This window comes from Lathyrus oleraceus, chromosome 4 (genome assembly GCF_024323335.1).
Source record: "Lathyrus oleraceus cultivar Zhongwan6 chromosome 4, CAAS_Psat_ZW6_1.0, whole genome shotgun sequence".
Taxonomy (NCBI): Eukaryota; Viridiplantae; Streptophyta; class Magnoliopsida; order Fabales; family Fabaceae; genus Lathyrus; species Lathyrus oleraceus.
The window spans coordinates 433,021,585-433,093,673 of record NC_066582.1 but is presented as its reverse complement, the minus strand read 5'-3'; the positions used below and the strand labels follow the sequence as shown (position 1 = coordinate 433,093,673).

The 72,089-nt window shown below is 36.1% G+C and overlaps 4 protein-coding genes, 1 non-coding gene and 1 pseudogene across 5 annotated transcripts in view; 5 read left to right on the top strand and 1 right to left on the bottom strand.

Annotated features, from left to right (window-relative positions):
* Positions 1–1,278: 1,278 nt before the first annotated feature.
* LOC127075879 (BON1-associated protein 2) lies at positions 1,279–2,118 on the top strand. The gene has a single exon (XM_051017382.1). It carries the CDS (start codon positions 1,460–1,462, stop codon positions 1,994–1,996), a length of 537 nt encoding a protein of 178 aa, XP_050873339.1. The 5' UTR covers positions 1,279–1,459; the 3' UTR covers positions 1,997–2,118.
* Positions 2,119–14,294: 12,176 nt separating this feature from the next.
* On the top strand, positions 14,295–14,884 carry LOC127135630 (BON1-associated protein 2-like; annotated as a pseudogene).
* Positions 14,885–37,058: 22,174 nt separating this feature from the next.
* LOC127135629 (BON1-associated protein 2-like) lies at positions 37,059–37,638 on the top strand. Its single transcript, XM_051062291.1, has one exon. The coding sequence runs from the start codon at positions 37,099–37,101 to the stop codon at positions 37,624–37,626; it is 528 nt and encodes a 175-aa protein (XP_050918248.1). The 5' UTR covers positions 37,059–37,098; the 3' UTR covers positions 37,627–37,638.
* A 23,613-nt stretch (positions 37,639–61,251) lies between these two features.
* LOC127137836 (DNA mismatch repair protein PMS1-like) lies at positions 61,252–62,170 on the top strand. Its single transcript, XM_051064258.1, has 2 exons — positions 61,252–61,362; positions 61,466–62,170. Exons 1-2 carry the CDS (start codon positions 61,252–61,254, stop codon positions 62,168–62,170), a joined length of 816 nt encoding a protein of 271 aa, XP_050920215.1.
* Positions 62,171–70,014: 7,844 nt separating this feature from the next.
* Positions 70,015–70,085, top strand: TRNAG-GCC (transfer RNA glycine (anticodon GCC)). Its single transcript has one exon. It is a non-coding gene; the product is annotated as a tRNA-Gly (tRNA).
* Positions 70,086–70,555: 470 nt separating this feature from the next.
* Positions 70,556–72,089, bottom strand: part of LOC127075878 (shaggy-related protein kinase theta) — a 4,355-nt gene continuing 2,821 nt past the window's right edge. The window contains exons 9-13 of the mRNA XM_051017381.1: positions 71,867–71,917; positions 71,652–71,747; positions 71,467–71,550; positions 71,069–71,171; positions 70,556–70,984 (exon numbers count right to left, since the gene is read on the bottom strand). Of these exons, the coding sequence (XP_050873338.1) occupies positions 70,923–70,984; positions 71,069–71,171; positions 71,467–71,550; positions 71,652–71,747; positions 71,867–71,917 (396 nt within the window). The 3' untranslated portion in view covers positions 70,556–70,922. The remainder of the gene's footprint in view (positions 70,985–71,068; positions 71,172–71,466; positions 71,551–71,651; positions 71,748–71,866; positions 71,918–72,089) is intronic.

Sequence of the window (72,089 nt, the reverse complement as noted above, 5' to 3'; positions counted from 1 at the left end):
TTTTAGTTTTGTGGCAGTAGTAACGTGAGTTCATGCCTCTCCCAACATCGTCTTGAGTAAGACCTTCAAGTCATCCTTATCATTCGCCAAGGTCCTTAATGTTTCCTGGCGTTGAGAGGGGATCCCTTAGGTCATTGTGAGCTTTAAATTTAGGTCATCAAAAGTTTTAGCATGTTTTTCCCGTTGGAATTGTCTTATTAAGAAAATCATGAGCATATGAGCATTGGCCATATTGGATAGCTCCAAGGATGATCTATTATGAAAGTTTGAGTAATTGGAGGAGAAATACTTAAGGCGGGGGAAATGAATATCAACAAACTTAATAAAATCTAATAGGGTGTCTCTCCAAAGGGAGATAACCATCTTCAATCATCTGGGGTTCCCCTTCGTCCCTAACATTTCCAGTAACCGTTAATCGTCCATCCTAAAGGGCTTTAGAAGAGCCTTCTTTGTGCTTTGGAATCTTGGTGTGTGTGTGTGTGTGGGGGGGGGGGGGGGTTGTGTTTGTCAATTATCATATAATCCTTGCTACAGTTTTTACCCTCTATTGAAATATGGACAACCACACAACTTAAGGGGATGTATGGAAATTTACGATCTCTCTTCCTCCTCGCAAAACGCTTCTTTCTCTCTGCATGTGCAATTATTAAAAAAAATTATGTGCAAAATACATAGTGAGAACATAGTGAAAAATTTTATGTCTCATACTATTGATGCATAATGCACCCGAAGATACATCTCTCGAATTTAAAGGATAATTTTGATTTTTCAAATGGTATTTTTCCACACAAGGATATCATAAGGAATTCCCTAAATTTGTTTTAAAAAATTATGGGTCTCATTGTTTCAAAATATAAAACAAAAACTATGGCCCCATCCCCATTTGAATAAAATAAACTACGTGTCTCATGAATGTTGTAGGGTTTTTAATTTTAAACTTAAATAATTGTAGGAATTTTAATTTTTAAGCATAAATAATTTTAGACTTAAATGAAATCCAACCTATAAAAACTTTATTAAAAAAAATTCAAGAACGAAAAACAAAAACATAGAAATTTACATGAACTAAAATATTATTTAAACCTTAATTTTATTACTAACAATTAAATGCCGCGGCTCAACTGTTTGCAATTCCGCGTAAAACTGTCGGTATTTCAATATAATTTCATTTGATGCATCCAACAGCGAAGAGTAATACCAAGTCAAAGTCAGAAGTCAAAATCCAACAATAACACATGTTACTTTTTTTTCAAATAAAAACATTCAAATACAATGAAACAACCACCCAAATTACACTCTTTCTTTCTCTCCCTCTTTCTCACCAATTTCCATTTCAAATTCTCACCTTATTATATATTCACACAAACAACTAACAACATAACCACCTCAATTCCTTCACAACAAAACTCAAGGACGTAACAAATATATCTTCGTAAACAACAACGTTAAATTTTCTACTATGGGTTTAACCTCACGCACACTAGAAATCACAGTTATATCAGGTGAAAACATTCATGTAACCGAGGACGCATATGTTGTCGTTCGAGGTGAGTCTCTTGATTGTTACACGACAAAAACTGTGAAAGATAACAAATCGAGTTTTCTTTCATGGGATGAGATGTTTTTGTTGGACATGCCATTGCATGCAAGGTCAATCACGTTTGAAGTGCAATGCAAGAGATTCAAAAGTGTTCGGCCTATTGGAGTGGCGAGAATCGCGGTTGCGGACTTTCTCAGCGGCATCGAATCGGAAAACTGTATGCAAGTTTTGAGCTATAGATTGAGGGATTGGGAAGGGAAGAAAAATGGAGTTATTCATTTTGGTGTGAGGGTGGTTGTGCCGGAGAAAATTTCAGTTACGGTGGCGGAAAAGGAAACTGTGGTGAATGGAAAGAATTATAGTGACCGTTTGACTGGAATGGATTTTGGTGGCAAGAACTCTAATGGTGTTGTTGTTGGTATTCCGTTTTGGTGGAACTACCCTAACATTATTTAAAGATATTTGATTTTATATACTTTTGTTAAATTAAATGAAGTGAGTTTTAATGCAAGTATATTCTTTTGTAAAATTTTCCAAATTGAGATTAATTTAAGAGGATAAAATTTGATATTTTGAAATATTTGTGCCAAAGTTGATATTGATCTTAATTCTACAATGAATAGTGAGAAAACAAAACTAAAATATTAGTATAAATAAATAAAAAAGTTATTTAATTTTTTTTTGCTACAATAACTCTAGTCATAAGGTGTAATGGAGTTTGAGTAGTTAGTTTGTAATTTTTTGTGTGCAAATTTATAGTTGAATGAATTTGCTATTTTTTAGTGTAAGATTTATAATTAAAAAAGGTTTGTTTTTTTATAAGCAAGAAAATATTATTGATAAGAGAAATGTGAGCTTAGTCTTCAATATACGCTAAAACGTCTCTGTTCCATAGATATATGATGCACTGGGCCATATATTTGAATTTTAATGGATTAATCCAAAATGTGTTTTTGTTAATTAGGAAATGTCATTTCCATTTATTTAAAAGTGGTAGATTAAAGGATTTTTTTTTTAAATAATTAATTTTTTAAAATTATATATCAAAATAACCATGTTTTTAATTTATTTACCAAACTAACCATGTTTGTGAGATGGTTAGAGTATGCGTCATTACAATTGGCGCATGCATGTAAAATGTAGGAGCATCCGCCACTGTAATTGGCTCATGCATGTAAAAACATGTAAAATATAGGAGCATGCGCCACTACAATTGGCGCATGCATGTAAAATGTAGGAGCATGTGTCACTGCAATTGGCGCATGCATGCATGCGCCAATTGCAGTGACGCATGCTCCTACATTTTACATTCATGCGCCAATTGTAGTGACACATGCTCTTATATTTTACATGCATGCGTCAATTACAGTTGCACATGAGTACAAATTCAGCCATAACGCATTGGTTCATTTTTTAAAATAAAATGGTTATATTGGTAAATAATTTGAAATTGTGGTTATTTTTGTATTATTCTTGAAAATAAGTGGTTATTTTTAAAAAAATCAGATTAAAGAGTTCCAAATCTTTCACTCCTAGACATCCCTTATTATTTAGTGCGCAAATATGGCTCCAACGGATCCAACACATGTTTTTTGAATCAGAATTGCCTCCTCACAAAAAGTTTCTTTGAATTTTTCTTAATTCTCTCAATATGCTTTTTAGAGCTCTGAAGAAGGAGAAAAAGTAGAGTGGGAGACTGTTAATCTACCTCCTATAGAGATATTTCTTCCATTTCAATTTGAAATTTTTTCTTCATTGCAAAAATTATCGATTTCCAGGTGTCCCGACGATGAGGGTTTTCTCCTATAGGTAATCAAAGGAACATGAATGGAAATTTAGCTATGCTACATGAAAGGAACGATGAAGTTGCCTCCATGAAACCGTCATTAAGATTAATTCCAAACATCTTGCTCATAAAAAAATTGACTTTCACACCCGAGACAAGTTAGAAGCTTTTTAAAATCATCTTAAAGCTCCAACAGTTTTTCCATTAGCCTTCTCCTTATAGGATTATGTCACCCGCATATTGTAGAATGTGGTTGTGTTGGGACATATCCCTTAAATAATTCGTTTCGGATGGCGTTATTTAAAGGTGCAAGAAACACAATAAATGAGAGGTTTGAATTAAATTTATGGATTTAAAAAGTTTTGCAATGTAATATCTTAAACATTAAAGATAATGATAAAGATAAGAACACAAGTATTTTTATCTTGCTTTGTTGTTAACGAAGCTACGTCCAGTCCACCCGTCTGAGTGATTTCGCCTTCTCAATAAGGGCGTAATCTAATAATCAATATGATTATAATAAACTCAAAGGCACACAGTCTAAGACTTCTTGAGAAATTGTGAGTATACCCTAGTCTCTCAAGGAAACTTCAAAGACTAACTAACTGTCAATGACTTCTTGAGAAATCTGACTATATTTAGTCTCTCAAGAAAATTAACCAAAGGTTAAGATAACAAAGTTTGTGTTTACAAGTTGCTTCAAAAAGCAGATACACAAGTTTGACTCAAATATTACGCTTAACAAGTATATTCAAGGAAGATGTTTTAAGTGTATGAGTGTGAGAAACACTTATTTCACATATGTTCCTGGTGTATGTTTTTCTATGCAAATCGTCAGTTATTTTTCAATCTTCAAATACCTATTTATATAGGAAGAAATAGATCCGTTGGAGGGTGAAGTTGGAATATCCTCAATGTAATAGTTGTATGAATGTCACTTCATATTGCAATATAAGACTGGCACTTATATTAATTGGTTTAATTAAATTTTAATCAATTGATTTTGTTAATTAAAAAAATTAATCGACTTATGTCATAATCATTTCCTAAACCATTTCATCATCAAATCATTAAACCATTTAAAAAAACTCAATTCTCGATTCAATCGAGCCCATCTCCCACACCTTCGTAAGTCGATTGCTCTTAGCATCGCCATCAACCTCACATAGCTTACTCTCGGGCTTCCTTACAATGAGACCTATTCGGTTATTAAATAATCGAGTAAATGATCGATTCACTAAAAAAATTCATTTCATTCATAAACACAAATTCAAAACCTCGATCCAACATCAAGTATTTTTATTCAAACCAAATCAAAATACCCAATCACAATCAAATACCATTTCACTTAGAAATAAAAAGGGGGGTGGTTTTGAGTTTTCAACTCCTCTCCTCGATTATTTGAATACGATTTCTCTTACTCGGTTAGTCAAATAGTCGTCACTTCTATCCACCTAAGCACAAACAAATCGAATCATTTGATAATAAGAAACGAAAAGGGAGATGACCTTGAGTCTTCAATTTCTCTCCTCAATTGATTGAATACGAGTTCTCTTACTCGGTTAGTCAAACAATTGTCATTTTCCCACAAACTTGTGACTTAATCAAATCATTTCATAATAAACTATACGAAAAAGGAGACGGTCTTGAGCCTTCGATTCCTCTCCTCAAATGCTTGGATATAAGTTGTCTTACTTAGCCATTCGAGCACTTGTCGTTTATCCTAAAAACACATCAACCATACACAACCTTATTTTCATAATTACTCAGATGAAACAGAAAGCGATCTAGAGTTTTCTATTCCCTTTCCTGATTATTAGGATACGAGTTGTCTTACTCGACTATCCGAGTATTCGTTATCCATTCAAAACACCTTAATTTTATCAAACTCCTTTTATAGGTAAAGATGAAAAAGAAAGTGGTCTAGAGTCTTCTATTCCCTTTCCCGATCATTAGGATACAAGTTGTCTTACTCGACCTTCCGAGTAATCGTCATCCATTCAAAATACCCTAACTATTATCAACTTCTTTCATAATAAAGGATGAAAAGGGAGATAGTCTAGAGCCTTCGATTCCTCTCCTCGACTATTAGGATACGAGTTGTCTTACTCGAATATCCGAGTAATCATCATCCAACAAAAATATCTCAACACATCAAATATATATCTTTCTCGCCCCTGTGCGATCAAAACCAATCAAACAAAACGTCAAACCTATTAATCCAACTTGTCACCCTCGTGTGATCAAAATTCTTTTCAGAAAGAACACTGTTTAATCTCTTCTAACGCGCACAACAAACTAGTGCTTAAGCCTCCACCGAGAGTAGACAAGCCAACATTTAGCCTTTAGAATGCGATCTAAAATAGTCGTTCCTTAAAAGACACCAACCAACCGTAGTTCCCCGAACTACGAATGCTCTGATTTCCTTATTACACCATAAGGATACGTAGGCAGGAGATTGTTGTATCTTCGCGAGCACACTAATAAAAAACCTCCACTTTCCCTTTCTGAGATTCCCATCCATTTCTATTTTCAATATATTTATAACCCAAAGATAACAAACAACACTCAAATCAAAAAATTGAACTAAAAGGTTCCCGTTGAGTACAATGGACGTGAGGGGTGCTAATACCTTCCCCTTGCGTAATCAACTCCCGAACCCGAATATGGTTGCGACGACCATTATTCCTTTTTCAAAGGTTTTGTCGATATTTTCCTATTCCTTTATTGGGATAAATAAAGTTCGGTGGCGACTCTGTTCGAACATAATATTTTTTCACGACCATTACGAGGAATCGTATTTTTCGAGATGTGACAGATGGAGACTCTGCTGGGGACGAGCTCCAAGCAAAAGAGAGTTAAGCCTAATTTAGTTCAGTTGATGTATTGTGTGTTAATCTTGTTATTTGTTTGTTATTTATTCTGTTATTATTATTCTGTCATAATTATTGTCTGGCGTTTTATTGGCTATGTATTATTGGGATTCTCTGATTGGTGGTACTTTGTGAGATAGGCTCTCCACCCGAGTCTGAGAAAAAACATAAGTTTAAGTTGGTGGTTGCGTAGTGGACGCCCACAAGGAGTCTTCCTTGTTGGGACGATACGAAGACCCCGCCTAAAGGAGATTCTCTTAAGATATTATTGTCCGACGAGTCTTCGTCACGACGATAGTATTTTCAAGTTGGATCGGTGACTCTAGGGACCTTTTAACCCACTCTACCCGGCGGTTATGTAGTGTTAACCTACAAAGTTTCAGACTTGTTGGGTTAATATGAAGACGGGGTTTCATTGTGTGTTAACTTACAGTAATATTTCCAACCTCGATCTATGACTCTAAGAACCTTGTTAGAACCCTAGACTCGGGAGTCGTGTAGTAGAATCCCTATGGTGCCTTCCTTGTTGGGACAATACGAAGACCTCACCTAGACGAGATCTTCTTAAGGATATTATTGTCCGACGAGTCTTCGTCACGGCAGTGACGATCTCAAGAAATATTTGTGACTCTAGGGACCTATCAACTGTAGAGCCTACCCATGGGATTATATTAATCAGAGATACCCGTCATTTACCCGTTATTCTGATCCATCTGAGAACACTTTGAACATGTGTAGAACGACTGGATATGGATATGTAACATGTAGTGTACACTTGAATCATCACGTAATCCGATGGAAGAGTATATATATATATATATATATATATATATATATATATATATATATATATATATATATATATATATATATATATATATATATATATATATATATATATATATATATATATATATATATATATATGTTTGTGTGTGCGCACGAGTGAAGATCAACTTAGTTTAAGAGAAAGTTAATTTAACCAATAAATTTAATTTAATTCGAAGATTCTGATTTGCAATAAGTTAGAGAAATTTACTCGTGAAGTAAGTTGAGTATGGACATTCAAAGAAAATCATTATCAAATCACCGAGTTCAAACAAAAATGACACCAAAAAAATCAAGAATTAAGCAAAGAAGATCACTACCAAACCACAAATTGATGGGAGGCTAGAGAGACATCCAAAGTAGATAGAAAAGCGAGTTGGCAACCAACGCACCCTTGTAGGCCTAAGCACACAAGCAGATTATAGTCCCAATATTTAAAGAAGAAAGAGATATCTTAAAAATGAGACAAAAGCTTCTTTCAAGAAATACAAATAATTGTGTTCACCTCAGATTCTAAGAAGAGGATTTTTATAACAAAAATAATATTATTACGCGCTTTCCAGATAGTCCAAATCATCGCATGTTAAATCAATGGCATACCTATACCACTTTCTTATCCCGCCAAAGTCCTCAAAACATCAAACAAACCTAAAAACTATATAACAAATTGTTATGGAAAAATCATGATTAGTAAACAAATTATCAACCGACTAGACCTGAACAAAACACAAGGCACGCTCAATTCCATAAAGATCAGTTAAAATTCTATTCCTAATAGGATTGTTTGGTGTTTTATTTTGTTTAGGCAAATTCAATTCTCAACCATTCTTTTAAGGGTAATAACGTTTTTGTGGGAAACTCTTCTTCTGATGGATGACACTCGATTTTTAATGAGGCATTCACTTTAGTTATATAAGTTTTCGATTATTGTTAAGTCACCTTGCATGATGTCTAGGAGCAAAGGAATTGTATTGAGACCGCCTTGAAGTCCGCCTCCCGAGGCGATTACATGTTTTATCATCGGGAGGTAATCCTAGTCGCCCCTCGAGGCGATTACATGTTAGATCTTCACGAAGGAATTTTTGCCACCCCTCGAGGAGATTACATGTTGGATTTTCATGAAGGAGTCATTACCGCCTGAAACTACGCGAAATATACTCGAGCGCATCGCACGCTCAAAGATACAACATAGTCGCCATCAAACTTTATTTATTCCCGAAGAAAACGGAAAATATCGATAAAACACGGGGAAAGAGAAAAAGGGTAAGGAAGACAGTTATGCAATGGGAAGATATTAGTATCTCTCACATCCGTTGTACTCGATGGGAACCATTTTGATTGTTCTATGCAAGAATAAGTGTTACTATCTAAAGATTAATCACGAAAGGGGAAAAAGGTTTTAATAATTAGGATGCTCACCAAGGATTAGGGCCCTCGTGCCTACGTATCCTCATAGTGCAATAAGGAAATCAGAGCTTCGTAGTTCGTAGAACTAAGATGGATGAAAGAAGTTGTGATAAAGGTATGGTTTGAACCAAAGGATAATGTTGTTTGAATCCATAGGGTAGGTATGTGTGAACCAACGAGGATATGTGGCATCAAGCTAAAACAAAGGGGTTTTTCCTATCGAAGGGCTTACAAGGTAAGTAAATAAAGGAATAGTTTGTCGACAAGATAAACAAAAGGCTCTTGGTTCAGAGGCTGACATTGGTTATTGGCCCAAAAGTGTGTATGGAAGTCAAATAAACTGTGTATTTGGTTCAAAGAGAAAGTATATCATTGAGGATGAAACTATTTAATGTTGAATGATGAATGGTGAAAGGTGAGTGAAAGGATAAATAATAAATATGCTCGTCAAGGATTCGCATCCTTGTGCCTACGTATTCTCATCTTGCAATGAGAAAGCCAGAGTTCCGTAGTTAATTGTAGAAAATACAGATACGTTAGTTATTTTTAATGAACATTGTTAACGTTCACGTTCTACAACCAACTTGCTTGTATGCTCGAGCATGAGAGACTTAAGTGTTTGTTTGTGATAGAACGGATGTGCTTGGATTGCACTATAGTAGTTAAACATTACTTGTATGCTCACGTATGGAGGGTTAAGATTCGTTCACGGTAGAACGGAAGTAACACGTCCTTTCAAGTTTGAAGAGAAAATGATGCCCAAAGGAAAAAATGAGTTTGATGAGTTAAGTTTGATTTTATTCTGAAAAGAAAGTCTTAATTTGAACAATATTAAAGTATATGAATGTAGGTGAATACGATGAGAGACTAGGTCATTCGTCCCGTACTTAAAGATATTCAGAATGAGGATAGGAATGCTCCTTCTCACCCTTTATCCATTGCTTAAGGCTCGTGGCATACAATTCTAATCGTATTATTAATTTTTTTAGTTTATTCACAAAACGGTTTTAATTTTACTGTACAAAGAAAGGAAAGGGGAAAAGAAACCCTACAAGGTTGAGAGCTTGATCTTTAGTCTGCATGTCACGTCTGTGTAGAAAGACTTGTCAATTATTCGATTTAAATTGCACTAAAGTCTATGATAGAGGTGAATACGATGAGAAACTGGGTCTTTCGTCCCGTACCCAAAGATATTCAGAATGAGGATAAGAATGTTCCTTCTCACCCCTTCTCTACTACTTAAGGCTCATGACGCACAATTTGCATCATAATTGACGAGTGTTGAAGTTGAATCTCCTCGTTGCATCTTGTGATAAAGTGTTGCTTTGAAGAAAGAGACTTGACAATCATTTGATTCAAATTGTACAAAAGTCTATGAATAGAGGTGAATACGATGAGCAACTAGGTCATTTGCCCTTACCCAAAGATATCCAGAATGCGGATAGGAATGCTTTCTCTCACCCCTTCTCTATTGCTTAAGGCTCATGGCACAAAACTTGAATCATGATTGACAAGTGTTGATACACCTTTGTTGTGCTTGATAGTAGTCCATTATGTATGCAATATGAATGCCATGTACTGGCTTGAAGTCTACTGTAGGTTGTGCAATGATCTTGAGTCTTAAGCTTCTTGAGATCCAGTGCAACTTGAACACAAGGGACTTTCCCTATCAAGTGATCAAGGATCTTTTGATCACTTGAACAGGCTTGTGGAATTAGCACAGTTCAAAGAATTTGGTTAATCAAAGTAAACTTTTATCAACTGAATTAGTCGGGGAGAAAATAGTTGGAAATCCATACACAAAGATAAGGACTAGAAAAATCCTAGGGATCAAGAACGCAAGAAAGCTAGGGCAAAAAATGCTTAAATGCAACACTTATTACTATAATAATGGTTAAAATCTACAAGAGTCCCCGGCAACAATGCCAATTTGATTTGATGTCGCACACGGGTCAAAAATGAGTTTAAAAGTGTAGTAAAATGGAAGCGACACCCGGATGTCGTATCACAAGGACTCTTGAATGTTGTAAGCAAACAAATGAAAAGAATGGGGTTTTTAAGATTCAGAACTTAAATCAAAGATAATTAAAGGTAAAAGCAAAATTGATAAATAAGTTAATCTAGTATATCGATTTCGACTTATCATCGATTCTTATAATTTCAATTCCCTAGGGGATTCGATCCTATTCGATTACAATACCCACTGACAAGTGCAATTGGTATTATATGTTGTATGTTCCTAATTTTCGAATTAAGCAAACGGATTTAAGCAGACGCGAATTAAGCAAATGTGACTTAATCAAACACGATAACGTAAAAGCTACGCTAACGTGACTATAGTCAAGGATCATACAAACAATCAAATTTAATCAACTCTATCCTATAAGAAACAATCAAATTAAGCAAACTAAATTAATAAAAAATTAAGAAAACGAGTTTATAGGAAGAATTGAAAAGAAATCGAAATAAAATTGAAATTAAAAAAACCTCAAAGTGGAATTCGAATACATCAGATCAACTCTTTGGGAATTAGATCTCTATGGTATTCATATGCCCTATTCTCTATTTCATGAATGTTGAATCCTCCAAACCTAAAACTACTAAGTTGTTTAAATAAAGCAAGGGAATTCAGGCCTAATAGCAACAAACACGAAACAATACAAAACCGGCCCAAAAACTAAGTATTTTCTTAATGCTGGAACTAAAACGAATTATTCCACCCTTCTTTACTCCGAATCATCTTCTGACTTCAACATGAAATGTTTAGCTTAACCTCTCATATTTCCAACGACTATTAGAACGCATCAATTCGATTCTTGTAGCTCAAGTTATGATCTACATAGTGATAAGGTATCAAATAACTATTTATGATGAAAATAAAGTACGAAAAAAAAGAAGCCAAAAATAAACTTAAATATTAAAATACACTAAAATAGTAAAAATAATATAATAAACTATAGATTTTCCTAAGTACAATAGTAGAAGAAAGTGCATCAAAATACACTGATCAGTGGGCCAAAGGCAATGAGACTTGAATGAAGGATTAGTGGACATATGGACAAGCATGAGTGGACCAAACAAGAATTACCAATGACTAGATGAAAAGATTATGAATGGGCAAAGTGGGACTTGTGATGCCATGAGAATGAGCTTTGGATCAAAGGATGTCATCAAGTAATAGATGAACATGCAATGACTTGAAATGGATTCAATCCAACCAATGAAACCTCGAGAACGAGTGGCCTTGAGTGGAGCTTGAACAAGTAAATGAATCATGCACAAATGAATGGTAGTGAACAAGATGAAATTAGGGTTTGATGCATACACAATTAGTGATAGCCAAAATTAGGGTTTTGCTTCACCGAGAAGGTACAAATGAAACTTCAAAATAAAATAAACACACACAAAGATCAAAATAACAACCAATTAGGGTTTAGCCTAGTTGAGCAACCTCAAGTTGCTGGGAATTCCTAGCTTCCACTAGGTCCACACAACAATGCTTTGAATCCAAGATACATGTCCTTTTATCTTGAACAATGCCTATGCAAGTGAAATGACTGACCATGAGTGAAATGCTTATACATGTCCTCAAGAAGGAATCAGTGTCGCCCCTCGAGGCGATTATGTGTTAGATCCTAACAAATGAGTCTTTGACACCTAAAGGAGATTACATGTTGGATCCTCATGAAGGAGTCTTTTCCATCTCTCTAGGCGACTACATGTTGGATTCTCACGAAGGAGTCCTTGACGCCCCTCAAGATGATTACATGATAGATCCTCATGAAGGAGTCCTTGCCTCCACCCCTTCGAGATGATTACATGTTGAGTCTTTGTGGATGAATCCTTGTCGCCCCTCAAGATGATTACCTATACTAATACTCGCGTGTGAATCTTTCCATCACCTTGTGACGATTAGAAATGTTGGAACCATCGAGGTATGGGCTTTGAGCAACATGGGCATTTCCAGACGAAAGTCTTCATTTCTAAAATTCACAATTATAGATATAAATGGAAAATTGTCTATAAAGAGGACTTAAGGATACACTGTTCATTTAATTAAAGACCCATGAAAGGAAAAAGATTACAAAATTGTTGTAGAAAACCTTCCTACATAGAATCATTATAAAAGGACCGCAAGAGGCACGAGTAAACAAGCCATGTGATCATTGGTAAGGCACATCGGAGCAAAGGGTATCTTCTTCCAAGGAATCATTTAAGAAGATTTCCCCAATAGGAGGAACCTACTCATCGTCCACCAACTAATTTCCGCGAACCACCTTAAACAAATACATATGGCTCAAATCCAACCCTGGTTAAAGAAAGATTATATATTCCTTCACTTGCTCAAAGTATAGATCAAATACCCAAACTAGTTCATTTTTAGGGATATATACTTCTCTCTTCAAGTCTCCTAAGAGAATTGAGGGCCTCCTCTAGAGAGCCTTTTAGTTTTGTGGCAGTAGTAACGTGAGTTCATGCCTCTCCCAACATCGTCTTGAGTAAGACCTTCAAGTCATCCTTATCATTCGCCAAGGTCCTTAATGTTTCCTGGCGTTGAGAGGGGATCCCTTAGGTCATTGTGAGCTTTAAATTTAGGTCATCAAAAGTTTTAGCATGTTTTTCCCGTTGGAATTGTCTTATTAAGAAAATCATGAGCATATGAGCATTGGCCATATTGGATAGCTCCAAGGATGATCTATTATGAAAGTTTGAGTAATTGGAGGAGAAATACTTAAGGCGGGGGAAATGAATATCAACAAACTTAATAAAATCTAATAGGGTGTCTCTCCAAAGGGAGATAACCATCTTCAATCATCTGGGGTTCCCCTTCGTCCCTAACATTTCCAGTAACCGTTAATCGTCCATCCTAAAGGGCTTTAGAAGAGCCTTCTTTGTGCTTTGGAATCTTGGTGTGTGTGAGTGTGGGGGGGGGGGGGGTTGTGTTTGTCAATTATCATATATTCCTTGCTACAGTTTTTACCCTCTATTGAAATATGGACAACCACACAACTTAAGGGGATGTATGGAAATTTACGATCTCTCTTCCTCCTCGCAAAACGCTTCTTTCTCTCTGCATGTGCAATTATTAAAAAAAATTATGTGCAAAATACATAGTGAGAACATAGTGAAAAATTTTATGTCTCATACTATTGATGCATAGTGCACCCGAAGATACATCTCTCGAATTTAAAGGATAATTTTGATTTTTCAAATGGTATTTTTCCACACAAGGATATCATAAGGAATTCCCTAAATTTGTTTTAAAAAATTATGGGTCTCATTGTTTCAAAATATAAAACAAAAACTATGGCCCCATCCCCATTTGAATAAAATAAACTACGTGTCTCATGAATGTTGTAGGGTTTTTAATTTTAAACTTAAATAATTGTAGGAATTTTAATTTTAAGCATAAATAATTTTAGACTTAAATGAAATCCAACCTATAAAAACTTTATTAAAAAGAAATTCAAGAACGAAAAACAAAAACATAGAAATTTACATGAACTAAAATATTATTTAAACCTTAATTTTATTACTAACAATTAAATGCCGCGGCTCAACTGTTTGCAATTCCGCGTAAAACTGTCGGTATTTCAATATAATTTCATTTGATGCATCCAACAGCGGAATTGCAACTGCAAAGAGTAATACCAAGTCAAAGTCAGAAGTCAAAATCCAACAATAACACATGTTACTTTTTTTTCAAACAAAAACATTCAAATACAATGAAACAACCACCCAAATTACACTCTTTCTTTCTCTCCCTCTTTCTCACTAATTTCCATTTCAAATTCTCACCTTATTATATATTCACACAAACAACTAACAACATAACCACCTCAATTCCTTCACAACAAAACTCAAGGACGTAACAAATGTATCTTCGTAAACAACAACGTTAAATTTTCTACTATGGGTTTAACCTCACGCACACTAGAAATCACAGTTATATCAGGTGAAAACATTCATGTAACCGAGGACGCATATGTTGTCGTTCGAGGTGAGTCTCTTGATTGTTACACGACAAAAACTGTGAAAGATAACAAATCGAGTTTTCTTTCATGGGATGAGATGTTTTTGTTGGACATGCCATTGCATGCAAGGTCAATCACGTTTGAAGTGCAATGCAAGAGATTCAAAAGTGTTCGGCCTATTGGAGTGGCGAGAATCGCGGTTGCGGACTTTCTCAACGGCGTCGAATCGGAAAACTGTATGCAAGTTTTGAGCTATAGATTGAGGGATTGAGAAGGGAAGAAAAATGGAGTTATTCATTTTGGTGTGAGGGTGGTTGTGCCGGAGAAAATTTCAGTTACGGTGGCGGAAAAGGAAACTGTGGTGAATGGAAAGAGTTATAGTGACCGTTTGACTGGAATGGATTTTGGTGGCAAGAACTCTAATGGTGTTGTTGTTGGTATTCCGTTTTGGTGGAACTACCCTAACATTATTTAAAGAAATTTGAATTTATATACTTTTGTTAAGTTAAATGAAGTGAATTTTAATGCAAGTATATTCTTTTGTAAAATTTTCCAAATTGAGATTAATTTAAGAGGATAAAATTTGATATTTTGAAATATATGTGCCAAAGTTGATGTTCATCTTAATTCTACAATGAATAGTGAGAAAACAAAACTAAAATATTAGTATAAATAAATAAAAAAGTTATTTAAATTTTTTTTGCTACAATAACTCTAGTCATAAGGTGTAATGGAGTTTGAGGAGTTAGTTTGTTATTTTTTCTGTGCAAATTTATAGTTGAATGAATTTGCTATTTTTTAGTGTAAGATTTATAATTAAAAAAGGTTTGTTTTTTTATAAGCAAGAAAATATTATTGATAAGAGAAATGTGAGCTTAGTCTTCAATATCCGCTAAAACGTCTCTGTTCCATAAATATATGATGCAGTGGGCCATATATTTGAATTTTAATGGATTAATCCAAAATGTGTTTTTGTTAATTAGGAAATGTCATTTCCATTTATTTAAAAGTGGTAGATTAAAGGATTTTTTTTTAAAATAATTAATTTTTTAAAATTATATATCAAAATAACCATGTTTTTAATTTATTTACCAAACTAACCATGTTTGTGAGATGGTTAGAGTATGCGTCATTACAATTGGCGCATGCATGTAAAATGTAGGAGCATGCGCCACTGCAATTGGTGCATGCATGTAAAATGTAGGAGCATGCGCCCCTACGATTGGCGCATTCATGTAAAAAATAAAGAGTAGCCACATGCATGCGCTAATTGCAGTGGCACATGCTTCTACATTTTACATTCATGCGCCAATTGTAATGACACATGCTCTTATATTTTACATGCATGCGTCAATTTGCAGTGACACATAAGTACAAATTCAGCCATAGCGCATTGGTTCATTTAAAAAAAAGTGGTTATATTGGTAAATAATTTGAAATTGTGGTTATTTTTGTATTATTCTTGAAAAAAAATGGTTATTTTAAAAAAAATCAGATTAAAGAGTTCCAAATCTCTCACTCCTAGACATCCCTTATTATTTAGTGCGCAAATATGGCTCCAACGGATCCAACACATGTTTTTTGAATCAGAATTGCCTCCTCGCAAAAAGTTTCTTTGAATTTTCCTCAATTCTCTCAATATGTTTTTTAGAGCTCTGAAGAAGGAGAAAAAGTAGAGTGGGAGGTTGTTAATCTACCTCATATAGAGATATTTCTTCCATTTCAATTTGAAATTTTTTCTTCATTGCAAAAATTATTGATTTCCAGGTGTCCCGACGATGAGGGTTTTCTCCTATAGGTAATCAAAGGAACATGAATGGAAATTTAGCTATGCTACAGGAAAGGAACGATGAAGTTGCCACCATGAAACCGTCATTAAGATTGATTCCAAACATCTTGCTCATAAAAAAATTGACTTTCACACCCGAGACGAGTTAGAAGCTTTTTAAAATCATCTTAAAGCTCCAACAGTTTTCCCATAAGCCTTCTCCTTATAGGATTATGTCACCCGCATATTTTAGAATGTGGTTGTGTTGGGAATCACTCACTACATATCCCTTAAATAATTCGTTCCGGATGGCGTTATTTGAAGGTGCAAGAAACACAATAAATGAGAGGTTCGAATTAAATTTATGGATTTAAAAAGTTTTGCAACGTAATATCTTAAACATTAAAGATAATGATAAAGATAATAACACAAGTATTTTTATCTTGCTTCGTTGTTAACGAAGCTACGTCCAGTCCACCCGTCTGAGTGATTTCGCCTTCTCAATAAGGACGTAATCTAATAATCAATATGATTACAATAAACTCAAAGGCATACAGTCTAAGACTTCTTGAGAAATTATGAGTATACCCTAGTCTCTCAAGGAAACTTCAAAGACTAACTAACTGTCAATGACTTCTTGAGAAATCTGACTATATTTAGTCTCTCAAGAAAATTAACCAAAGGTTAAGATAAACAAAGTTTATGTTTACAAGTTGCTTCAAAAAGCAGATACACAAGTTTGAATCAAATATTACGCTTAACAAGTACATTCAAGGAAGACGTTTTAAGTGTATGAGTGTGAGAAACACTTATTTCACATATGTTCCTGGTGTATGTTTTTCTATGCAAATCGTCAGTTATTTTTCAATCTTCAAATACCTATTTATATAGGAAGAAATAGATTCGTTGGAGGGTGAAGTTGGAATATCCTCAATGTAATAGTTGTATGAATGTCACTTCATATTGCAATATAAGACTGACGCTTATAGCAGAAAGTTGGTGAGGATGATGGAATGTGAGAAACTTTGTTCGTATATAGTACAATACTTTACATAAAAAGTAGATCTATTTGGTACTTTTGTCACATCAATCAGTCGTTGACCTTTTGATGTAACCTTCTAGTAGGAGGCTTCGTATACAAGTTGATGAAGCTTGAGTATAATTCAGAGTCTTTGGAGATTAGTGTTATGAGACTTTCAGATGCTAGTAGCCAGGTCTTTATCATATTCTATCTAGATAGTTTCTGTTCAGAAATGTTGACTTGACACATCTGATGCTTGACTTTATTTGTAAACACACTTTTAATGTGGTTTAATTGTTACTCCTAATCAGTCTGAAGCTCTAATTATAAGTCACCGGGGGGGCAAAACCATCAACTTTCATAAGCGTGAGAAATCTAATAACCGTGAGAAGTCAAGAAATTGAAAATTAATCATATGCTACAATTGTGGCGAGGTGAGACATATAAATATAAATTGCAGGTTTCTTAAAATAGAATATCAAGGAAAAGAGATGATGGGAATGAGAAGAAAAATGATAAAGACACAACACAGTTGCATGTGATTACGATTTCTTCATTGTTAATAATTAAAATTCCATAAGCCTTGTATGTCAAGATTTGACTTGGATTATTGATTCGTTTTCCTCATACCATGTTAATCCTAGACGTGATTTCTTCTCTGCATATAATGTTGGTGATTTTGTTACGGTAAAAATGAGAAATGGGGAAGTTTGTGATATTTTTGGTGTGAGAAGTGTTTGGATCAAAATTGGTGTTGGATGAAAGCTTAAATTGAAGAATATAAGACATGTTCCCGATATTCATCTCAACTTAATTTCAGTCAAAGCTTTGGATATTAAGGGTTAACACACTTGCTTTGGTAGTGGTGGCCTATCTAAGACCACTGAAGGGTCGCGAGTGGTAGCAAATGTGAAAAGTCCCACAACTCTTTAGAGTGTGCATGTAAAGCTATGCAAAAAGGAAGTGGATGCAGATAAAGATGCATCTAGTGATATATGGCTTACGTGACTTAGTCACTTGAGTGAGAAAGAAATCAACATTCTTTCAAGGGAAAACTCCGGTAAAGAGTACTCTCTAAAAAATTTGAACTCATTAGTTTTAGGTAAGCAACATTGAGTTTCCTTTCATAGTAATGTTCCTCATAGAAGGTAAATTATTCTATATTAGTTCAATGATGTTTGCATGATGGATGGTAAATCTTTAGGGGGGTACAACATTTTTTGTTACTTTTATTGACCACCACTCTAGAAAAGTGTGGTCTTTTTTTAAAAATCTAACGACCATGTACTCAGTATTTTCAAGCACTTTTATATAGGTGTTAAAGATAAAAATGAAGGAAAATAGCATGTATCAGAGCTTATAATGATGGGGAACGCAGATGTTCATATGAAGATTATTGCAAAGAGCATGGAATCAATTTTGATAAGATTGTTTCAAAGATGCCTTAACATAATGCAGTTGTACCAAGTTTGAATCTTACGATGAATGACTTAATCGGGAGTATGCTTTCTCATGCAAAGTTATAAAAAAGACTTTTTTTGTGAAGCATTGACAACTACAATGGATTTGGTCAACCTTTATCCTTCTTTTCCACTTGATGATGATCTTCTTAATAGAGTATGGACATGGAAATATTTATATTATGGTTACCTGGGATTTTTTTTGTTACAAGGCTTTTGTCCATATTCTAAGAGATGGGAGACCCAAGCTTGATAAAATATTTAAACAACGCGTATTTGTAGGTTATGATCATGAATATTTTGGTTAAATATTGTGGGATCCAGTTGACAAAAAAATTACCAAAATATGTGATATGATATTTCTTCAAGACCAAACTATTGAAGATTTTGATAAAGTCGAGAATCCAAAATCCAATGTTAGAAGTTACATCGATGTTGTGTCTAAACCTACTAGTAAATTTTTTTGATGGGGGGAGATACACATGTAGATGATTTGAATGTATCTGAAGACCAAGAACCTTATTATGATGATCTCGTTGAACTCACACCATCTGAGCCGCCGGTTAAGCTTGAGTTGAGAAGATCTACTATAGAGCATCAAGTTTCTCAAAGATATCTTCCACATGAGTATATGATGATCATTGACAATAGAGAGCAGAATATTACTAAGAGGTCATTTCAAATGTTGATAAAGAAAAGTGATTAAAGTTTATGCAAGAATAGATGAATTCCTTGCATAAGAATCACATATTTGAGTTGGTGAAATTGGCTAAGGAAAGAAGAGTACTCAAGAATAAATGGGTGGTAGATGTTTAGCAAGTGTACTAATTCTTATCAAAGTAATAAAATTAAACTCGCATCCACAATGATTTTTTATTTTAATAAAACAATTTAAGTGTTACGATAATAAAATTGAGAGGGACAAATTTAGAGTTTGAATTGATATAAAATATGTAAACAAAATAATGAAAACTTTATCATATTAAAGGCGATTAGGCTTTGTTTGAATCTCATGTATGTCGCTATTAATGCATGTGTGTATTTGTCTTAAGTTGATTTATCAAAAACTATGATGATTTAACCAGATTGTTATACCCAATACCTTGGTGTATAACTTATTATTCTAACATACAACTTCCTAATCTCTTATGTCAGTTTGAAGTTAAAATAAGCAATTTGAAACGTGAAACCTTTAAGTCACAACTTATAATTTCTTATTCCTAATCAATTACCAAGTTGAGAAGTTAAACTAGTTCATAATTGCATAGTTATGATTAGTAATCCATATAATTCTTAATTTGATATTAGCTCGTCAAAGCATAAAAAGTAATGAACGTAAGATTTAACTGAATAACAAACTATTGATTAATCAAAGTACAAAAAAAATACAAAACTCAACATATAATCCAAGAGGTTTATACAAATTCATCTAACAAACCACAATCAAAGGAAATTGGCTACTCATAATGAAATAAGAGATCACAATAGAAGTATGTAAGCAATACATGAATATCTAGTAGAAATTTGGTTTTCGAAGTTGAAAGTGTTAGATGATAGTACCGATCTAGAAGGGGGGGGGGGTTGAATAGATCAGTTTTAAAATTAAGCGCTTTTTAAAATGTTTTCAACGGTTGCGGAAGCACCCTAGCTTGAAATCCTCTAAACGATCCCGTTAATGGAAAGATCGGATATACGTGAACCGAATGGAATTACTTAAGATAGAGAAAATCAACCCTTATCTAAAACAATCAATTAACTACTACGATCCTTGATATCGTTACCTCTACTGATGCTCAACATAATAAGAGATCAAGGAAAAGATTACTAAGTTTGTGCAAAATTAATTTTGTCGAACACTTGGTGCGCACTTCACACCAAGTATCAATTTCACTTGAGGTGGGTGTGTATAATTTTACTCAAAAAATTTATCGAACAGTTGACATACACATTAATCAAGCGATATTGATTTTACGATCAGTTTCACACACAAAGTAATTATGCAGAATTTAAAGAGTTAAGGGATAGAGAGAACAAGACCGGATTTGTTGAGGTAGTTCCCCTATCGTCCTCGCTTAGGGTACGTTTTCCCTCAATTCTAAATCTAGAATGGAGATGTTTTTATTAACACGTTGCAAAGTCAATATAAGAGAACAAATGATCACTGGCGATCAACTTCTAGAGTTGTTGTAGATTTTATTCTATTCTCTCCCCTTGATTCGAGTTGAACCAAGATCTTCAAGCACTTTGAACAAACCTCTATTTACCGCTACCTTATTGGACGAACGCCTCGTTCTCCAAAACTTCAGCTCGACTGATTTTGAACGTAAGTTGCTTGAACCCTAAGCTTTCCTTCGTTTACCGCTACTTATTTGACCGAACCTTCCGTTCTTCAAACTTTTCACTCGGCTGAATCTGCGAAGCAAAGGTTAGTGCAAAAAACCCCAATTCTTGGAGGACAAAACCTCAAGGGTTTTATTCAAGAAAAACCCACACAAAGTCTCAACCCAAACTAAGATAATCCAATCTTATTTGGAAGTTATCACAGTTGCAATGCACAAGGCTCAACAAAGATTATTATGTGTGATTATTGAGAAATGCAATGAAGAATGAAGATGATGAGCACTTTGGTGTATATCTTTCACTTTTCTTGTTAAAATGTTGAAGAAGATACAATTGATTATTTATATGATGTGTGGACAAAATAACTAATATAACAGAAAATTTTCACAAAGTTACACAACAGAAAATTAAGAGAAACAAGCGATGAGTCGACTCAAACAGGGGATGAGTTAACTCAATCAGAGTTTATTACATGGTTGAGTCGACCTATGAGTCGACCTGTTCGGACCCGTGGAAATATGATTGGGAAATGAGTCGACCTAAAGAGTTCATGAGTCGACTCATTCAAATTTTCCAGGAATGAGTCGACTTGTTCGGACCCGAAGGTTTTGCTTCGAGTCATGAGTCGACTCACAGAGGTTTAACTTCCAAAAATGAGTTTTATAACATATTATGACCAATTTAGCCTATCTCTTATGAACCTAGGATGTTTACTATGATTAAGTGCATGATTCACATATAAGATATGCTCTTATATGCTTGAACACACGAAACCTATATTTTGAACATGTTAAAGGATAAATGCTTTATATGGTATGATGATATTATTCAAGGACACGATGTCGGCGAATATTGAGGTTTGACATCATTAAAATAAGGACTAGGCATATTTTCCCTCATGTACTCCCCATTTTTTATGATGGCAAACCGTGGCACAATGCGTATTTTGATGGATATCCTCCCCCCTGATTTTATGCATTCCTTTGAACATCCTTATGTATTATTCATCTACTAATGTTTGTTCCTGCTATATTATCCATCTTCTAGTTCCTGCTATATTATCCATCTGCTAAGGTTTGTTTCCATTTGATTTCTCCCCCTTTGACAACATCAAAAAGAGGCAAGGAAACGGTCAAATATGTAGTAAAAATATTCAGAATCACTTAGTCAGCGACTTTGCAACGCATGGTCATTAACAATAATACACAAATCATGTAGTTAATAACAGAAGTACATGTATAATTAACTCACGGTGAAAGAACCAATACAGAAATAACATTATAATAGGTGTTCAACGAATACAATAAGACACATAAGTAACTAGAATAACATGCATACATAGTGAAAATTTGAAATGTGTTGAGTTGGAGCAGTCATCTAAGGTCGTCGTCCACATAACGATTCATGTCTTCCTCTATGATTGGAAGGTGGGCGTGGAAGTCTTTCTTCTTCATAGAGATTAGTTAATTCAATGATGTTCGTGTTCAGCGTGTTTACGGAGCTTGCGAGAATGCGATTTAATCCTTCGATCCTTTGTAGGATGGTAGAGGAAAAGGAGTTGAAATTTTCACTGTGAGTTTGGATTTGACTCCTTAGTTCCGCATATCGTTCCTCTTGGATGGAAGCGAAGGATGCGAAATTGTCACCTTGACTCTGAATTTGTTCCTGCAAGGCTGCGAACCTCTCCTCTTGAAGTGTAGCAAAGTTTTGCTGCTGGATTTGCATGGCTTTTAACATTTCCATTACTTCAAAGCTTTCGAAAAAAGAAGAGGGTGTGGGCATATAGGGTGAATGATTGATGGTCCATCCTGTGTGTTGCCATTCACCCCATCCATGATTAGCGGACGAATGTTGTCCGGGAGTAGGACCAAGCCAATCACCATGGTCAGTGACTTAATGGTCATGCTCCATCGGTTGAGTGCGGACTTCGTTATTTACTTCCTCTTCTTCACCTTCTTCATCTTCATCATTATCATCATCATCATCATCTTCATCATCATCATCATCATCGTCCTCAATATCTTCCACATACCGAGCATTGGTGCCTGGGACTGGTTGACGGGTTTTGTATACTCGCGCAGAGCGATCCCAAGTGTAACCCATTAAACTCAAGGTCTTCTGACCGAATTCTTGATGTACCATTATGGATTTGTAAGGAATTCCTTGAACAGAAACATTTGCTCTATGAAGTACGCTTTGAATGAATGAGGGATAACAGAGAGCAGCTCCTCTTCCTGACTCTTTCAGTGCAAAGATCCTACTTGCAATGTAGTACGACCAATTGACTTTTATTTTGTGTTTCAGTACATACACCCGGTGTACTTCGACCTTGTCGACACGGGAGTAACCGCCTTGTTTAGGACGCAGAATATGCGTCATAATCCAGTGCAAAATTTTGTCAAGAGGCTTCAACTGCCCGGTAGTCACATTAGTAGGAAATAGAGTGCTCTGAACAACTTCCGGAGTAAACGGTTTCCTCGGCATTTTGTTTAATGCAGTCATAAAATCATAGTCGGGTGCATATACATTGTCGGTGATCTTGAGATCAGTTGGAGATGATAGTGAAGAGATTGCAAAGAGGGATTTCCACACATCATTGTTCACTTCAACAGTATAAGTACTGATGTTGGAGAAAAATCTAAAGCCCTCGAATTTTTCAGCCACACCGGTATAGAAAAATTTAACTAAATCCTCATTGTACTTAGAGATGCAGTTTAAGAATAAATCAATGCCTTGAAAACTAACACGTTCAACAACATCTGGACGCCCATGCATCCATCCACTAAAGGTGAGTAAACGTATTGCTTTATGACAGTTCTATTTTTAAACTTCTTATCATAGATTTCATCCAGATCATCAGAGAGTAGAGATAAAGCGGTTACCGGAGCATGTGATCGAGATGGAGCATTCCCGGTGTGAGAGGAGGATCCTCTAGCGGATTTCTTGCTGGAAGCTCTTGATGTCATTGGGGTATTGTTGGTGAGATATTATTAGGGTTTTTGTGTGAAAGAGAGTGGTGGAGAGAAGTAGAAGATAGAGTGACCAATATAATCAATTATGCAGGAAAAGAGTTTTCTTCAGAACTGAGTCAACCAGATTTCAAGAGTGTATGCGCTGACCTAAGCAGCGAACAGTCGACTCATGGGTCGACACAGTCGGACCTGAAATAATTGCAATCCCAGTATTGGGCAGCGAAGAGTCGACTCACACGTGTGATGATTCGACACATTGACGTTTGAAAACCCAAAAAGTAGATCTGGGTAGCTATGAGTCAACGCATAGGTCGACCTGCTGGGACACAGAGATTTATGAGTCGACACACTGGTCGACCTGTTAGGACCCGAGGAGAACTCCTAGATTTATGAGTTGACTCACAGGTCGACCTATTGGGACCCGAGGAAAACACAGAAGTTGATGAGTCGACACATTCAGTCGACCTGTTGGGACATATGTTATTAGTTTGATGATATGAGGCTCAAACCCATTTTCTTAATGCAGAATGCATGATAAATAACATACCTAAGCAAGTTTAATCATAATTCAACCATAGACATAGATCATACTTAGTTCAAATAAATCAATCATGAATATCAAAGTTTAGAAAGTATGTATACATACATAATTGATTAATATAGGTCAAATGAATAGGAACGATATTACCTCCAATGATGATAGACGATAAGTGCCTTCATATAGCCCTTACATATGAATCATGGAATGGATAGGCATGATATATATATATATATATATATATATATATATATATATATATATATATATATATATATATATATATATATATATATATATATATATATATATATATATATATATATATATATATATATATATATATATATATATATATATATATATTTAAGCGCGACCCGAGATATCGAGAACACCAAGTTCCCTACGGATGTGTAAGAAAGGCTCTGTCGCAAGTGGTTTTGTAAAAATATCGGCAAGTTGATTTTTGCTATTAACATGCTCGAAGAAAACATGACCTTTCTCAACATGATCCCTAAGGAAGTGATGCAGAATTTCAATATGTTTAGTACGCGAATGTAGTATAGGGTTTTTGGTTAGATTTATGGCGCTTGTGTTGTCACAAAAGATTTATGGCGTTTGGCTGCGGGTAATTGTTGCGCTCAAATTTTGTGGCTCAAACAACAATTACTCGACTTCGATGTTCAACTTGAACGTATTCCGCCTCGGCGGTTGACAAAGCAACTGGAACTTGCTTTTTGCTGTGCCAACTTACCAAGAAATTTGAATAAAAATGACAAGTGCCACTGGTGCTTTTCCTATCCGATTTGCAACCGGCAAAGTCGGAATCGGAGTAACCAACCAAAGAGCAATCACTTCCCTTAGAGAACCAAAGCCCATACTTTGAAGTACCATAGAGGTATCTAAGTATGCGCTTGAAGACTTTTAAATGTGATTCTTTGGGACATGATTGATACCTAGCACACATACATACACTAAACATAATGTCTGGTCGGGATGCGGTAACATAGAGGAGAGATCCGATCATACCTCTATACCTTTTGATATCAACGGCCTTACCATTTTCATCTCGATCCATGTTGACAGCGGTAGGCATTGGTGTGTCGATCACTTTGGAATTTGCCATATCGAAGCATTTAAGTAGATCATTACAGTACTTGGTTTGGCTCACGAAGGTTCCTTTTCCAAGTTGCTTGATTTGAAGTCCGAGGAAGTAATTTAGTTCCCCCATCGTGCTCATTTTGAATTCTCCCTGCATCAACTTAGAGAACTCCTTGACCAAATTAATGTTAGTAGATCCAAAGATAATGTCATCTACATAGACTTGAACTAAGATGGAGTGTTTCCCTTGACGTCTAATAAAAAGGGTAGCATCAATCTTCCCTCTTGAGAATCCTTGCTCTTGTAGGAATTTGCTAAGATGCTCATACCATGCCCTAGGGGCTTGTTTGAGGCCGTACAAAGCCCGCTTGAGCTTATAAACATAGTTTGGATGCTCATGGTTTTCAAATCTGGGAGGTTGAGATACATAGACCTCTTCATTTATGTGACCGTTAAGGAAAGAGCTCTTGACATCCATTTGAAATAACTTGAAATTTTGAGAGCAAGCATAGGCAAGGAGAAGGCGTATAGCCTCGATTCGGGCAGCTGGAGCATAAGTTTCCTCATAGTTTATGCCTTCCTCTTGGTTATACCCTTGAGCAACAACGCGAGCCTTGTTGTGAGTTATGACTCCGTTTTCATCTAACTTGTTCCTAAACACCCATTTAGTGTCGATTACTCTATGGTCTCGCGGAGATGGAACAAGATCCCAAACCTCATTTCTTTTAAATTGATTAAGTTCCTCTTGCACAGCGAGAAACCAATTTTCATCGAGTAATGCGTCTTTGGAGTTTTTAAGCTCATTTTGAGAGACGAAAGAAAAGTGATAACAAATGTTACTTATCTTAGACCGTGTTGTAACTCCCTTTGAGATGTCTCCTAGAATATTATCAATGGGATGATCCTTGGAAGATTTCCATCCCAAATGAAGGTCATTGTTATTGATAGAATAATCCTCCTCTTTCTTTTCGGAATTAAGATCTGGCTCCTCCGCAGATTTTTCTGGATGGGTGACAACACGATTTTCTTCTTGATCATTTATGATGTCTTCTGAAGGAACACCTGCACCATTAACAAAACTACCTTCTCCAACAGTTTTCGGATAAGACTCATCAAAGGAAACATGCATGAATTCTTCAACAATAAGTAACCTTTTGTTATATACTCTATATGCTTTACTAGATTGAGAGTATCCTAGAAAGATACCTTCATCGTCTTTTGAGTCAAATTTACCAAGGTTTTCTTTACCATTGTTTAACACAAAACACTTACATCCAAAGATATGAAGATGTGAAACATTTGGCTTCCTTCCCTTTAGCAATTCATAAGGGGTTTTGTTTAGAATAGGATGAATGAGTATCCTATTCAGTACATAGCATGCCGTGTTTATGGCATCGGCCCAAAAATATTTAGGAAGGTTGTTTTCATTGATCATAGTTCTTCCAAGTTCTTCTAAAATTAGGTTTTTACGTTCCACAACACCATTTTATTGTGGAGTTCTTGGAGCAGAAAAATTATGATCAATGTCGTTTGTTTCACAAAATTTCTCAAAGAGGTGGTTTTCAAATTCACCTCCGTGATCACTTCGAATGGTAACTATGCTAGTGTTCAATTTGTTTTGAGACATCTTGGCAAATTTTTCAAACGCAAAAAAAGTGTCGCTTTTACTTGCTATGAAGATAGTCCAACAAAATCTAGAGTAGTCGTCCACTATGATAAAACCATAGTGGTTTCCACCTAGACTTTTAATTCTAGATGACCCAAAAAGGTCCATATGAAGAAGTTCAAGAGGTCTCGTTGTGGAAACAACATTTTTAGATTTAAACGAGATCCTTGTTTGCTTTCCCATTTGGCACGCATGACATATGTGATCTTTTGAAAAATTAATTTTGGGAAGACCAACTACTAAATCTTTTGAGACAACTTTGTTAAGAAATTTAAAGTTTACATGTGCTAATCGCCTATTCCAAAGCCACAAGTCTTCACTCATGGAGATGAGACATTTAGCGCTCGTCGAGGATACTTCATTCAAGTTTAGCATGTATACATTGTTTTCCCTCCATCCCTTAAGCACGTCGTTCTTATTTTCATTATGTTCAATCATGCAACAGTCTTTTGAAAACGAGACTTTATATCCTTTGTCACATAATTGGCTAATGCTAATGAGATTATGCTTAAGGTCTTCAACTAATAGGACGTCTGAGATAGTAGTAGAGGAGGGATTATCTACACTACCTTTTCCGAGTATAGCTTCCTTGTTATTGTCACCGTAGGTCACAAACCCTTTCTTGTTAGCCACAAAGTCAAATAATAAGGAAGAGTCACCTGTCATGTGCCTTGAGCATCCACTATCGAGAACCCATGTTCTCTCCGTATCCTCAAGATATTCCACCTACAAAGTTAAATAAGGGAAGGAGGTACCCAATTTTCATTGGGTCCTAGTGTGTGAGTGAAACTTTGGTTGCATTTGGGCAACCATTTAAAAATGCATTTAGGAACTAGAAATCTCCTAAATCGACATTTAGCAATAGTATGTCCCTTTTTTCAACAATATAGACAATTCAAGTTTGGATGAAAGTTGTTTTTGCTCGCTTGATCCTTAACTACATAAGTGTATTTTTGATAGGGATTACTCATATTGCTTCTAAAGTGTGATTGATCAACAGCAAATGTAACTTTGGGTTGTAAAGCCTTATCTAATTTAGCTTGGAGAGTTCTAACCTTTCTTTGCCAAATATGACAGGTTTCACATCCACCCCATCTAAACCAAAATTCCTTATCGTCTTCCGCTTTGCCTTTAGTAGCCTCTATCATAGATTTCTTGAGGGTTTCTAATTCCTTTTCAGAATCAAAAATCTTCTTTTCTAAGTGGTTGAAATTTTTCTTATTATAGGCCAAGCGTTTAAAAGCTTCATTGGCCTCATTGTGTAGAGTACTAAAGGCATTTTACAAATCAGAATATGACATTTTATCAGTATGATCATATTTGGAATGACTTACATTCTTTTTCTTCCTTTGATGAGCTGTGAGACAAAGATTGACAATTTCTTCTTCATCGCTTGAGGGATCGCTATCGCTCTCTCATGCGATGTATGCTCTTTTAGGTTTGCTTGGTTTGTTATGGCATTTATCTTTTCCTCTGTCTTTCTTCAATAAGGGACACTCCGGCTTATAGTGACCGATCTTTCCGCAATTGAAGCATGATCCTTTTGACTTGTTTGTCTTGTTTTCCTCTCGATTAGGAAATTTTGATTGCCTTCTGTAATTGACAAGATTTTTGTCTGAATGTTGGACTTCATTTTTTGTAAGGTATCGATTACAGCCCCATGTCTTCATTTGATTCTTTGTCATCATCACTTGACTCACTTTCACACACATCATTGGTGGAGGACTTGTATCCTGAAGCCTTTGACGTAATAGACTTCCTTTTGATGTTCTTGTACTTCTCCTTCTTCTCCTTCTTTTGATTCTTCTCATGTTTCTCAAGACTCGTGAGCTCTTGCTCATGCTCTTGAAGCTTTCCGAATAATGTCGTCATGTCCAATGTTCTTAGATCATTGGCTTCCTTGATCGCGGTGACTTTTGGTAGCCAATATCTGTTAAGACATCTTAAGATTTTATTAGTAGAAACATCATTAGGGCTATTTCTACCAAGAGCATTTAACCAATTGATTAGATGAGAAAATCTCTTTTGCATATCGGCAATGGTTTCACCATCTTCCATATGAAAAAGGTCAAATTCTTGAGTTAGGGGGTTGATTCTAGCTAGTTTGACATCATTGGTTCCCTCATGGGTAATTTGCAATGAGTTCCACATAGCTTTAGCACTAGTACAATGGGAAACCCTATAGTACTCATCAACACCTAAAGCGGCAATGAACATATTTCTAGCTTTCCAATCGTAGTTGTACTTTTTCTCATCTTCTTCGTTCCATTGTGCTTCTGGTTTAGGTACAACAAAGTCATCCCCATTGGTCATGGTTATTTCCATAGGACCATCTTGGATGACTTTCCATACTTTCCTATCAATAGATTTGATATAGATACGCATACAATCTTTCTAATAACTATAGTTTTCACCGGTAAAAATAGGCGCCCTATTGTACGCCCCTTTAGGATCGTTACTCATTTTCTAAAAAGTTATATGCGAAGCACTAGATGAATCGGCGCTCGTGATACCACTTGTTAGACGATAGTACCGATCTAGAAGGGGGGTTGAATAGATCAGTTTTGAAATTAAGCGCTTTTTAAAATGTTTTCAACGGTTGCGGAAGCACCCTAGATTGAAATCGTCTAAAAGATCCCATTAATGGAAATATCGGATATACGTGAACCGAATAGAATTACTTAAGATAGAGAAAATTAACTCTTGTCTAACACAATTAATTAACTACTATGATCCTTGATATCGTTACCTCTAATGATGCTCAACATAATAAGAGATTAAGGAAAAGATTACTAAGTTTGTGCAAAATTAATTTTGTCGAACACTTGGTGTGCACTTCACACCAAGTATCAACTTCACTTAAGGTGAGTGTGCAGAATTTTACTCAAACAATTTATCGAACAGTTGATATGCATACTAATCAAGCGATATTGATTTTACGATCAATTTAACATACAAAGTAATTATGCAGAATTTAAAGAGTTAAGGGATATAGAGAACAAGACCGGATTTGTTGAGGCAGTTCCCCTATCGTCCTCGCTTAGGGTACGTTTTCCCTCAATTCTAAATCTAGAATTGAGATGTTTTTATTAACACGTTACAAAGTCAATACAAGAGAATAAATGATCATTGGCGATCAACTTCTAGAGTTATTGCAGATTATATTCTATTCTCTCCCCTTGATTCGAGTTGAACCAAGATCTTCAAGCACTTCAAACAAACCTCTGTTTACCGCTACCTTATTGGACGAACGCCTCGTTCTCCAAAACTTCAGCTCAGCTGATTTCGAATGCAAGTTGGTTGAACCCTAAGCTTTCTTCAAAATCCTCCATTTACCACTACTTGTTTGACCGAACCTTACGTTCTTCAAACTTTTCACTCGGCATAATTTGCGAAGCAAAGGTTAGTGCAAAAACCCCCAATTCTTAGAGGACAAAATCGCAAGGGTTTTATTCAAGAAAAACCCACACAAAGTCTAAACCCAAACTAAGATAATCCAATCTTATTTGGATGTTATCGCAACTGCAATGCACAAGGCTTAACAAAGATTATTATGTGTTATTATTGAGAAATGCAATGAAGAATGAAGATGATGAGCACTTTGGTGTATATCTTTCACTTTTCTTGTTAAAATGTTGAAGAAGAGACAATTGAATATTTATATGATGTATGGACAAAATAACTAACATAACAGAAAATTTTCACAAAGTTACACAACAGAAAATTAAGAGAAACAAGCGATGAGTCGACTCAAACAGGGGATGAGTCGACTCAATCAGAGTTTATTACATGCTTAAGTCGGCCTATGAGTCAACCTATTCAGACCCGTGGCAATATGATTGGGAAATGAGTCGACCTAAAGAGTTCATGAGTCGACTCATTCAGATTTTCCAGGAATGAGTCGACCTATGAGTCGACCTGTTCGGACCCGAAGGTTTTGCTTCGAGTCATGAGTCGACTCACAGAGGTTTAACTTCCAAAAATGAGTTTTCCAACATATTATGACCAATTTAGCCTATCTCTTATGAACCTAGGATGTTTACTATGATTAAGTGCATGATTCAAATAGAAGATATGCTCCTATATGCTTGAACACACAGAACCTATATTTTGAACATGTTAAAGGATGAATGCTTTCTATGCTATGATGATATTATTCAAGGACACGATGTGGGCAAATAGAGAAGTTTGACATCATTAAAATAAGGACTAGGCATATTTGCCCTCGCAGAAAACCTTTGTTCCGGAGCTTCACTTTAGATTCTACCGTCAAAATTCCCACCCAAGAAAAAGATTCTTCTAAAAAGTTATTGTTTTACCTTTTATAGAAGTCAAAATGCATCCACATATTAGCAATATTATGCCACAACACCTTTGGATTGTGCCACGATAATTTATGTGATAGTTGGATCGGGTCGAGATCACTTTACATCGTGGCGTGGCCTATCTCTTTTCCAACGATTCACGCCACAATCCTGACACGATTTTTCTAGGGATGGACGTTTATTTTTCTTCAAAAAAAATCCTATTTTTTCTATGTCTCTCATACTTCTTTATATTTCCTCACTTTATTGATCAAACTAATGAAAATTCATCTAAAACATGAAGAAAATTACATGATGACATGGTGTCATCAATGGGTATACAAGATAAAGTCTAAAGAGAATAAATCTCAACTAAGACAAACTGAAAGTCTGGTTGTGAAAGGTTTTAATTAAAGAAAAGTTATTGACTTTGAAGAAAAAAAATTCACATGTGGTAAAGATGATGTTTATTCGAGTTATGTTAGGATTAACAGTTAACTTGAATCTATAGGTTAAATAACTTGATGTGAAAACTACTTTCTTTTATGGTGATTCGAAGGAAGAGTTTTATATGGAGAAGCATGATGGATTCAAAGTTAAAGGAAAATATTGTATGGTCTCAATCAAGCTCTTCAACAATGGTACAAAAAGTTTGATTCTTTCATGAAAAGAAACAACTATGGTAAAATTATTGTTGATTGTTGCGTGTTTATGAATAAGTTAAATGATGGTGATTTTGTTTTTCTCTTGTTATATGTTGATGATATGTTTACTATTGGTCAAGACAATAAGAAAACTCAAATCTTAAAGAAAGAGTTAAGCAAGTCCTTTGCAACGAAGGACTTGGGTCCTACACAACAAATTATTGGCATGAGAATTTCTCGAGACATGAAGAAAGGTAAATTGTGGCTGTTTCAAAATAATTACATTAATAAGGTGTTGGAGAGATTTAACATTAGCAATTCCAAACTTGTGAGTACTCCACTTGTTAGTTATTTCAAATTGAATTGTAAACAATGTCTTACAAGTGAAGAATACAAAGAAGATGTTAAGAATGTTTATATGCATCCGTAGTAGGTAGTTTGGTCTATGATATCGTATGCACAAGACCAGATATTGCTCATGATATTGGAGTTGTTAGTCGGTTTCTTTTAATCAAAGTAAAGATAATTGGAGAAAAATAAAGTGGATGTTCAGATATCTTAGACGTACTTCCATAGTGTGCTTATGAATTTGGTATTTGTGATTGTCATACCCCAAAATTTGCCCGTTAATCTTTCAAGACATTCTTCAAGGCACTCCAACTCATTGTTCAAGACATTGATCTTAAAGGAACAAAGACCCAGCTCACAGGTGGCCAAATCCAGAAAATGACTCAAACTGGCATGCTCGCTAGGCGAGCAAATCCTTCTCCTAGCGAACTCTTCGCTGCACCACTCGCCTAGCGAAGCTTGCGAATACCAGAAATTTTGGGCTTCATTCTGAGCCCATCAGGTCACAAAAACTATTATAAATACCAAGACCTCATTCAGAAAAGGGAGGAGGAAAAACAGAGGAGAAAAGGAGAAACACGAACACGCACAGAGAGCAAACCCTGGAGGCTAACCAAAAGAATTCAGAGCAACCCTAAAGGAAACCCTGAAGGAAACTCACCTGCACAAAGGTTACCTCCGCCCACTCGATCCGGTACAAACCCTAAGAGTGATCTGCCAATTCACTGGTGCAATTCAATCGCAAACAGGTTTGCACCATCACTACCGTTTTATACTTCTAATTTGTAATCTCTAAATACATGATGCATTATGATTGAATTTTGGATATGTAGTTAGATTTTGCATGTGGGTTTAAGTATGCATGAATATCCTGAATGTTTAACCGTGTAATTTCTGTAATAGATGTCATAGGGTTCGGAGTTTCGGAAATCGTACTGTTATCAAACTCAAAACCCGCAGCCGTTCGCTAGCACCTCGCTCAGCGAACATGTAGCGAGTGTTCGCCAAGCCTTCGCTAGGCGAGGCAGTAGCGAACATGACAGTCGCTGATTTTGCCGTTCTGTTCTGTGCTTATCTGACATGCTTTATTATAACCGTGTATTATTGGCCTGACATTCTTACTACTGTGATTCTTTTGTTTGGTGCAACTCTCGATTGCACCCCGTTTTGGTATTCTAACCCGTTTGTTGACTTTTTGTGAGGGTTCACATACTCCAGAAGAAGGTAGCTTGCTAGGTATTCCACTTTATTTGTGGGATACCCTTGTGGAGATATATTCTAATTATCTAACTGATTACAAATGTTGCCTTTGAATACATGTGATCTTGGTCCTCTCTTTGTTGCCTTACGGTATTACGGTCATGTCCCGCGAACGTGGGGATACACTTAGCAAAGACCCTTCGATTAAATCATCACGTCCTTATAAGATAAATCATAGTCCCTCGGATGTTGCCTTCGAATATATGATTTTATCCCTCGATGGCCCGTCGTTGTAGCCTACGGTTAAATGATGATCGTCCCTTCGAATGCTAAGGTATCCTTACAAATGTTGCCTTTAATGACCAATCGATGACCCTACGATGTCCCTTACATCCAAAGGATAAGACTACTTACTTCTCAATAGTAAGGACAGTTTTACCCTCATAAGGATAGGAAATGCCCATAAAGACCTTGGGTAGGTATAACTCTTAAATGCTTACTCACAACTTAAAATACTTTTCACACCTCACACTTTGCAAAACATCTATTAGAAAATCACCACTTGGTATACATTCGTACTAGAATCATTGCCAAGTTATATTTTTCTAAACAGCTTTCAAAATTAACGAGATAAATACTTTGTATACATTCGTACAAGAATCATTACAAAGTTAAACTCTCTTTTCAAAACATTTTCTAAACAGCTTCCCAAACACTTTTTCAAACAAGAAAAACATAAGTGATCAAGCAATTAAGAGCCCATGGATAACCATGGATACAAAGGGTGTTAACACCTTCCCTTTGTATAATGTACCTCCCGAACCCAAGATCTAATCAAGGTCTTTCCTGTTCTTTTCCGCCTTTCCTTATTGGATAAAAGAAAAGTCAGTGGCGACTCTTGCTATCCGCGACATTTGCTTTCCAAAGCAAAAGCACCCAAAGTCAGTTCACCGTATGACAGTGATCTTGTGTTAGAGGCTACATGTATGCATATATGGCTGGTGAGATTGATTTTAGAAAATATACTTCTGAATACATGATGACTTTTGCAAGGAAAACAGTGTCTTGATAGTCAAGGTTACAAAAGTGTGTTTCTTTATCTACTACTAAGGATGAGTATATTGTAGCAACTAAAGTGTCTAAAAAAACTTGTGGAAGACAAAATTTCTACAAGAGTTAGGGCTTGAGCAAAAGAAATTTGTATTGTTTTCTAACAATCATAATGAAATTCATCTTGGTAAGAACCTGTCATTTCATTCCAAATAAAAGCACATTTGTTTGATAACATTGGATACAAAATGCTTTAGAGACGAAGTCGTTTCCACTTGAGAAGAACCATATTTACGATAATGGTTTAGATATGATGATATGACCTTGCTTGTAACAAAGATGGTTAACTACAAAAAGAAGGTGAACATGGTGGAGTAGCTTCTTCCGACTTGAGTCGTGAAGGGGGATTTGTGGGGTGACTCACTTTTAAAGTGGAACTCGTCATTTGTTTAGAGAAAAAAAGAAGAAGAAAATGTTCTATGTGTATTGTTCTAATCTAACATGTGGTTAAAAATGTTTCTTTAATCCCTAAAACAAAACTAGACATGAACGAAAAACAAGAATAAAAGAAAATTAGCGGTTGTGTGAAAGAAGATAAGAGAAAATTGGTTTTGAGTGATAGATTAGTTTGTAACTTTATTAGTTTAAGTTACAAAATGTATATGTTGTTAATATCACTTAACTAATTATATTTTGTATTTGTTGGGTAGTTTTACTTTCTCTTAGCGTTGTTTTAGTATATTCACAATTTATGGAAGTGTTGTTTGGAGTGTGTTTTCTAATTTTATTCATTATAGATGAAGGTTATTATTTTCTATTCTTATTAGAAAAACTGTGTATATCTATTATCTATAACTAGAAGATTTTATTGTACAACGTCCCTTGATTTTTATTCTCTCATTTTTAAAATAAGTTTCGTTAAAAAGTTGATGTTCTTACTATTTATTTTTGTCATTATTATCGTTCTTTCTAAAAAAACACTAAAAGATTGACTTCCTTGTTCTAAGTTAAGGAGAACCTAAAATGAATGGTTGAGGTGTCTGTTATGTATGTAAGTCTGGTTTCTACCATTTGTTTCCTTCCAAACATCCTCATATTTATAGGTCTCCGTCTCCGTCTCTCTCCCCTTTAGCTTGACTCTTCATATCCTTCATAAATTTACCTACCAATAACATCTTTTACCCTTATAATTGTCATGTAATGTTCGTCTCTTCACTAATTATAACTCCTTATCATAATGTATCACCTTGTAACCATTTCCTATGACTCTTCAAATGACATCCTAACCTTGTCATCAGATCCGACTTGTACTAATTAGACCATTATAGGCTTATGGGAGGTCGAATTCACCTTGTTTAATCGGATATCCTAACCAGATTCCGATCTAGAGGATGACAGCTCGACTGTTCGATTTGATAACCCTATCATACTCGATCATCGTGTCAACTCGGTCTCAAAGAACCCACATGTGTAAATAAACTTTGTCGATCTCATACCTCGGTTAGTCAATTAATTTTTCAAAATATATAATTATTGTGCTATAAAATTAGTTTTAGAGTCTATCTTTCACATGTTTTTGAAAAAAATAATATCGGTGAGATCAATTAGTTAGTTATTTCTCAAATAATATATATAATATAAGTGTTTGTGATAACACACTAAAAACTTATTAAAATAAAATATGACATGTTTATAAATTATTCTCCATCTATTTTTAAAGATGATTTATAATTTATGTAAAATTAAATTTTATTTTATATTTTTTATAAACATTCCTCATAATAAACATTTATATTATGAACAGTCAATTAATTTATTTATTCAAATAAAACTGTTAATTTTACTAAACATTAAATTTAAATACATTATTATTTGTAATCATCTTCTATCTTCTATTTTTACCAAATAGAATTAAGTAGGATTTTATTTTTCATTTGAATAATAATAGTGAATCGTAATAAAAACAATAATATTTTAGTATCAATGAAATATTGTTACTAAGCTCTACGCAATCTCCGCGAAAAAACAATATAAACATTCGGCATTTCAAACAGCGTATTAGGTAGGTATTAACGTCAAAATCCAATAGTACCAAACACTAATTTTTCAAACCATAAATTCAAGTAACACTCTTTCTTTCTTTCTCTTTTTCTCAGCACTTTCCAACAAAATTCCACATTATTATATATTCACACAATTGTTACTAACAACCTCACAACAAAATTGAAGGACTTAACAATATACATTCATTCTTAAACTTTGAAACTTTGATCTACTATGGGTGTAAATGTGATATCACGAACATTAGAAATCACAGTTATATCCTGCGAAAACATTCATGTATCAGATGACGCATATGTTGTCGTTCGAGGCGAGTCTCTAAATTGTTACACAACAAAAACAGTTAAAGATAAGTCGAGTTTTCTTTCATGGGATGAGAAGTTTTTGTTGGACATGCCATTGCATGCAAGGTCAATCACGTTTGAGGTGCAAAGCAAGAAGTTCAAAGGCGCTCGTCCTATTGGAATCGCGAGAATCGCGGTTGCGGATTTTCTTAATGGCGATGAATCGGAGAATTGTATGCGGGTTTTGAGATATAGATTGAGAGATTGGGAAGGTAAGAAAAATGGTGTTATTCATTTTGGTGTGAAGGTGGTTGTGCCGGAGAAAATATCAGTTACTGCGGTGGGAAATGAAACGTTGGTGAATGGGAAGAATTTTGGTGATAGGTTAACAGGAGTGGATTGTGGTGGCAAGAATTCTAATGGTGTTGTTTGGGGGAATTACACTAGTAGTGTTATTTAAACATTTTAATGTTTAATTCTTTTTTATGCTTGTCAAAGATTAATGAAGTCAAATTTAATGGTAATATAAATTAAATGCGAACATTGCTTTAGCAAACAACTATTCAACTAGATTTAAAATGACTATCGTATTAATAAATAAAATTTATTTTAAAATAAATATTATTTTAGATTGGCCGATGCCCGATAATCAAAAGGTTTAATCATTAATTCACCTATTCACATTTTCAACACCTATCACCTTAAGGTTTTGGGTGAATATGTGATGTGTCTCTCACAAAGGTGTTGCTCTAAAAGAGAAAGTCTCACAATGATCAATGCTCCCTAGTGAAAAAACTCCTCCAACAAATGGTATCATGAGGCTTTGGTTCGAGAAATGCATCTGCTTACTTGTATCGAAAGTCAACGGCGCCACAAGGGTGGTGACAAAGAAATGTTCCATTGAAGAGTGTCAACGGCGTCAGGGTGGCGAATAAGAAACATTTTGTGCGGTACAAGAGTTTGTGGAAGTAAGAAGAGCTTTCACTTAACAAATGGTATCATGAGTCTTTGGTTCGAGAAATGGACCGACTTACTTGTATCGAAAGTCAACGGCGCCACAAGGATGGTAACAAAAAACGTTCCATTGAAGAATGTCAACGGCGTCAGGGTGGTGAATAAGAAATGTTTCGTGCGGTACAAGAGTTTGTGGAAGTAAGAAGAGCTTTCACTTAACAAATGGTATCATGAGTCTTTGATTCGAGAAATGGACCGATTTACTTGTATCGAAAGTCAACGGCGCCACAAGGGTGGTGACTAAGAAACGTTCCATTGAAGAGTATCAACGACGTCAGTGTGGTGAATAAGAAACATTTCGTGCGATACAAGAGTTTGTGAAAGTAAGAAGAGTTTCCACTTGAGGGGGAGCATTGTGGACTCACACTTAAGGGGAAGTCTTGAGAATGTATCAAGTGTGAGTAGTGTGGGTAATAGTCTCACATTGGTTGGAAATGTGGAGACTTGAGCATTTATAAGTAAGAGAGCCCACCTACCTATCACCTTAAAGTTTTAGGTGAATATGTGGTGTGTCTCTCACAAAGGTGTTGCTATAAAAGAAGAAGTCTCACAATGTTCAATGCTCCCTAGTGAAAAACTCTCTCAATAAATGGTATCATGAGTCATTGGTTCGAGAAAGGGATTAACTTACTTGTACCGAAAGTCAACGGTGCCACAAGGGTGGTGAATAAGAAATGATCTGTTGAAGAGTGTCAACGGCACCAGTGTAGTGAATAAGAAACATTCCGTGCGGTACAAGAGTTTGTGGAAGTAAGAAGAGTTTTCACTTGAGCAGGTATTGTGAACTCACACTTGAGAATGAGTGTTGAGAATGTATCAAGTGTGAGTAGTGTGGGTAATAGTCTCACATTGGATGGAAATATGGAGACTTAAGTACTTATAAGTGAGAGAACTCACTTATCTATCACCTTAAAATTTTGAGTGAATATGTGATGTGTCTCTTACAAAGATGTTACTCTAAAAAAGGAAGTCTCGTAATGTTTAATGTCTCCTAGTAAAAAACTCTCCCAATAAAGAATAAGTGTTATGTTAATTAAAAAAATATGTTTTATTTAAAATAATAAAAGGAAAAATAGAATAAAAAACGACAAGTTAAAATATATAAGTATAAAAGCTACATATTTGAGAAAAAACTATAAGCTAATGAAAAACAAATTACAAGTTCATGCTAAGAAACAGTTACTAGACACAAATTTTTATGGATGTGAGTTGAACAATTTTAAAAAAATGATTAAATATTAATTTTTTTTAATCTTATCGAATAGACTCTCATGCGAATAGGGTAAAAATATCACCCTTTAAGTTGTTATAAGAGATATTAGAAATGTTTCCTACTTCACATATTTGAAATAAACATTTCAAAATTTTCAAAACTTTATTTCAAAATGTTTTTAAATTCAATCCGAGGTTAGCAAAAAAAACATTAAATGAGTCTTGCGATGATAAAATTTAAGTTAAAATCGGATGTCCTGCCTTTTTTTTTTACATCCATCAATATGAGTTTTCCTACTATTGTCTATAATAATTTCAACCTCTTTTTTTATCTAACTTTGATTATCCACCGAAGGTTAAATCTTAAGTTATTCTTTGTCTTTTCATCCATCCACTTAATTTATTATAGATTTATAAAATTAATTTTTCTTTTAACTATAGTGTATTATTTTATTAATTTTTTAAGTGGGTTTATATTCAATATTTCGAAATAAATCATATTCTCATAGATTAATTTCTCTACCCACATCCATTCATAAAACTGTGGAAATTCTTATTTATTTTTTATATATCCAGATTGTGATATAATCCAAATTAGTTAGTTATTTGACTAACAAGTTAGTTAGTTTGTTATGATTAGCTACTTGAGTTACAAGCAATCTATTATATATAAATACAAGGTAGTTAACTTTAAAACTATATCAATAATACAATTTACTTTCATTCTCTCTCAATCTCTTCCTTTCATTCCACCCTCACCCCAAGTGCATTAGCACTAGCAAATTGGTATCAGAACTTCTGATTCGTCCTTCTTGGTCGGAAATTCAAGAACTGCACATGGATGGTCGTGTTTCTAGGGATCATGAATCGTATTTGTAACACCCCGATAAAAATAAGATAATTATTTAATTTAAGTTAATATTATATTTATTAATTTAATTAAATAATTGGAATTTTTGGATTATTATTATTATTATTGGAATAATAATTATTGGAAATATATATAAGTTGGAAATAAGAAAAAGAGTTCATTTTGGTAAATAAAGGTTTTCACGTGAAAACAGAGAAGCGGCAGAGAAGTGGAGAAAGGGCAAAGAGGCAGAGCAAGAGGAAGAAGGTTGGAGAAGAGAAGAGCTTGAGGCTAAAGGATTGCCGGATTAACTCAGGTAAGGGGGGTTTATCGTCGTTTAATGGGTATTATGGGTTAACATGTAGTGGGTAGTGATAAACCATTGAATTGACCCTAATTGGGATGTTGAATGCTGAAAAATTGTGTTGGATAAGTTGTGTTAAAGCTATAATTGAATCTGTATTTGTGTGAGTTGTGATTTCCCGAACGTATAGCTTTTTACGGAATCGGAATCGGAGGTCCGGAAGTCCTCCAACGGCGGAAAATGCGGAGAATTCTGCATTCTGCTTCGTGTTAGCGCAGGAACAGCTTTCTGTCTTGCGTTAACCGGTTAACCCAGGGTGTTAACCGGTTAACACTGTTAGGAATTGTGAAGTATTGTTGTTTTGCTTGCGTTAACCGGTTAACCCAGGGCGTTAACCGGTTAACACTGTTGTGAGTTGTGAAAATATTGCTGTTCTGTCTGCGTTAACCGGTTAACCCAGGGCGTTAACCGGTTAACACTGTCAAGTTTTGCCAGGAAGCGTGTTTTGGTCTGCGTTAACCGGTTAACCCAGGGCGTTAACCGGTTAACACTGTTGAAAAGTGGGAAAATTGGTATTTAAATGTTGTGTACATATTTGATGGTTGGCCTATATCGGTATGTGATATAGTAGGGATCATTTCCCGTTGTTTTGAGTAGTATAGGTATTAGTAGAGTGTGCTAATACTGTGATTGATTAATTGGCATGACATGATGTGATTATGTGATAAATATGCTGATGATGTGTAAAAGTATGCATAATGTTGTGAATGTATATATTATGCATGTGTTGGTGAATGGACTGTTTTATGGCTTAGAGTGTGAGCATATGTCCATTGTGGATTGTTGTTGATGATGTTGCATTGCTAGGTGAATTAGCATGCATATTGTGGCCTTTATGGTGGTAGCTAATTCCCATGGTGAGGAATTAGTGAGTTAGTCATTATGGACTGTTGTTGATGTTTGCATGCTAGGTGAATTAGCGTGCATAGCATAGCCCTTGGGGTGGTAGCTAATTCCCATGGTGAGGAATTAGTGAGTGAGTCACTAGGTCTCAAATGAGTGGGACTAGTGGGCTTGGTAGCCGTATCTGGATTTGATCGGTGAGGTGAACTATATGTTCACGAATAGTCGGTACCGCATGCATGGAGTCTCATTGCATAATGTATGTATGGCGTATAATATGAATGGATGTATTCCAATATTATACGTGTGTTTGTGTTGGCATTGAGTATTGAGTATGAATTATGTTGGTATTGAGTATGATAATTGAGTTGATGTGCCGTTACTGAATGTGTGATATGATTAGGGTGATTACCGTGTTATTTACTTAGCATTTCATGATATTCTATAATGCTTTTTATATCGATTGAGGAACTCACCCTTACAACTATTTTTCAGGTAACGAGCAGTGATTGAGTAGAAGCTAGTGCTTGGAGTCTAGTGTAGTCTCCTTAGTGGGTCATGCTCTGATAGATGTAACATCGGGACGGGATGTTTTACCTTGTTGAATAATTTTACATGTAATGTGTTACATGTCTTCCAATGATTGATTTGATTTCTATCCGCTGCGTATTGTGCAAATGCTTTATGTTTTGAATTAATAAAAGAGCATGACAGTTATTATGGTGAATGGTGTGAAATGATTGTGTGACACCCTTAATTGCATAATTATTCTGATTGATATATTGCTATTTTAATTAAATATTTGGGGTATTTTAGAAGGGTGTTACATTAGTGGTATCAGAGCATAGTCGGTCGAGTCGAGTCGTAATTATTCTGTTTCCCTGTATGTGATAGGTGTTGTGTAACCCTATCCGTACTTATTGTTTTAGCTTGTTGGGTTTTCAGAATAGAGATGGCTGGAAGAGGTAGAGATGATGCTGCGATTGTTGAGGCTCTGGGTATGCTAGCTGGAGTACTTGGAGGGAATCCGAATGTTGTGGGAATGGGAGCTGCTCGTCAACTGAGTGAGTTCCAGAAGAACAATCCTCCAATGTTCAAGGGAGCATACGATCCAGATGGTGCTCAGAAGTGGTTGAAGGAGATCGAGAGGATCTTCCGAGTGACTGAGTGTGCCGATAACCAGAAGGTCGGGTTCGGTACGCATATGCTGTCAGAAGAAGCAGATGATTGGTGGGTTGCTACCCGCACTGAGTTGGAATCTGCGGGGAATGCTGAGATCACTTGGGCTGTGCTCAGAGAGAGATTCCTGAGGAAGTACTTTCCAGAGGATGTCAGAGGAAAGAAAGAGATAGAGTTCTTGGAATTGAAGCAGGGCAACCGGTCTGTTACTGAGTATGCTGCTAAGTTCACAGAGCTGTCGAAGTATTACACTCCCTATGATGAGGCTACTGGGGAATTTTCGAAATGTGTGAAGTTTGAGAACGGGTTACGTCCCGAGATCAAGCAGGCTATTGGATATCAGCGGATTAGAGTGTTTTCTGATTTGGTTGACTGTTGCAGGATTTTTGAACAGGATACCAAGGCCAGAGCGGAAAGCTATCAGCAGAGGGTTGATAGGAAAGGCAAGAATCAGAATGATCGTGGGAAACCGTATGCAGCTGGCAAAGGTTTCCAGAGACAGAGTGGAATGAAGAGGCCTAGTGGGGGAGACTCTAGTGCCCCTGCTAAGTGTTACAGATGTGGTCAGGCTGGACATCGTGTCCATGAGTGTACCAGTGCTGAGAAGAAGTGTTTTAAGTGTGGCAAAGGTGGTCACTTGGCTGCAGAGTGTCGGTTGAAGACTGTGACTTGTTTCAACTGTGTAGAGGTGGGTCATATCAGTCCACAGTGTCCTAAGCCGAAGAGAGAGAACCAGTCGGGAGGCAAGGTCTTTGCTTTATCGGGTTCTGAGACTTCTGCAGATGATCGTTTGATCCGAGGTACGTGTTATATTAATGGCTTTCCTCTTGTAGCTATTATTGACACAGGTGCGACTCATTCCTTTATATCTTTGGATTGTGCTGTGAAACTTAAGATAGAGATATCTGAGATGCATGGAAGTATGGTGATTGATACTCCTGCGAAGGGTTCAGTGACTACTACTTCAGTTTGTTTAAATTGTCCTTTGAGTATTTTTGGTAGAGACTTTGGGATGGACCTAGTGTGTCTTCCACTTGTGCAGATTGATGTTATTCTGGGTATGAACTGGTTGGTGTTTAACCGAGTCTATATCAATTGTTTTGATAAGACTGTGATCTTTCCTGAGATTGAGGAAGGAAAGAGTTTGTTTCTATCAGCGAGGCAGGTGAATGAGGCAGTAGCAGATGGGGCAGAGTTGTTTATGCTGTTAGCGACTTTAGAGGCTAAAGACAAACTGGTGATTTGCGATTTAGCTGTGGTGTGTGATTTTCCTGATGTGTTTCCTGAAGAAGTGAATGAATTACCGCCAGAACGTGAAGTTGAGTTCTCGATTGATTTGGTACCTGGTACTAGGCCGATATCGATGGCTCCGTACCGTATGTCTGCTGTTGAGTTAGCGGAATTGAAGAGTCAGTTGGAAGATCTGTTGGATAAGAAATTATTCGTCCGAGTGTGTCACCGTGGGGTGCACCAGTGTTATTGGTTAAGAAGAAAGAAGGTACTATGAGGTTGTGTGTGGACTACAGGCAACTGAATAAAGTGACGATCAAGAATCGGTATCCTTTGCCGAGGATTGATGATTTGATGGATCAGTTGGTTGGTGCGAGTGTGTTCAGTAAAATAGATTTGAGATCGGGATATCATCAGATACGTGTGAAGACTGAGGATATTCAGAAGACTGCTTTCAGAACGAGGTATGGACATTATGAGTATTCTGTAATGCCTTTTGGTGTGACTAATGCGCCTGGAGTGTTTATGGAGTATATGAATAGGATTTTCCATCCGTACCTAGATCAGTTTGTTGTGGTGTTTATTGACGATATTTTGGTGTATTCGAAATCTGAAGAAGAGCATGCTGAGCATTTGAGAGTGGTTTTAGGAGTTCTACGAGAAAAGAAGTTATTTGCTAAACTGTCCAAGTGTGAATTTTGGTTAGAAGAGGTTAGTTTTCTTGGTCATGTGATTTCAAGAGATGGTGTTGCTGTTGATCCTTCTAAGATAGAAGCGGTATCTAAGTGGGAAGCTCCGAAGTCAGTTTCGGAGATAAGGAGTTTTCTTGGTTTGGCTGGTTATTATAGGAAGTTCATTGAGGGATTTGCTAAGTTGGCGTTACCATTGACGATGTTGACTAGAAAGGGGCAAGCGTTTGTTTGGGACTCAAAATGTGAAGAAGGTTTCCAAGAGTTAAAGAGAAGGTTAACTACTGCTCCTATTCTGATATTACCGAGTCCATCGGAATCATTTGAGGTTTACTGTGATGCTTCATTGTTGGGTTTGGGTGGTGTGTTGATGCAGAATAAGCAGGTTATAGCTTATGCCTCGAGACAACTGAGGGTTCATGAGAGGAACTATCCGACACACGATTTAGAGTTGGCAGCTGTGGTATTTGTTCTGAAGTTATGGAGGCATTACTTGTACGGGTCAAGATTTGAGGTTTTCAGTGACCATAAAAGTTTAAAGTATTTGTTTGATCAGAAAGAGCTGAATATGAGACAGAGGAGATGGTTAGAGTTTCTGAAGGATTATGACTTTGGTTTGAATTACCATCCGGGTAAAGCAAACGTAGTGGCTGATGCATTGAGTCGGAAATCATTGCATATGTCTATGTTAATGGTTAAGGAATTGGATTTAATTGAGCAGTTTAGAGACTTGAGTTTGGTGTGTGAGAGTACTCACAATAGTGTTAAATTGGGAATGTTGAAGTTAACAAGTGGTATTCTGGATGAGATTAGAGAGGGTCAGAAATCCGATGTGCTTTTGGTTGATAAGTTGACTCTAGTGAATCAAGATCAAGGTGGTGAATTCAGAGTTGATGAGAATGGTGTTTTGAAATTTGGTAATCGGGTGTGTATTCCGGATGTTACCGAACTTAAGAAGAGTATTCTTGAGGAAGGACATCGTAGTGGCCTGAGTATTCATCCTGGGGCTACGAAGATGTATCATGATTTGAAAAAGTTATTTTGGTGGCCGGGAATGAAAAGAAAAATTGCGAGTTTTGTTTATTCTTGTTTGACTTGTCAGAAGTCAAAGATTGAGCATCAGAAGCCGTCTGGGCTAATGCAACCGTTGGCTATTCTAGAGTGGAAGTGGGATAGTATCAGTATGGATTTTGTTTCTGGTTTACCGAGGACAATTAAGAATTTTGAAGCTATTTGGGTGATTGTTGACAGATTGACAAAATCGGCTCATTTCATTCCGATCAGAATGGATTATCCGTTAGAGAGATTAGCTGAGTTGTATATTGAGAAAATTGTAAGTTTGCATGGTATTCCGTCGAGTATTGTTTCGGACAGAGATCCTAGATTTACATCGAAATTCTGGGAAGGTTTGCAGAGGGCTTTGGGAACTAAGCTGAGATTGAGTTCTGCATATCATCTGCAGACTGATGGTCAGACTGAGAGGACGATTCAGTCACTGGAGGATCTTTTGAGAGCTTGTGTTTTGGAAAAGGGAGGTGCTTGGGATTGTTATTTGCCTTTGATTGAGTTTACCTACAACAATAGTTTTCATTCGAGCATTGGTATGGCACCGTTTGAAGCTTTGTATGGTAGGAGATGTCGGACGCCTTTATGTTGGTATGAGTCCGGTGAGAGTGATGTGGTTGGACCGGAGATTGTTCAACAAACTACGGAAAAGATTAAGATGATTCAGGAGAAGATGAGAATTGCTCAGAGTCGTCAGAAGAGTTATCACGACAAGAGGAGGAAGTCACTTGAGTTTCAAGAGGGAGATCATGTGTTTCTTCGTGTTACTCCGATAACTGGGGTTGGTCGAGCTTTGAAGTCGAAGAAGTTGACACCTCGATTTATTGGTCCTTATCAGATTTTGGAGAGGATAGGGGAAGTAGCCTATCGTATCGCTTTACCGCCGTCACTTGCGAATTTGCATGAGGTTTTTCATGTGTCTCAGTTGAGGAGATACATTCATGATCCGTCGCATGTGGTCCAAGTAGATGATGTACAGGTGAGAGATAACCTGACTGTTGAAACATCACCTATGAGGATCGAAGATCGAGAGTTGAAACAGTTGCGGGGTAAAGAGATTGCTTTGGTAAAGGTAGCTTGGGGAGGACCAGCAGGTGGCAATGTGACTTGGGAACTTGAGAGTCAGATGAAGGAGTCCTATCCTGAGTTATTCGCTTGAGGTATGTTTTCGAGGACGAAAACTCTTTTAGTGGGGGAGAGTTGTAACACCCCGATAAAAATAAGATAATTATTTAATTTAAGTTAATATTATATTTATTAATTTAATTAAATAATTGGAATTTTTGGATTATTATTATTATTATTGGAATAATAATTATTGGAAATATATATAAGTTGGAAATAAGAAAAAGAGTTCATTTTGGTAAATAAAGGTTTTTACGTGAAAACAGAGAAGCGGCAGAGAAGTGGAGAAAGGGCAAAGAGGCAGAGCAAGAGGAAGAAGGTTGGAGAAGAGAAGAGCTTGAGGCTAAAGGATTGCCGGATTAACTCAGGTAAGGGGGGTTTATCGTCGTTTAATGGGTATTATGGGTTAACATGTAGTGGGTAGTGATAAACCATTGAATTGACCCTAATTGGGATGTTGAATGCTGAAAAATTGTGTTGGATAAGTTGTGTTAAAGCTGTAATTGAATCTGTATTTGTGTGAGTTGTGATTTCCCGAACGTATAGCTTTTTACGGAATCGGAATCGGAGGTCCGGAAGTCCTCCAACGGCGGAAAATGCGGAGAATTCTGCATTCTGCTTCGTGTTAGCGCAGGAACAGCTTTCTGTCTTGCGTTAACCGGTTAACCCAGGGTGTTAACCGGTTAACACTGTTAGGAATTGTGAAGTATTGTTGTTTTGCTTGCGTTAACCGGTTAACCCAGGGCGTTAACCGGTTAACACTGTTGTGAGTTGTGAAAATATTGCTGTTCTGTCTGCGTTAACCGGTTAACCCAGGGCGTTAACCGGTTAACACTGTCAAGTTTTGCCAGGAAGCGTGTTTTGGTCTGCGTTAACCGGTTAACCCAGGGCGTTAACCGGTTAACACTGTTGAAAAGTGGGAAAATTGGTATTTAAATGTTGTGTACATATTTGATGGTTGGCCTATATCGGTATGTGATATAGTAGGGATCATTTCCCGTTGTTTTGAGTAGTATAGGTATTAGTAGAGTGTGCTAATACTGTGATTGATTAATTGGCATGACATGATGTGATTATGTGATAAATATGCTGATGATGTGTGAAAGTATGCATAATGTTGTGAATGTATATATTATGCATGTGTTGGTGAATGGACTGTTTTATGGCTTAGAGTGTGAGCATATGTCCATTGTGGATTGTTGTTGATGATGTTGCATTGCTAGGTGAATTAGCATGCATATTGTGGCCTTTATGGTGGTAGCTAATTCCCATGGTGAGGAATTAGTGAGTTAGTCATTATGGACTGTTGTTGATGTTTGCATGCTAGGTGAATTAGCGTGCATAGCATAGCCCTTGGGGTGGTAGCTAATTCCCATGGTGAGGAATTAGTGAGTGAGTCACTAGGTCTCAAATGAGTGGGACTAGTGGGCTTGGTAGCCGTATCTGGATTTGATCGGTGAGGTGAACTATATGTTCACGAATAGTCGGTACCGCATGCATGGAGTCTCATTGCATAATGTATGTATGGCGTATAATATGAATGGATGTATTCCAATATTATACGTGTGTTTGTGTTGGCATTGAGTATTGAGTATGAATTATGTTGGTATTGAGTATGATAATTGAGTTGATGTGCCGTTACTGAATGTGTGATATGATTAGGGTGATTACCGTGTTATTTACTTAGCATTTCATGATATTCTATAATGCTTTTTATATCGATTGAGGAACTCACCCTTACAACTATTTTTCAGGTAACGAGCAGTGATTGAGTAGAAGCTAGTGCTTGGAGTCTAGTGTAGTCTCCTTAGTGGGTCATGCTCTGATAGATGTAACATCGGGACGGGATGTTTTACCTTGTTGAATAATTTTACATGTAATGTGTTACATGTCTTCCAATGATTGATTTGATTTCTATCCGCTGCGTATTGTGCAAATGCTTTATGTTTTGAATTAATAAAAGAGCATGACAGTTATTATGGTGAATGGTGTGAAATGATTGTGTGACACCCTTAATTGCATAATTATTCTGATTGATATATTGCTATTTTAATTAAATATTTGGGGTATTTTAGAAGGGTGTTACAGTATTCGCTACAAAGATTAATGGTAGAAATGGTATTCCCAATTCTTTTTCAATTCTTAATGGCAAACAATGGATCGGATGGAGAAAACAGATGCAGTCATTGTTTGGTTTTCATGAAACTCTAGAAGTGGTTATTAATGGTGTTCCTAAGCTTGCTAACATCGCAAACGAGGCTCGGAGAATCAGTCACAAGGAAGTATAGAAGAAAGATTGCAAGGTTGCATTTTGTATTCAATCTGCAGTAGATACGACGGATTTTGATAGGATTTCTCATGTTGAATCGATGAATGAGGCATGGGATATTCTTCTCAAGTATTATGAAGGTGGTGAGAAGGTTAAAGTTATCAAGTTGCAGACACTGCGAAGGCATTATGAGTTACTGCAGTTGAGAGAAGATGAAAAGATTGCAGGATATGTCTCGAAGGTGCAGAATCTTGTTCATCTCATAAAAGGTTATGGTGAAGTCATAAATGATAAGGTGATGGTTTAGAAGGTAATGTGTATGTTGACCTCTCACTTTGATCATGTTATCGTAGCCATTCAAGAATCCAACAATCTTGAAACCTGGAAACTGGAAGATTTGGTTGGTTCATTTGAGGCACATGAGTTAAGGATTGTTGAAAGGAAAGGGGTTCAAGATTTGATACAAGAGTTGCAGGCCCAGACAGGGAAGAAGAATGGTGGTTCCGACAAATTCAAGGGCAAAGGATACAAGACTTATAGTAAGAATTCTTAGGTGAACCCTCAAAAGCATAAGTTTGATGATAGGGCTTCTGAATTCTCGAAAAGAGGAGAAGGAATCCCATATCATAAAAACAAACAGAAGAAGAAAATTTTGTAATGTTATAACTATGAAAAATGGGGTCACTTGGCCAAGAATTACTAGTACAAGAAAGACAGGGGATCGACAAATGGCAAGGATGATGAAGGATCAAACCTTGTACGTCAAGATTCAAATGATTATGATGGTATGGTGCTTATGGATGCATGAGTGGATGAGCATGTTGACTTTAAGATTTGGTTCCTCGACACAGACTACTCGAATCATATGATTGGTCGAAGGGTGTGGTTAGCATATTTAAACGAATCGAAGAAGTACAAGGTCAAGCTTGCAAATAATAGCTCGTTGCAAGCAGAAGGTACTGACAACATAGTTATTCAGAGGCGTAATGGAGCAAAAGATATGATCAAATATGTACTCTATGTACCTGGAATAAAGTGAAATCTTCTAAGTGTTGGAAACCTAGTCAAAAGAAGGCTTCTCAATGGTTATAAAAGATAGAGCCTTAGAATTGTTTGACACCCAGAATAATTTGGTCTTGAAATCTCCTCTGTCAAAAAATAGGACATTTCATACCATGATCAGTTTGATTGAGGTACAATGTCTAGAAACAGTTGTCAACCACAAGCATAGTTGGTTGTGGCATTTGAGGTTTGCCATTTAAATTTTAGGTAACTCAATCAAATGATTACTCAAGATATGGTAACTGGTATACCAAGTCTTTTGATGCCCGAAAAACTCTGTGAGGGTTGTTTAGTAGGGAAGCAATCCCTAAAGTCTTTTGTTTCGACTATGCCAATGAGATCCTCCTGAATACTAGAAGTAGTACATTCAAATTAATGTAGCCCATTTGACCATTGGTGAAAACAGATATTTTGTCAGATTTGTCGATGAGTATAATCGAAAGCTTTGGATCTATGTGATTAGGCGCAAAAATACGAAGTATTTTCATTATTTTAGAGATTAAAAATGCTTGTCGAAAACCAGAGTGAAAAGAAAAACAAGTTTTTGAGAATCGATGGAGGTGGCTAATACACATCCAAGATATTTGAAGAGTTATGTGCAGAACATGGTATTGATCATGAGGTAGCTTATCCTTACACACCTCAACATAATGGAATAGTAGAAAGAAGAAACATGACCATATTGGATATGGATACATGCATGTTAAAGCAGAATAACTTAGCAAAATCCTTATTGGGAGAAGTAATTACTACTATTGTTTATATTCTAAAAAGGTGCCCTACCTTGAAAATGAAGAACAAGGTTCCTGAAGAAGTATGGAGTGGCAACGACCATCGGTGAGTCATCTGAAGGTGTTTGGCTTTATTTTCTACAAGCATGCTCCTGATGCAAGAAGAAGGAAGCTTAATGATAAAAGTGAATCGATGATCCTGGTAGGATATCATAAGACTGAAGCATACAGGTTATTTAATCCAATCAATGATAAGATCGTGATGAGTCGAGATATTGTGATTGATGTAAACTTTGCATGGGATTGGAATTCAGGTGATGCATTAACAAGACATTGATAATTTATGGCTTTGATGAAGAAAGTAGTGAGCATGAAGAAATTCCAGCTAATGACGTTTCAGCCACAGTCGAAGTCGAAGCAAACAATAGAGAGGGTGTGGCTAGCAAAAGCCAAAGACCTCAAAGAACTAGAGGTCTCCCAGCAATGCTACAAGACTGTGAAGTGGTTGGTGATGGTGAAGTCACACCAGATGAAGAATTGATTCATTTCGCTTTACTTGCAGGTGATGAACCAATCAACTATAGTGGGCCCTTAAAGGATAAATAATGGAAGGCAATTATGGTCGAAGATTTACAAGTGATCGAAAGAAACAATACATGGCAGTTATTCGAATTGCCAACATACACAAAAGCTATCGAAGTGAAGTGGGTGTTCAAGTTGAAGCACAATCAAGATGGGTCAATTGCAATACATAAGACAAGATTAGTAGCTCGAGGATTTTTTCAGAGAGCATGACTTGAATATTCTAAATTATATGCACTAGTATCAAGATTGGAGACTATCAGATTGGTGGTAGCCTTGTCATGCAAGCAAGGTTGGTTTACATTTCACTTATATGTGAAATCAACATTTTTGAATGGTCCCCTATATGAAGTCATGTATGTCATATAACCTCTTGGGTTTGTGATAAAGGAGGAAGCAAGGAAAGTGTACAAGTTACACAAAGCTCTCTATAGTCTCAAACAGATACCTAGGGCATGGAACAAGAATATCAATTCATACTTAGTCAAATTGGGATTCATCAAATGAAGGTATGAGTATGGTGTCTATGTACAGGACATGGCACAAGATATAACCATCATATGCTTATATGTCGATGACTTGCTAGTAACTAGAAATAATATGGAGAACCTATCAAAGTTCAAAGAGCTGATGAAGAGGGAATTTGTAATGTCGGATCTGGGAAACTTGTCGTATTTCCTAGGCATGGAATTTCAAATTACCAAGCAAGGTATGATGCTGCATCAAAGGAAGTATGTCAAAGAAATACTCAAGAGATTTGTGATGGATGATTTGAATCCTACATCCTCACTTGTCGAACCTAATTTGAAACTAGAGAAGCATCGAGAGGAGGACAAGGTCGATGTCACTTTGTTCAAGAAAATTGTAGAATCTCTGAGGTATGTGTGCAATAGCAGACCTGGTATAGGTTTCTCAGTCGAATTAGTAAGTAGATACATGGATGAACCAAAGGTGTCACACATGAAGGCTGCAATAAGAATCTTGAAATACCTAAAAGGATCGATAAACGGTGGAATCTTGTTTCCACATGATTCTGAAAGCAAAGAAGTGGTGATTAATTGCTATTCAAATGTTTATTGGTGTGGAGACAAGGAAGATCGAAGAAGCACAACTGGTTATTTCTTTCAAGTATTTGGTGTCCCAATCTCATGGTACTCGAGAAAACAATCTATGGTTGTATTATTATCATGTGAGACTGAGTATATAGCAGGATTATGTGTTGTATGTCAAGAAATCTAGATTAAATATGTGTTGGATGAGATGGAGGTTGAGATGAAGAAATATCTGGTGTTGCATATCAATAACAAGTCAATCATTAATCTTGCAAAGAATACAGTTGTGCATGGAAGGAGTAAGGACGTTGAGGCTAGATTTCACTTCCTAATGGGGAAGGTAAATCAAGGTGAACTTGAAGTGAGGCATTACTCGAGTGAAGCATAGTTGGTCGACATTTTTATCAATGAATTGAAGATCAATAGATTCCTGACTTTGAGAAAGAAATTATGAATAGTTCAGATCGACTATAATTAGTTTATATTTGACAACTTAATTTATAAGAGGGTATATTATGATGTAATCTAAGTTAATTAATTACTTAGTTAACAAGTTTTTTTTTGTTTGTTATGATTAGTTATTTCAATTACAAGTAACTTATTGTATATAAATACATGTGTAGATAATTCTAAAATATATATCAATAATACAATTTACTTTCATTCTCACTTTCATTCTTTCCTCATCCAAATGCATTAATACTAACAAGATCCAGACGACTAAACTTAGTCATTTGACATTGTAATTGAATCATGTTACTTCTGAAAATGACATAGTATTTACATTATATTTACATTATTATGTAATTGATCCATATTTAAATGTTCAAAAAAGTTTGATATTAATTATCATCTATTAACACAACTTTCTCCTTCAATTCAAATTTAGAACCGATCAAAACATTACAAAATATCAACAAAAATTAAATATGACTTTAAAGATAAATTGTTTCAAATTGTTTGTACCACATAAAAACCTGTAGAACCATTTTAACCAATACCTTTAGATGAACATTTTATTTAAAGAAAAAAAAAACAATAAAGGGAGAAGAATTATTCAACAATTGTTGCCGACAATTTTATTTAAAAATCAACAATTGTTGCCGACATAGCATTTAAAAAAAATCAACAATTACTCAATAATAAACTCTTTATAGGTCTTTATGGCCAGCATGCTTTAACTTGATGTATATTCAAATCCAATAAGTTGCTAGCTTGTCACGATTTAGTGCCGAAAGCCAAATTCTTTTGTGTCGACACAACTTATTGGAATAATCAAATTACACAAAGCTTTATTAAAGTTTAAACTCAATCAATAAATCGGAAAAAAAATATAGAAATATAATTTACATGGGTTGAAAAAACACAATAAATCTAATAAAACCTAATAAAATCGACCTAAAAATATAGGTTAGGTCGGATCATTGGATAAATGCGATTTTCAAAAAATCATTCAAAATAATTAAGTAATGAATAAGTTCACTATCAACCCACAAAATTCATGGCTTATTGAGTCACTATTTTTTAATTATTTTTATAATTTGATGAGTGGTAATTTTGATGCATTTAATCTTAATTGTTTCAATTACTATAATTTTTTTGAACATCTTTTATTTTATAAATAGTAATTTTAACTTATTTAGAATGTTATATTATGATTATTTTGATATTAATATTTGGAAGTGGTAAGTATTTTATAAATTTGAGATATTATTGTAATGTAACTTTTATCTTTGTAAATATTGAATTTTATTGTATATTTAGATATTTTATGTTTCAAAAAATAGCGGTAATAAGCTAAATTATTTATTAAGAAAAAATGTGACAAATTACTTATAATCATATAAAAAAAAATTGCACATGACCGGTTTGGGTTGGGTTCGACTAAATCCAATATACAATCTATATAGAACATCTGGTTTGAGTGAGGTCAAATAATCATCTGCTATATCAATGAGTCAGTTTGGGGAAACTCATTGATTTTCGGCAATTACTTACTTTTATACATTTTGAGTTAATGTTACGAATACTTATCAGTATAATCTAATCACTCCAAGTTGTTTTTCAATTTTATTCATGTCTTATAAACTGTCACTATTATAATATATATTACCTTGATAGATAGTCATCTATTATGTTCTTCATAACATTTTGAGTGTTATTAAACTTTATTTTGTTAGCGCAGATATTTGATATGTTATCATTAGTATAAAATATATTGTTAAAGTTGGTAACAACGTGAACATACTTTCTCTTCCATTTAGTGTGGTAGTTCTCTCCCCTAATAACTTTGATAAGGTTGTCTTAGATGAAACACAAGATGTTCTAATAGAGTTATATGCATAATGATATGTATAGATTAACGCGATCTTCTGTAATTTTATAATATGGTGATCTTGTTTTTCATTTTCAATGTTTCTCATTAATATTTTTATGTGCGGTCATTGCAAGGCTTTTGCTTATGTAAGAATATTCTTTTGTCTAAGATTTATACCATAGTTAGTTTTTAATCTTAATTTAGTAATTTGCACTTATGATTAACTATATCAGGGTTGATCATAATACTAATTTTACTCTTTATTTAGACTTATAAAAATATTGTCGCGGCATTCTGTGAGCATAATTCATGGTTAAGAATAAGAAGCCAATTGTGAGCATAATTCATGGTTAAGACTATAGCCAAGAAAAGAGGAATATCTCTTATTCATCATCGGTGAAAATAACAACATCAAAATAGGAGGAGTTTTCTATTTATTCATTGGTAATTGAGATATGGGATATTTTCTATATAAGAGAGAAAAGAGAGGAAGAGATATTATCAAATCATCTTCTAAACACAAAACACAAAGAATAGATTGTTCATCTTTGAGAGAGGATATTAAACACAAAGAGAGGTTTATATTTCTTTGTGAGAATATATTCTTTTCTACGACAAGCTTGTGATCTGTACAAGTTGTCGGATATTATCCTTCATATAATAAAGAGTGTTTCACCTTGAGGACGTAGGCAATTTGTCGAACCTCATTAAATTCTTGTGTCTCATATTAACTTTACTGTTCCTTATTTGTCGAAGCTTCCGCAGTTTAACTCAACCTCCTTCGATTTGAGTGTACCTTCATAAGAGAAATGTCACCATCCTCTATGACATCTCCAACTGTAGATATCATTTTGTTCGAGATGTCATAGAGGATGGTGACATTTCTCTTATGAAGGTACACTCAAATCGAAGGAGGTTAAGTTAAACTGCGGAAGCTTCGTCAAATAAGGAACATTAAAGTTAATATGAGACACAAGAATTTAACGAGGTTCGGCAAATTTCCTACGTCCTCAAGGTGAAACACTCTTTAATTTATGAAGGATAATATCTGACAACTTGTACAAATCACAAACTTGTCATAGAAAAGAATATATTCTCACAAAGAAATATAAACCTCTCTTTGTGTTTAATATCCTCTCTCAAAGATGAACAATCTATCCTTTGTGTTTTGTGTTTAGAAGATGATTTGATAATATTTCTCTTCCTCCCTTTTCTCTCTTATATAGAAAATATCCCATATCTCAATTACCAATGAATAAATAGAAAACTCCTCCTATTTTGATGTTGCTATTTTCACTGATAATGAATAAGAGATGTTTCTCTTTTCTTGGCTTCCTATTCTTAACCATGAATTATGCTCACAATTGGCTTCCTATTATTAACCATGAATTATGCTCACAATTCTCCACCTCGTACACAATTTGAAAGACCTCAAATTTTGGACGAATAATGAGAACACCCTGTGGCATACCAATTTTTATCATCATCTGGGCTGCATCATTATACACATGACTGCCTACGTACCCTTTGATCGGGATCAAGCCAATCGTAGTTCTACTTGTCCTCCATATAGTCTCCGCCTCACCCAAAACCTCCCTGAAGGGCCATGCCCTTATTGGGCAAACTAACATGGGCCAATCTGAAGCAATGTCAAGCAGTGCTGGAATTTACTGCCTGAAACAACTTTAGTTAACATGTCGGCGGGATTGTCACTTGTGTGTACCTTCATAAGAGAAATGTCACCATCCTCTATGACATCTCGAACAAAATGATATCTAACATCAATATGCTTAGTACGAGCATGATGGACCTGATTTTTAGCCAAGTGAATCGCACTCTGACTGTCACACCACAGATCCATACTATCCTGCTTCATTCCCAAGTCATACATAAGACCTTTCAACCATAATCCTTCTTTTACTCCCTCTGCCATAGCCATATATTCTGACTCTGTTGTTGAGAGTGCAACTGTAGCTTGCATCATTGATCTCCAACTTATTGGAGAACCATATATCTTGAAAACATAACCAGTAGTATATCTTCTTTTATCTATATCACTTGCATAGTCCGAGTCCACAAAACCACTTACTTGACATGTATTTCCACCAAAGCATAGTCCGATATTTGTAGTACCCTTCAAGTACCTCAATAACCATTTTACTGCTTCCCAATGTGCCTTACCAGGATTTGCCATGAACCTACTGACAACACTGACTGCTTGTGAAATATTTGGACGTGTACACACCATAGCGTACATCAAACTTCCTACTGCACTTGCATAAGGTACACCATTCATGTGTTCCTTTTCTTGTGCTGTAATCGGAGATTTCTTACTAGAGAGTTTGAAATGTTGTGCCAATGAAGTTGCCACCGACTTAGCATTTTTCATATTGAATCGATTGATAACCTTCTCAAGATATCCTTTCTGACTCAAGAACAATCGACAACTTTTCTGTTCTCTTCTTATCTCCATACCTAGTATTTTTCTAGCAGCGCCCATGTCCTTCATATCAAACTCTTTACCAAGTTCGACCTTCAACTTATTTATCTCCAACATGCTTCTTGAAGCAATAAGCATGTCATCCACATACAATAAGAGATAAATAAATTCACCTCCAAGAAGCTTCTGAATGTAGACACAACAATCATAATCACTTCTGGAGAAACCATGTTTTAGCATAAAAGAATCAAATCGCTTGTACCACTGTCGAGGGGATTGTTTCAATCCATATAAGGATTTCCTCAAGCGACATACCTGACTCTCTTTTCCCTCTACTTTGTATCCTTCTGGTTGATACATGTAAATTTCCTCATCTAAATCTCCGTGCAAGAAGGCTGTTTTGACATCGAGTTGTTCCAACTCAAGATCACCATGAGCAACAATGCTCATAAGCACCCGAATAGAAGTATGCTTTACCACCGGAGAAAATATCTCATTGTAGTCTACACCTTCTTTCTGTGCAAAACCTTTAGCCACTAATCTTGCCTTATATCTTGTACCACCGAGCTCAGATGAATCTGCTTTTCTTTTATACACCCACTTACAACCAATAGCAGTCTTTCCCTCAGGCAATGGGACTACCTCCCATGTCTTGTTCTTATACAGAGATTCCATCTCTTCCTCCATAGCAACCAACCATCTCTCCCTATCAGAATCTTTGATAGCTTGTTTGAAGGTGATCGGCTCATCATCCTCCACCGAGAGAGCATATTCTAACAAGTTTACCTGCCCATAATGTTTCAGAGGCTTATCGGATCCATACCTCTAAACTTGTTTATAACCCCGCCTTGACCTAGTGGAAGCCAAGGTCTCTTGCTGCTGTTGTTGTAGCACTTGTGCATTTTCCTGCTGGACCTCTGTCACACCCCGATTTTGACCCTGATATTCATATCATTAGTTCATTCATTATTTGTTCCTCATGATTTTGTTCCTCTAATATGGTACTCCTTTTTCATGAGCATCAAGTGGTCTCCTTTTCTGTTATGGGTGCACCTTGTCGTGTTGTGCGCATTCAAGGCGAGGTTTTACCGTCAACATGTTTAGATGCATGGGCGCATTCCGCGTCAGTGGTAATCAAGGAATTCGAGGATTAGTGTGCTTGGATTAGAGTATGTGGTCAAAAATATTAGTCATGAAAAGCTTTGATGAACATTATTTGATTCAAGAAGATTCCAGTGATTTACCATGTTTTAAGGGAGAATCATTATCATGTGAGTTTTTCAAGAGGGACCAAGCATGGTTATCGTCAGAATCAAGTTCGGTCATCCTTTATTTGCATGGATTTTAATAGATAATTCAAGGGAAACACAAAAGGAGTCTCAATCATGTTCTATAATTTGGTCTTGATATTGGGATTTAAATCTAAAGGGAACATTAGGGTTTTCCGCCGTTGTCGACCATTGAATAAGGTTGAAATGTCAGCTGGATGTACAACAGTTGTGGATTTTGATGCGGCAAAGGATGGATGCCTTGGAATTTTGACAATTGGCAGTTCTGCTAAAAAACATTCAGATCTGACAGGGTTTATACACCAAAAGATGATCAAGTTAATGTTTTTGCTGATGCATCATCGATGGTAATCTCTGTGCTGGATGGCTACAATGTTTGTATATTTGCTTATAGACAAACCGGAACCGGTAAAACATTTACAAGAGATTGTGAATCAAACGAATGCGTGACTCAAAACCAGCCACCCATAAAAAATTGTGAACTTGCTTTAGACAGCTCAATATCTGAGGAGTGAGTTGATTAAATTTCAACGTTAATTGATGATGAAGAGTTAGAGCGGAGAGAGTTGCAAGAAGGAACCAATCTGCTTGTTTGTTCAAATGAACTTGCTGCCTATGAAATGTTCGGCGGCTCACTTTGTCCAGATATGCTAGTCAAGTTCCCCCCGGATATGCCACTGTCCAGTTCAACAAGTCTGGGAACCTGCTGCAGACAATCAATTGGAAACACTTGAAGCGGATGAGGATAAATCAGAACCTCAGCTGTCCTTTGCATTCCACTACTCTTGGTCTGACCCGTGTTTGGATTAGGCAATCAATACCCTCACGGGTGTGTTACCCCCGGTTGATAATTCTGTTGATAAAAGACCGTCTTCAGTCCCTGAAACTGATATTCAAAAAATCTACTTTTGACACTGTCACGGGAAGCAGCAGGGACAGTCAAAACAATTCGGTCGATAATGGACCCACTACTGTACCATGAACCGTTACGCCCACAAACTCATCATATGCCTCTATTGCAGCACCATTGACATCATTATTGAAGAAAGATGCTTTTTAGTGGAATAACCAAGCAGCCATTGCTTTCAAGCAGCTTAAGGCGGCAATTACAGTAGCTTAAGTACTTGCTCTTCCAGATTTTCATCAACAATTTATTCTCAAAATTGATGCTTCGGGTTCTGGTATTGGTGCAGTGCCAAGCCAAGATAAACACCCAATTGCATACTTCTCTAAGAAGTTGTCCCCAAGGATGCAGAAATAGTCCACTTATGTGCGAGAGCTCTAGGCTGTTACTAATGCTAATTTTATTCTGAGATATGTGGATGAAGATGGTGACTTGGTGAATCTTGTGGATGATGAAGATTTGCATGATGTGATGAGACGACAATTGAAGTTCTTGAGATCAATAATTCTGATGATAAATCAGATGTTGATGGCTCTAGTGGAAATGCTACTCCTTTAAGAATTAATCCGGTCTCAGACCCGTTTGTAGCTGATGCTTTGCTAGCTCTGCCAGAGCCGTTGCGCGAGGTTCTTTATTCATCATTTTCCAAAGCCGCGTCTTCAAATCCAGTGCTAGCCAAATATTGCTAATTCAATTTCCAAAATTGGACAATCCATTCTAAAGCCTCAAGGAAATTCTCATACTGCAGAACGCAGGCTGAAATTCCACACTACAACCATTGCATTGTTTTGTCTTGAGAATTGCTGCAGCAATATGAACAACCCAAGACCGGCTCCGTTGTGTTTATTATAAATAAGCCACTGCTTTCGTACTTAAATTTGCATAAATCTGGAAGGTAATCTAATTGATCCTGGAGAGGTTCAGCATTTGTCTAAGGGATTCTCAAGATCATATGGTAATCCAACCTGCACAGAATTGAATCTTGATCTGATGACATTTTCAGTAATCTTAGGAACATTTCACCAAGTAATCTTGGTGTATCACCCTCAAATATGGAACAGAAACCACCAATCTGGACCACAACCCCAACAGGTAGCATACACTGTTGCTAGCCCAAGACGCAGCCTGAAAGATTTACCAAATAAAATGCATCAAAACAGCATTGTTAAAGATACAAAAGCAAGTCCCTGACAGCGAGTAACACCGAAGCCGCTAGCCAAACACTGTGGCAGGAAATCACAGAACACCCAAGCCAATTACCAATATACCAATCACCATAAAGTCGTCTTGCTGCAAATTGTTGCGCCTGCTAGGACAGATGTCTCTGAACATCAAAAGCTTACAAGCCAGGTGCATGAAATTGTTGGACGCATCAATGGAAGATTTGGAACACTTATTGCTGTCCCGATACACCATCTGGATCGGTCACTTGACTTTCATGCATTACGTGCATCCTATGCAGTTACTGATGTAGCACTTGTTGCGTCATTAAGGTGCAACACAATCCCTTGGTGCTGGTGCTATCTCGGTAAATCATCGGAGAAAGAAACAGTACAGATTAGTGATGGTAAGGTTGGTGTTGGGCCTACAAACACAGAAGCTCCTGGCACTGGCAATGGCCATGGCAGAACTCATGTTTCAAATGCCAAGAGCATCAAAGGTCATAGAAAACCTAGTCAAAGTTTTATTGGTGTGATTGAACTGCTGCTTGAATCTATATGCACTTGTGTTCCTCCCTCGAAGGATGACAATACCTCAAACGTACTTCCTGGCACCACAACATTGAGTGACATGTACATTGATGTTTCTATGAATAAAGGAAAAGGCAAAGCAGGTTACTTTCCACAGGAAGAAAATTTTGCAGTACCATGAAATATCAACAACAGTCTCAAGCTCAGTTAATGCATCAAGATGTTTTTGAACAGTTAATGCATGGACAATCAAAACTTGATCCTTCTAGAAATAACTTGTTAGATCAGGTACAATTGAGGAGATATCTGTATGACTGGCAGCAGAATTCACAGTCTTCAGGGCACCTTGATACGTCGACAGAGCAGTTTATCCAAGCAAAATGGCTCTCAGGTCATGAAAAAACTCAGCACCGCTGCGGAACACCCTCGAGCTTTACATCCATCGCTCTCCTCCGCTGTTAAAGAACTTGTCGAAAATAGCTTAGACGCCGGCGCCACCAGCATCAAAATCTCTCTCAAAGACTTCGGTGAAGAATGGTTTCAGGTCATCGATAGCGGTTGCGGCATTTCCCCAAACAATTGCAAGGTTCTTGCACTGAAGCATCATACTTCAAAATTATCGGAATTTCATGATCTTCAGTCTCTTATTACTTTTAGCTTTAGAGGAGAGGCATCGAGTTCTCTTTGTGCTCTTGGAAACTTGACGGTTGAAACGAAAACCGCGCGGCAAGTTGGAACGACTGTCACAGTTAAAAAGTTGTTCTATAATCTTCTGGTGCGAAGCAAAGAGTTTAAGCGGAACATTCACAAGGAATATGGCAAGTTGGTTTCTCTCTTGAATACATATGCCCTTATTGCAAAAGGTGTTCGATTTGGTTGTACCAACACTACTGGCAAAAATGCAAAGCCTGTGGTACTTAAGACACAAGGAAATGATTCTCTAAAAGATAACATCATAAAAGTGCTTGCTATGAACACTTTCAACTGCTTGGAACCCATGTCATTATGTATATCTGAGAGTTGCGAAATTGATGGTTTTCTCTCCAAGCCTGGACTCGGCAAATCAAAGGAACCAAGGGAGATGTTACTGTCTTAAAGCCCACCCTTTTGACAGCAGTACCGGCTTTTATTGATCGTATTCGAGATGGAGTTGTAAAAAATGTGGAAGTGCAGGGTGACAAGATAAGGAACTGCAACAGTTGGTCAAGATGGATTCAAGCAGCCTCCGGAAGTTCAGGATCATCTGTGACTGAGGTTCAATAGGACCAACTTATAGAGGCTACTGAGAATTCATGGCAGAAAAGTGATGCTATTGGAGATAACACCAAGGAGTCTTCTTAAGCAACTCTGGAAGATTTTGCTCATAATTCAAATTCAACTTTCACAGGGCATAATCAAACAAGATGCGTTTCAAGTTCCTGATATGAGCCAAGAACAGGATACCGACAGTCATCAATTCAATGATAATATATCACATGCAGTAACAAGCAGACTGAAACCTCTCATACTTCAAGTTTGTGGTGATTGTGCGTGGGGAATTCGAGACTTGAGCTACTCCATTGCCTGCATTCCAACGTACAGTACGAGGGAATCGATTAATGGCGCATTGAAACAACTTTGTTCATAACAGCAAGTTTGCGAACTTGCTCAATTTCTGAATCAACCATGTGATGCATATTAAGATCACTCGGTATTGGTGACTTCATTTCAAATGCATCGACGTTTCTGGCAAGACATTCTTCTGTTTGTTCTTCAGTAGCATGCAAAGTTTTGGTAACTTTTCACTCTCAAGTAGTTTCCAATGAGCAAGTCGCGGTCTCAGCATCCCATATACTTCAATTGCTTTTGAATTCCATTCGTCTCCACCTCCTTAAGTACAAAACAAACAACACAATATGGATCCCGGAATAGCACAAAAGCACTCCAAGCCATCGGTTTAAATTGCTGCTAAGTGTTTGAGCTGCTAAGGTTGTCGGTAAAGTGTTTCCTGCCTTGAATGGAAAATTGATCGGTATGTCATTCATTGTCTCAACTGTGGATGTCTCAGCCGTCGACCTTACAGTGAGGCTCGAGAAGATCAACCTCAATCCACGCCGAAGCTGTTGCAACACAAATACCCAATATCAGTTAATTCTACAACAAACTTTTCAGCTAAGTAAATTACTGTGGTGAAAGTTTTCTTACCAATAGTGAAGTCTTGGAAATGGAGAGAATTGAGGAAGAGGGACCACAAGTGGAATAAGGACAAAACTCCCCAAACATCCTCTGTACAAAAAACCTTTCCACTGCACAGCAGACCTCCACTACTCTGAGGAAACAAAAACACAGCAGAGGAAAGAGATGAATGGCATATAAAAGGAGGATCACTGTTCACAGAAAAACCCTAATTTCTAGAGGAGGAGCGGCTACCATTCAAAGAGAGAACAAAGGAGAAGATAAAGACGTTTTCGAAATCTCTGTCTCTCCAACACTGTTCACACAGAAAAATAACCCTCCATACTCCACACTTCAGCTCGACCACGACTACCGGCGTAAGCTCCAACTGTTCGCACCAACTATCCGACATCAAGAGGAGCGCTCAACCTTTGGTAATATTCTGAGTGCCTTCCTTTAACATTGTCTTCATTTGTGGTTTATCTTGATGACATTTGTGGTCTTGACAGTATGTTGATTTGGAAATTTTGATTGTTCATTATGCCCTTTGATTGTTTTTTTCCTCTCTTTTCTTTTATTTGAGATTTATGTTTACTGGTATGAGGTTATGTGTTCATTGTTGTACTTTGGTATTCCTGAAGATTGAGGTGGTAACGATGACCGCAATGATTGTTTCTGCTACTGTTTGCCGTAGAATTTATTTTATTTTATCTCAGTGTCACTTTATAAAACACATACTATTGGATGCAAGGGTATCACAAGGTGATAGGGCTGGTCGAGCGGTAATACTTAGGGTTTGCTTTCCCAACTTCTTGAGTTCAATCCTGCTGTGTGTTATTCATTTATTTTCCAGTTTGTTTCTTTCTTTTTTTTTTCTAACTTTCTATTTATTTTATTATTTTTACCATTTCATTTTTTCTAATGTTATTTTATTTTTAATCATTTATATATTATATATATTCTTCTTTTATTATTTTATTTTTTTATTTCATTTTGTTCTCACTTTTCAACTTTAGCTTTTATTCTTTCGCCGCTATTTTATTTTTATTTGTTAAACATCGATTTTAATTTATGGATTCAACCATTTCCATGTTGTTTATCCATGATTTATTTTTATCGATATATTGATAGTATTCACCGCGTTTCGATTAATCGCATATGATATTTCAATTGTTGTCAATATGTGCAAACCGGCTTTGAGCACATTATTTAGGTTTTGTGTGTTCCTCAATTTCCATCCGTGCAAATCCCGATTTTATCTTTCTTTGATTTAATTTTTAAAGTGTTTTGTAAATATAATTTGTTGTGTTATTTATTTTCTTCCCATGGCTTACTCTTGGGCCTTCTTACAATGAGCTCTTAAGCAACATCAACTAAACTTTCAATAATTTCAAACCTCGATGCTTTAATTGTTTTAATTTAATATTCACATCATTTTCTAAATAAAACGTGAAGAAAAAGATTACCTGGATGGAATGTCCAGTCGTAATCCCGAATATTAGGCTCAAGCTGTAAGAGCTTGCAAGCCGTTAATATTCGTCTTCTCTTTAATACTCCAATATTCAAAATCATTTTCTAAATGAAAGTTGGAAGAAAAAGATTACCTGGATGGAATGTCCAGTCGTAATCCCAAATATTAGGCTCAAGCTGTAAGAGCTTGCAAGCCGTTAATATTCGTCTTCTCTTTAGCATTCAAATATTCAAGTCATTTTTCTAAATAAAAGTTGGAAGAAAAAGGTTACCTGGATGGAATATCCAGTCGTAATCCCGAATATTAGGCACAAGCTGTAAGAGCTTGCAAGCCGTTGATATTCGTCTTCTCTTTAACACTCTAATATTCAATTCATTTTCTTAATAAAGTTTGGAAGAAAAAGGTTACCTGGATGGAATGTCCAGTCGTAATCCCGAATATTAGGCTCAAGCTGTAAGAGCTTGCAAGCCGTTAATATTCGTCTTCTCTTTCACACTCCAAGATTCAAAACCTCTTCTTAATAAAGTTGGAAGAAAAAGATTACCTGGAGGGAATATCCAGCCGTAATCCCGAATATTAGGCTCAAGCTGTAAGAGCTTGCAAGCCATAAATATTCGTCTTCCCTCCAAAACATTTATACATATTCGAATCATTTTCTTAACAAATATTGGAAAGAAACAGACTGCCTGGGTGTAATGTCCAGACGTAGTCCCGAGTATTAGACCCAAGCTGTAAGAGCTTGTAGGTCACAAGTACTCGTCTTTCAAACTTCAAAATACTTAATTCTTACTTAATACTTTTTTCAATAAAGATGGAAATGGAACATGGCGTATGTTGTGCACTCCTGAGACTAGGATTCGAGATGTATATCTCGCTCATCCAAGTTCTCGCCATCACTCAAAATACACCAAACCAATCAATTTCTTTTTCTCGCCGCCGTGCGATTGATCTCTTAAAACTTTTTACAAAATGAAAGGTACTTTGTTTCGAAACAATGCAATGTTTTTCCACCTGTTTTGGGTAGTCCAACAATGTTTTCGTCGATTTGACACAAAGTAGCTTTCGCTAAAATCGACCAACAAACAAACATTTTTCTACCCAGAACTACGTAAGCCTTGATTTCTCTTTTGAGATACGTAGGAGCAGGATTTATAAATCTTGTCAGGCCCACTAATAAAAAACTTAGGTTTAGTCCTTCGTTAAAAAAATCCAAAAACATTTCTTCTCTCTTTTATCCTCTCCCACTTAATAACTTGAAAAGCCTAATATTTTAACTAACACTAACGCACACAACTAACCTAATGGTTCCCGTTGAGTACAACGGACGTGGGGGGTGCTAATACCTTCCCCTTACGTAATCGACTCCCGAACCCTGATTTGGTTGCGACGACCAATAATCACTGTCATTCTTTCTTGGGTTTTATCGATAATTCCCCTTTCCTTTTTAGGAATAAATAAAGTTCGGTGGCGACTCTGTTCAGTTCATCATTGCGAGCGTGCGATCGCGCTTCGCTCTGAAGTCGTATCCCCATTTTTCGAGGTGCGACAACCTCCTCACGTTCAAGATCATCATATTCTTCACAATGTGTGTCATCATGAGCCTCTTGATCATGAGTAGAATCTGGTTGGTCTTCAAATTCTTCTATCTCAACTACTTGAGATTTTGATGTTACAACATCACCACCTTTGGATACATCCGCTTTTGGTAAAGCAACCATGGAGTTCTCATCAAAAGTAACATCTCTGCTGATTACAAACTTAGAATCCTCTAAATACCAAAGTCGATAGCCCTTGACTCCTCTTGCATATCCCAAGAAAATTGCCTTCTTGGCCCTATTATCAAGCTTGTTATCTTTGACATGATAATAAGCAATACAACCAAACACCCTAAGTCTTCCATAATCTGCATGTTCTCCTGACCACACCTTAAAAGGAGTGTCTTCATCCAATGTCGAATGTGGATATCGGTTCACAATATAAGCAGTTGTGGCAACCGACTCAGCCCACCATTCACGATCCAACCCAGAATTGGAGCGCATACATCTAGCCTTCTCAAGTAGTGTACGGTTCAATCTTTCTACAACTCCATTCTGTTATGGTGTGTATCTAACTGTCCAATGTCGAACAATGCCTTCTTCATCACAAAACTTCTTGAAAGCACAATCTGTGTACTTTGTGCCATTATCAGACCTCAAAGTTTTTAGCTTTCTACTTGTTATGTTCTCAACCATTACTCTCCATTGCTTAAATGTCTCAAACACTTCATTCTTATACTTAAGAAAATACACCCAAGCATATCTTGAGTAATCATCTACAAACGAGACAAAGTACCTGGAACCCCCTTTCGAAGCAACTTTAACTGGACCCCAAACATCTGTATGCACGTAGTCTAGTATTCCTCTGCTTTTATGGTTACTTGTTGAAAATGAAACCCTATGTGTTTTTCCATACACACAATGCTCGCAAAATTCCATGCAAGGCTTCTTCATATACTTCAACAATCCCTTCTTACCAAGCAAATTTAGACCCTTCTCCGACATATGTCCAAGGCGCATATGCCAAAGCCTAGTATACTCTGTTTGATTTTTCTTGCTTCCAGCTGTTCCAACCGCTACGTCACCTGTAGCTATACTGCCAACAAGATGGTACAAATTTCTTTGGCGAATCCCCTTCATCACCAGCAAAGAACCACTAACAACTTTTAGAATCCCGTTCTCGCCAATTAGCTTGCAACCTTTTGATTCTAAGACACCAAGAGAGGTAAGATTCTTTCTCAAATCAGGGACATGCCTTACATCCATTAGTGTTCTGACAATTCCATCATGCATCTTAACTCTGATTGTACCGATACCCACCGTCTCACAGCCTTGGTCGTTTCCCATCAAAACGGTTCCACCATTTATAGCCTTATAGGAAGTGAACCACTTCCTGTTTGAGCACATATGATAAGAGCATCCTGTATCCAAAATCCAATTGCTTGAATATTCAGATGTAATGGAATAACATTCTCCGCCCCACTCACCTGAAGCTACACTAGCTTCGTGCTTCACATCTTGATCTCCCTTATTCTTGTTGTTTTTGTCCTTCCATTGTACCCTCTTATTACGACAATCCTTCTTCCAATGCCCAAGCTCACCACACTTGTAACAACGAGTTTCCGCTAGAGATCTAGATTTTGATCTAGACTTTCCCCTCTTGCTATTTCCTCGATCATTACCCTGTCCTCTTGCAAACAAACCTTGTGCTTGTTCATTGCTCCCACTTGTCATGTTACTAGTTGCCACCTTCCGCAAATCATCCGCTAAAAGTGCAGTTCTAGTTTCATCCATGGTTAATGTATCACCCACAAGCATTAATGTTTGAACAAGATTCTCATATGATTTCGGCAAAGAAAGCAAAAGCATAAGAGCTTGATCTTCACCTTCAACCTTCACATCAATATCCTTCAAATTTGAAATTATCCTATCAAATTTGTTGATGTGATCACAGAGTGAAATACCTTCGTCCATCTTGCAAGTATATAACTGTGACTTGATATAGATTCTATTTGTTAGGGTCTTCGTCATGAAGTTCGCCTCCAACTTTTCCCACACACCCGATGTGGTTCCCTCATCATCCATCATAAATGCGACATCTCTTTCAAGACATAATATTATGGCAGTGCGTGCTTCCATATCAAGCTCTTCCCAATCACTATCCTTCATATCTACGGGTTTCTTATCCTTACCCAACAACGCCTTGTGTAACTTTTGAGATATTAGCAAATTTTTCATTTGCATCCTCCAATAGGAAAAATCATTTTTCCCATTGAACTTCTCAATCTCATATTTCCCAACTTTAACGGTTCCACTAGTAGAAGCCATTATCTTCGATAACCAAAAAATAATAATAAAGTTTTACCACTCTATAATTTTACAATTGGCTCTGATACCAATTGTTCAGTTAAACTGCGGAAGCTTCGTCAAATAAGGAACAGTAAAGTTAATATGAGACACAGGAATTTAACGAGGTTCGGCAAATTGCCTACGTCCTCAAGGTGAAACACTCTTTAATTTATGAAGGATAATATCTGACAACTTGTACAGATCACAAGCTTGTCGTAGAAAAGAATATATTCTCACAAAGAAATATAAACCTCTCTTTGTGTTTAATATCCTCTCTCAAAGATGAACAATTTATCCTTTGTGTTTTGTGTTTAGAAGATGATTTGATAATATTTCTCTTCCTCCCTTTTCTCTCTTATATAGAAAATATCCCATATCTCAATTACCAATGAATAAATAGAAAACTCCTCCTATTTTGATGTTGTTATTTTCATCGATGATGAATAAGAGATATTCCTCTTTTTTTGGCTTCCTATTCTTAACCATGAATTATGCTCACAATTGGCTTCCTATTCTTAACCATGAATTTATTTTTAGATATACCATATTGTCGCGGCATTCAAATCGAAGGAGGAAATAGTTATAGTTAATGTCAATACCGACGAATATAGAGAATTGGTAAAGAAGTTTTTATTTGATGAAAACAAGGATGTTTTTTTTTAATTATTGGGAGTACATTTTTATTATTTGTTATTACCTCTAAAAATCAGGATCGATCTTGATCTTATATTAATCCATGTACATCTCTAAAAATAGATGATTTTAAAGAATTACGAATGACTTAATTGTTCACTCGAATAGAAACAAAAAGACAATAAAGAATAATGAAATAATAGTCAAAATTGTAAAAAAGAATGTGTATGAATGCCAAACAATTTTTTTTTAATAAAACATATTATAGATAAAAACTTTGGATATATTGAAAAGAATAACGTTCACCGTTTAAAAATGTAAAAAACAAATTTAAAAGAAAAAGAAATAATCAAAACGAATCTGAAGTAAAATAAATAAATGGTGAAAAATATATATAATTTTATTTTTTAATTCCATCACTTTTTTATAAATAAAAAACCAACACATGCTTGGATGTCAAATTAAAGATAATCCTATGTGTATATCCAAAAGGAAGGTAACGTGTTCTGTTTCTTCAAAAGATCATAATTAGAGATGTTTCTGCAAGAAAATAAATAAATGATGAAAAATATATATTAGTTTTTAATTCCATCACTTTATTATAAAAAAATCAACACATGCTTTGATGTCAAATTAAATATAATGTTTTTATGTTTCTTCAAGAGATCATAATTAGAGATGTTTTTTTTTGAAGTTGTTTAGTGAATGAATTGTATAATAAAGCCACGTAAGTGAACAAACCTCATTGATGAGATAGATTTATAAACAATACTATAATTGGGGAAGTTGAAATAACAGGCACCAGTGGTCTAGTGGTAGAATAGTACCCTGCCACGGTACAGACCCGGGTTCGATTCCCGGCTGGTGCAAATTCGGAGAGAGCCATGATGATAAACTTTGTGGTGTTCGGTAACATCACGCATCCTGAAAATATGGATGAAAAAGATGCCTTTGAGCTCTCTCTAGTTTTTCATTTATTTTGTTGCCTTTAAATAATTTTTTAACACATCTCTTCTTATATATTAAACAATTTTAAATTCCAAATGTAATTTCTTACTTGATGCTTCAATTCTATCTACGTGTATTGAGATTTTATATACTTATCAAAAATCCCAAACAATATTTGTGTACTTCTTTTATTATGCAGTTTTTATTGACTTTATTACATGATTTCATTCAACGATAGTTAATCATTCTTCTTTTTTCTTAGTACTTCCACCTATGATGGTTAAAGATTTTTCATTATTACATATACTTTTCATGTTTTCATTCTTTGGTAAATCAGGAAGAGAAAAAAAAATAGAGCAAAAGTGATGCCTACTCAGATAGAAGACCCATCTAAGGAATAAACGAACTTGAACTGTATGAAAAAGTAATTACATGATTGTTAGAAACTCACTATCTTTCAGAACCTAAGCATACTCCAGATCATAAGCTAGTACTATAAAGGGGTTTACAATCCAAACACTTACAACAACTGATAGTGTCACTATATCCATGTCATCATTGTCTTCACATTGTCCATCATAGAGAAGTTACAAGGTGTTTAAACTTTCTGTTAAGTTTATAGACACAATTGTGAAGGCTAGACAAAAGACCTTGAGGGGCAAGAAACATTGAAGACAGAGGGTATTCTAGTCATTCAAAACCCATTTACGATACCCTTATAATGATGCTATAGGTTTACAATGACTGAATGAATAAATTTAACTCCTTGCATGCTCAGGAATGAGACGTTGCCGCAACTCGTCGGGGACATTTACCATTTCTGCAATGTTTTAATTTCTTATAAGCAACGGGTAAAGATATTGTATAACCAAAAATTAAAACTTCACCGCGACTACTATCTTACCTTGAGGTGTGAAGTTGAACAAAGGAGGTAGTGGTTGTCCATTTGGCAGGCTTGCTTTTGGGTCTCGAAGATCATCGAAGAATGGGTGGGCACATGCTGCCAACTGAAAACAGAAACAATTAGATCAGACTAACTTCAAGAGTGTTCAATCTTAGATGAAATTAAGTAATGATGATTTTTAACATAAATAACTACATTACTAGAACATTAAGAGTGCTACATATGAAAAAATATCACATCTCAAAAAGATACATCGTCACTATTTACTGGCATAAACACTATAAGTTGTTATCAACTTATTTCCTAAGCTCTTCAAGATAGCTTATGAAAAGAAGTTATATGAAAACAGTTTGACTTTATTTCATTCTTTGTTATACAAATAGATTATAGAAACTTACTGCGGTGCAACGTAGATGTGGAGAATATTGAAGTAACCTTGACACTAGATCCACTGCTTCAGATGGCATTCTCTTGTGAAAAAGCTGGAAATCACTAATTCAGTCAGATATGAATAGAAGAATTTATGATTCATCAATTATATCCAAACTTAGGGAGAAATTTATGGTGAAAAGGAACTGCTAACCTTGTGCCACGGGTGTGCTTTAATCTGCGGGAACTTAAATTCATTGTAGTGTGGATTCATGCACCTTATTTCTTCTCTGGTTGGTGTTCCCAGGACCTAAAGTAGATAGTAAAAATTCAGATTCATGAAGAAAAAAAAGTAGACAGAATGCAACTATAAAAAACTCACAAAGCAAAAGAATCATACGGAGAATTAAAGAACACAACAAATTGTACCTTAATGATCTCCACTAGCTGATCAACTCCACTCTCTCCAGGAAACAATGCCTAAATATAATACATAAAAGATAAGTATCAACAGAAAAACATGCCTTAAATTCTCGTAGATTAAGCATCTCTTTGGATTGACTTATTTGAATGTATCTACTGGCATAACACTTGCAAGACTGGTTGGGAGAGCTAATGGAAACAGCTTATGTCATATTCACGTGTTGTTTTC

Bases quoted from the DNA above. Each gene is read 5' to 3' on its own strand.
- LOC127075879 (XM_051017382.1), top strand. From the start codon at position 1,460: ATGGGTTTAACCTCACGCACACTAGAAATCACAGTTATATCAGGTGAA.
- LOC127137836 (XM_051064258.1), top strand. From the start codon at position 61,252: ATGAAATATCAACAACAGTCTCAAGCTCAGTTAATGCATCAAGATGTT. The intron at 61,363-61,465 runs GTACAATTGAGG...AATGGCTCTCAG, and splicing joins GAAATAACTTGTTAGATCAG to GTCATGAAAAAACTCAGCAC.
- LOC127135629 (XM_051062291.1), top strand. From the start codon at position 37,099: ATGGGTGTAAATGTGATATCACGAACATTAGAAATCACAGTTATATCC.